Source organism: Lactuca saligna, chromosome 1, assembly GCF_052625555.1.
Source record: "Lactuca saligna cultivar CGN05327 chromosome 1, ASM5262555v1, whole genome shotgun sequence".
Classification (NCBI taxonomy): domain Eukaryota; kingdom Viridiplantae; phylum Streptophyta; class Magnoliopsida; order Asterales; family Asteraceae; genus Lactuca; species Lactuca saligna.
In genome coordinates, this window is record NC_136417.1 from 31,984,915 (window position 1) to 32,047,309 (window position 62,395).

At 35.8% G+C, this 62,395-nt stretch overlaps 6 protein-coding genes across 7 annotated transcripts; 3 read left to right on the forward strand and 3 right to left on the reverse strand.

Moving 5' to 3' along the window:
* Positions 1–13,220: 13,220 nt before the first annotated feature.
* On the forward strand, positions 13,221–15,118 carry LOC145031501 (AAA-type ATPase family protein). The gene has a single exon (XM_078980071.1). The coding sequence runs from the start codon at positions 13,322–13,324 to the stop codon at positions 14,942–14,944; it is 1,623 nt and encodes a 540-aa protein (XP_078836197.1). The 5' UTR covers positions 13,221–13,321; the 3' UTR covers positions 14,945–15,118.
* A 2,028-nt stretch (positions 15,119–17,146) lies between these two features.
* PDE320 (pigment defective 320) lies at positions 17,147–19,214 on the forward strand. Its single transcript, XM_078980081.1, has 5 exons — positions 17,147–17,619; positions 17,715–17,970; positions 18,051–18,408; positions 18,475–18,794; positions 18,884–19,214. The coding sequence occupies exons 1-5, from the start codon at positions 17,333–17,335 to the stop codon at positions 19,079–19,081; spliced, it is 1,419 nt and encodes a 472-aa protein (XP_078836207.1). The 5' UTR covers positions 17,147–17,332; the 3' UTR covers positions 19,082–19,214.
* LOC145031515 (Pseudouridine synthase family protein) lies at positions 19,203–20,796 on the reverse strand. Its single transcript, XM_078980087.1, has 5 exons — positions 20,571–20,796; positions 20,204–20,343; positions 19,769–20,131; positions 19,639–19,701; positions 19,203–19,546 (listed from the first exon to the last, which is right to left on the reverse strand). Exons 1-5 carry the CDS (start codon positions 20,704–20,706, stop codon positions 19,310–19,312), a joined length of 939 nt encoding a protein of 312 aa, XP_078836213.1. The 5' UTR covers positions 20,707–20,796; the 3' UTR covers positions 19,203–19,309.
* A 14,696-nt stretch (positions 20,797–35,492) lies between these two features.
* On the forward strand, positions 35,493–38,873 carry LOC145031525 (CBL-interacting serine/threonine-protein kinase 1-like). The gene is made up of 12 exons (XM_078980100.1): positions 35,493–35,794; positions 36,119–36,181; positions 36,887–36,958; positions 37,037–37,144; positions 37,224–37,304; positions 37,392–37,571; positions 37,639–37,827; positions 37,911–38,006; positions 38,107–38,223; positions 38,308–38,370; positions 38,451–38,525; positions 38,603–38,873. Exons 1-12 carry the CDS (start codon positions 35,579–35,581, stop codon positions 38,681–38,683), a joined length of 1,341 nt encoding a protein of 446 aa, XP_078836226.1. The 5' UTR covers positions 35,493–35,578; the 3' UTR covers positions 38,684–38,873.
* Positions 38,874–39,197: 324 nt separating this feature from the next.
* Positions 39,198–40,946, reverse strand: LOC145031531 (rRNA-processing protein fcf2-like). Of its 2 annotated transcripts, none has more exons than XM_078980119.1 (6): positions 40,814–40,946; positions 40,116–40,367; positions 39,958–40,018; positions 39,793–39,870; positions 39,598–39,713; positions 39,198–39,495 (listed from the first exon to the last, which is right to left on the reverse strand). In XM_078980119.1, the coding sequence occupies exons 2-6, from the start codon at positions 40,343–40,345 to the stop codon at positions 39,387–39,389; spliced, it is 594 nt and encodes a 197-aa protein (XP_078836245.1). In that variant the 5' UTR covers positions 40,346–40,367; positions 40,814–40,946; the 3' UTR covers positions 39,198–39,386. The 2 variants fall into 2 exon arrangements, with proteins under 2 accessions (XP_078836245.1, XP_078836237.1); XM_078980111.1 differs by having other exon boundaries at positions 40,116–40,355; positions 40,814–40,944.
* Positions 40,947–42,599: 1,653 nt separating this feature from the next.
* On the reverse strand, positions 42,600–45,552 carry LOC145031548 (putative sugar phosphate/phosphate translocator At3g17430). The gene is made up of 10 exons (XM_078980130.1): positions 45,413–45,552; positions 44,644–44,910; positions 44,460–44,567; positions 44,322–44,353; positions 44,182–44,232; positions 43,972–44,033; positions 43,618–43,879; positions 43,269–43,534; positions 43,082–43,176; positions 42,600–43,013 (listed from the first exon to the last, which is right to left on the reverse strand). Exons 2-10 carry the CDS (start codon positions 44,728–44,730, stop codon positions 42,837–42,839), a joined length of 1,140 nt encoding a protein of 379 aa, XP_078836256.1. The 5' UTR covers positions 44,731–44,910; positions 45,413–45,552; the 3' UTR covers positions 42,600–42,836.
* Between the last annotated feature and the right edge of the window lie 16,843 nt (positions 45,553–62,395).

The following is a 62,395-nucleotide window of genomic DNA, read 5'->3' on the forward strand; positions in this document are numbered from 1 at the left end:
CCGGACTTCGGTCCGATGCAGGGGGCAAGGCCCCAGTTAGTCCGGACTTTGGTCCGATGCAGTGGGCAAGGCCTAAGTTAGTCCAGACTTCGGTCCGATGCAGTAGGCAAGGCTCAGTATGTGCTTTATATGTTATTGTATGGTATGTGGTAGTTTGAGGGAGATCACTAAGCTTCGTGCTTACAGTTTTCAGTTTTGGTTTTAGGTACTTCTGGTAGCGGAGGGAAGAGCTCGGGATGATCGCATGACACACACCATAGTTAGTCAGTCTGGGATGTTTTACTCTGATAATAAGAACATGTTTTGAATTAATACTCTGATTTGATGTAAGGAATTATGTTATGGATAGACAATCGTGGTTTAAGTAATGTTTTTCAAACAAAATTTTTAGTCATGATTTTTGGGTCATCACAAATGTAACTTCCAATAATAGTAATGGTGATTTTTCATTTTCTAGTTCCACTTCTTCTGATCTTAGGTCTCTCATTGGAGATCAATTTTCAAAACTTCAACCTATCAGTGACAAACAATATGTGGATGAAGTAACTGCTAATTCCAACATGGCATGTACGTCTTGTAATTTTGTGTTTAAAAATACTTTTCAAACTAATAAATGGGTTGTTGACTCTGGGTCAAACCAACATGACTTCAATTGAGTCTAATCTGAATAATGTTGTTAATGTTTCTAACCTTAATTTAAGAGTTGACCACCCAAATGGTTCAACAACTAAAGTTCATAAAATTGGAAACATGAATCTTTCAAATAAACTTACTTTACCTGAATTTAATGTCAATCTCTTGTCTGTTCACAAACTTTGCAAAGATAGTAAATGCAAAGTGATTTTTGATGAGTACAATTATATGGTGCAGGATTCACAGTCCATGGAGACTGGTAATGAGGGATGGAGACTCTACTATCTTTCATGTACTCCCCCATGCAAGCCCTCGTGCAACTCTTGTGTTATAAAATTCTTTGTTTCTAAACTAACTTGGCGTAATAGACTTGGACGTCCTACTGATTATGCCTTAAATGTCTTAAAAGATAAACTTAACTTTGATAATAAATCCCTTCCACCTTGTGAAACTTACCATAAACTTAAACAAACTAGAGAATCTTTTAATACCGGTGTTCATAATTCTAAAAACAATGGTGACTTAATTCATCTTGATGTCTGGGGACCATACAAAATAACTTCAGTTGGGGATTTTAAATTTTTTCTGACTGGTGTGGATGATTTTTCTAGGGGGACATGAGTATATCTTATTAAGTCAAAAGATGAAGTGTTTTCTTGTATTAAATCATTTTTGAATCTTGTAGAAAATCAATTTTCTGTTAAAGTTAAAATTGTAAGGTATGACAATGGAACCAAGTTTATTAATCGCAAAGTTTAAGGTCTTCTTGAAACTAAAGACATTTTTCATCAAACATCTTGTCTGTACACTCCACAACATAATGTTGTTGTGGAGAGAAAACACATACACATTTTAAATGTTTCTAGATCTCTTTTATTTGAATATGGTTTTCTTTTAATGTTTTTTTTGGGAGATGCAGTTTTAAATGCAGTTTTTTAATCAATTGTGTTCCATCTTCTGTTTTGGGTGGTATTTCACATTTTGAAAAAATATATAAGTATTATCCTAAATTTGAAAATTTAAGAGTCTTTTGATGCTAATGTTTGCTGCAAAACTAAATGTTTTAGATAAGTTTTCTTCGAGGTCTGAAAAATGTGTTTTAATCGGTTATTCTAAAGAAAAAAAGGGTTATAAGATTTTAAGTCTTAACTATGAGTTTACTTTCTTTTTCCAGGGATGCGAAATTCTATGAGAGTGTTTTTCCTTATAAAATGAAGAAACAAAGTCCTAATGAAAACAGTTTGATTTATGGTCAAATTAAGCCCATGTTCCTAGACCCTTTTTCCAATGATGAGTCTGTGCTATCTGATTCTAATGTTGATTTTTCTATCTCAGATGAATTGGGTGTAACCCATCCTTCTGATGGTTTTGACCTGGTTCATTATGATTCTGCTACAAATACTACACAAACATATATTACTCAGGATGATTCCTTGTTTGTGCCTTGGTTTGATGAAGATGACCCCAATTCATCTAATGAGACTGAGGAAAGCAGTCGGTCCTTTTTAATTCCCTCTTCTAGTTCTTCTAATCAAACTCACATACCTCATAGGACTCCTAAAATTCCTTCCATGTTTAATGATTTTATCTTTGAGGGTAAATACAAATATGAAATTGAAAAAACTGTAAATCACTTTTTTCTAAATAAATATAACAAATGTTTTATTTCTAAATTGTATTAAACTTTATAACCTCAATCTTATCTTGAAACTTGCTCTAATCCTAACTGGATTAAATCAATGAATGGTGAGATGGAGGCTCTTTACAATAATAATAGTTGTGATATAACTAATTTGCCTAAAGATAGAAAACCAATTGGATATAGGTGGATTTATAAAGATAAAGTACAAATCTAATGGAGGAATTGATAGGTATAAAGCTAAACTTGTAGCTAATGGCTATAATCAGATAAAAGGGTTGGATTATGCATAAACATTTTCTCCTATAGCTAAATTGGTTACTGTTAGGCTTGTTATTTCTATTACTATTAATAATAATTGGGGCTTGTTTTAGTTGGATATTCACAATGCGTTTTTATATGGTAGCCTTGATAAGGATGTATATATGACATTACCTCAGGGCTATCATATAAAGGGGGACAGTCGTGTGTACAAACTAAAAAAGTCTTTATATGGTGAAACAAGCACCACATAAATGGAATGAAAAGTTGTGTAATTCCTTATCTGATTTTGGATTTATACAAATTATCAATGATTTCTCCTTATTTGTTAGAGATAAAAATGGGTCTACTGTTATTTTGTTGGTTTTGTTGATGATATAATTCCCACAGGTGATAGCTTGACTGAAATTGATAGTGTCAAAAGGTTTTTGAAATCTCTTTGCTTAATCAAAGATTCAGGTAAATTGAAGTATTTTTTGGGAACAAGGACGGAGGTTGTATTGGATCAGGAGGGGTTCCCCCCCCCCCCCCTGTTTTTTTTTTCATAACTAGCCCATAACTATTAATTTTTTTTACATATTACACTTAAAACTATAAAATTAGACTTTGCCCCCCCACTGTTCTTCAATTATTATACTAGGATGTAAGCTTGTAAAGGTTCCTCTTGATCCTAGTCAAAAAATTTACAAAGAAGGTCTGGATAAAAATGATGTTTTATTGAGTAAGATTACAAAATATCAGAAATATTTGGAAAGTTAATTTACCTCATTGTTACGAGACCTGATATCTCTTATACCGTCCATACTTCGAGTCAATTCATGAACAACCCTAGAAAGTCTCATATGGATATTGCTTTAAGGTTTTTGATGTATTTTAAATTTAGTCCTGGTAAAGGTGTTTTAATTCTTAAAATTAGTTTTGTTGATGTTTATGGGTTTGTTGATGCTGACTGGGCTAAATGCCTGTCAACCAGAAGATCTGTTACTGGTTATGTGACGTCCCCAATTTCACAGTCCGAAAAGACTGATTTGTTTATGCTTGATTATAAAAATCAGAGTATCTTTTAAAGAAATACGTTGCGGAATTTTTTCCCAAAAACATAATAATATATTATCAAATCATTTCCGAGGAAATGTATTTTATTCATTTTAAAACTTTGGGATGTCATCGTCAATACAAAAACATAAGCATAAACAGAACATACATTCATTTACACTAGTGATTTTACATCTCCTTTAATCTCTCAGTGTAACGTAGCTTCGTATCGACACCTGTGATAAAAATAACTTGAGTGAGTCGGGTTGGGAAACCTGGTGAGCATATAGGGTTTTCAACACACAATAAATAAATTTATTATGTTTAAACATCAATAATCAACCTAATTTTTCCATCCTTATTATTCTCTTTATTACCCCACTCTATCGATCCTCACAACGACACAATCTATACTCTCAGATCTAAAATCAATCTCTTTACCTAATCCATACTCCCGGATCTAAAATTTACCTCTTTACCTAATCCATACTCCCGGATCGGGTATGTCTAATCCATACTCACAGATCAATAACTGTACACATTCCATACTCTCGGACTAGGGACAATTTAATTATGTCTTAATCCATACTCTCGTATTAATAACAAATAACAATGTCTTAATCCCATACTCCGGGATTAATAACAAATAACCATGTCTTAATTATTTATTAAGGATTTACCCTAAGAATCATCTATCACTCATTCCTAAGGATTTATCCTAAGGAATAGGCATTAAGTATATCATCACTAGGGTTTATACAACATGCACTAAATCCATAGCTGCAAGAGTTTATACAACGGGCACTAAGTCCATAGTTGCCAGGGTTTATACAACATGTGCTAAGTCCATAGCTCTCATTTATTGATAGTATTATTCACAGGAATCCACCTGCAATACATGGCAATGGGTTTCTAGAGTACATCTGATAAACATATAGTTCACAACACCTAAAGTTTGCGAGTCTGCTAGTGTTCCACGAGCCGTCTAGAATAGTCCATGGTTGTCATCCATACTCTGTTGAATAACGCAGGCCAAAGTTTGGGTAAGTGCTTCTCTCATATTTTACCCCTCACCCTCATCTCATGATCTATATCACCGATCATCTCATTTATCTAGCTCATCTTTCATCACATACGAACTATTTCATCTACCCATGTTTTACCCAGCATATTTGTAGATTAAAATACATATACAATTTAAAACTTGTATAAAACATCTAATCAACACCCATATAAACTAAACACAAAATATAATTACACATAGCACGTATTTTATAGAAAATACTTCATATCTATGTGTAAGATGAAGGTAACTATATACTCACCTGATAAGATGATAATTTGGCAGCACCTCGTCTCTTAAAATAATCTTTTTCGATGAAATTGAGATGTTTTCTAAAAAAACGGGCTTCACATGGGAAGAGTTTCGGCTCGAAAACTCTTTTCCTGGGGACTTCAGAACTTGCTTCGGGTGTCAGGAATGTTTCCTAGGCTTCGGGGGGTGTTAGGGAAATTTTAGAGAGAATAGGAGGTGAAAAAGAGTAGATTTTCAAAACAAAATCTGTAAGCCCTCGGTTTCTATTTATAGTGGCTGGAAACTGTCCGTACGCTGGGCGTATTGCTCAGCGGTTCTCTACGCGGGGCGTAAGCCGTTGTACGCTGGGCGTACAGCTTAGTACGTTGGGTGTAGAAGCTTAGTGGCTTCGTACGTGTTGTGGTACAAGATATGTGTTGCATAAGAGAAATTAGGAAACGTGGCCAACTCCGGATCACACACACGAGTACGTTGGGCGTACTCCCTCGGACCAACCTCGAAGTTTGTGCCCAAAATTCAAAAATTCGTAACTTTCACATACGAACTCTGTTTTTGACGTTATTTATATCCACGCGTAGGTGAAATTAAGCTCTACAACGTTCGTTTAGACTATGTAGGCTAATTTTGACTTTATTTTTAAAATTATATTTTTAACAGTCCGGGACAGGAAAAGTCCGTTAAAAATTCATAACTTTTTCATTCGATGTCCGTTTTCATCTATCTTTTTACCGTTAAACTAATATCAACAAGAACTTCGGTTATCGTTTAGGTTATTTCGGATAAAAATCACTCGATCTAAAATTCGAGTTTCGGACTGCATACTGCTATGTCAAATCTTAGAAAATTCATAACTTCCTCATACGAAGTCAGATTTGGATATTCTTTTTATGCACGCTCTCGGTTTAACAAATACAACAATTTTAGTTTAGATCATTAAGGCTAAAAATCACTTTAACGAAAAACTTTTTACGTCATACAACGTCGTGTCGGTTTTGTCGCGAAACTTCGACAGGTCATAACTTCTTCGTTATAACTCGGATTTCGGCGTTCTTTATATATCCAGAATCCTTGTCACGACGACTACAAATTGGTTAAGATTATGCATTCTAAATAATCTTCTATCAAAAAGTCATTTTCGATGCTTATCATTTCTAAATTGACTAGCCCAAATCTACGAGCGTTATAGGTTATTGTGTATTATTTGGAAAGTCACTTTTTCTTGGAGAAGCAAAAAACAGAATACTATTTCGAGGAGTTCAACCAAATTTAAGTATAGGGCCTTAGGTTTTGTCACATGTGAAATAATTTGGATAATAAAAGTGTTGTTGGATCTTGGTATTGATGTCTCAAAGTCTTGTAAGTATAATGTGATAATGATTTTGCCATTAAATTGGCTCTTAATCTGGTCTTCCATGATAGGACTAAACACTTTGAGATAGATGTACATTTTTTAAGAGAAAAGATTTCAAAAAATACAGTTAACTTGGTTAAGAACATTGTTGATGTTTTAACTAAGGGGTTAAGTTTAAGTCAACATGCGTTTCTGATTAATTTACTTGGTCTTTTTGATCCTTTCAAAGTTAATTAGCTTTGTCAACTATTAGTTTAAGGGGGAATGTTGAAGTATTCTCATTTATTTGGTTAAACTAATTGTTAGACTTGTTTTGTTATTATTTGTTTGTTTAGGGTAGATAGTGTTCTTGTTGGTTTCTTTTATTTACAGGGTTTTACGCGCAAATCTATTCCGGGTTTGGAGCTCCAGTTGGGTTGAGTATATATTCTCTGTATGTGAAGGAACCTCATTAGAGTGTGTGAAAATATCCATGTTTCTCTCTCGTTGTGCATTCTTCTCAGTTCATATTAGGGTTTGATATTTTTTTTACTGATTTATATTCCTTTTGTTCTTGTTCAAGTTCTATATGAGTGTTAATGTAACATCCCAATTCAGAATCAAGAGTTCAGGGGGTAAAGTGTAAGTTTGGAAAAGAGAAACTCGGCGAGTAGGAGCTGGAACTCATCGAGTTTAAGCGTGTGTCGGGCACATGTTAAGTGATCGGACTCGCCAAGTCGGAGGCTGGACTCGAGGAGTCCGTGCTGGAATGTGAAACCCTAATCCGGGGTTGTGCCCTATATATAAAGCACATTATAACCCACCTTCAGCCTCTTTGCTACCCATTTGAGATCCAGAAACCCTAAATCGTGAGAGACTCCATTGTTGAGAAGATTGAAGCTTGGAAGAAGAAATTGGTGAAGAGAAGTTGGAGGAATTTGAGGATAGCATCAAGAGAGCTTGTGGATCTGAAGTCTACATCAGTTTAGACTCATCTATAAGGTAAAAGAACCTTACCTTAAGCTATTTCCTTGTTATTTCATCCATGGTGTGTGATTTGGGGTTATTTAGCATGGTTGGGATCTATTTCGGGTATAGAGACTAGATCTGAGGTTGCAACTTCAGATTTAGGTTGGTTTGGAGCCATGTAATCAGAAAGTGATAGCTTTGGGGCTTGATTGAGAGTGTCCTTTCCTTAAACCTTCATTTTAGCTTGATTAGAGCTTGTTGATCCTTGCATGCACGTAAAGTTGGAAACTTTACGTGTGAATCTGGCCCTAGGAGCCCAAATCTTTGTATTGGAAGCAATGGAATGGCCTGTGATCGTTTGAATGAAGATATTACGTATAGAATCGATGAGTCTGGGAGATGACTCAGCGAGTCGGGCTTGATATCAGTCTTGAGTCGCATAGTAACTCGGCGAGTCACATGGGTAGACTCGGCGAGTTGTATGAAGATGGGCAGGAACTTGACAAGTTGGGAGAACAACTCGACGAGTCTGTTGAAGATTGCCTTGGACTCAGTGAGTCTGTTCTTGGACTCGGCATGTCTGGTCGAGAAGTCCTAACCTTTTTGGTTGAGCTGTGAATCGGTGAGTCGAGGGACGACTCAGTGAGTTGAGCAGGAAGGGACTCAGAGCTTGTTGGACTCGACAAGTCTTGGGGCGACTCGGCGAGTTGAGTCGTGGCATGGGAGTTTCTGAGCATAGGAACTCGACGAGTCAACGGGTTGACTCGGTGAGTAGGGTCAACTAGGAAGGTTGAATTTGACTGAGGACTTTGACTTGGACTAAGGGATTGACCAGTTTGACTTCCAAGGGTATTTTGGTAATTATTGGTGTTTATTGGTTTTGGTTATTTGGTAATGATCAGTGGTGGAGTTCGTGCTGGTGGTCAGAGCAACGTGGTCTTATTTCTTCAAGTCGGCAGTTGCAGGTGAGTTATTCTCACTATATCGACAGGGTCTAAGGCACCAAGGTCGGCCGTTTATCGGATGGGAATCCGGGTAGTTGTTTGTTATGTTATTGCCGTGCTATGTCTGCATCATGGTATTTAGGGTGGTATATGTTAGAGACCTGGTTAAGGTCGGTATCCTTGTATATAGGATAATGCTATGTTAGTGACCGGTTAGGTCGGTATCCTGGTTAGGATGTTTCTATGTTATGTGATCTGCTAGATCGGTTGATTAGTTGTAAACTGCTATATGATTATATGTTTATGTGCACATGGTTGTTGGACTAGGGTTGGTTTGAATCGGGTCCTGATTTGTGCCGTAGGCCAACATACCCAGGGCGGACCGGTTAGATTGAAGGCCCTGCGAGCGGTCCGGATAGGTTGACGGCCCCAAGAGGGCGGACCAAACATGCCGAGGCTCGGGGAGTGGACCAGACAGACCGAAGGCCCGGTGCGGCGGACCTGTCATACTGTAGACTCAGAGAGTGGACCAGGTGGACTGAAGGCCTGGTGCAGGCGGACCAGTCATACTGTAGGCTCGGAGAGAGAGTGGACCGGGTGGATTGAAGGCCTGGTGCAGGCAGACCAGTCACACTGTAGACTCGATATGCATGGATGTTCTGTTTATGATATGATATGATATGTGTATGGTTTTGTGGTTGGTATTTTGGGGGTAACTCACTAAGCTTTCGGGCTTACAGTTTCAGTGTATTGTTTCAGGTACTTCAGGAGATCGTGGCAAGGCGAAGGCGTGATCGTACCGCTCCTCAGTTTTATGTTGATGTTTCTGGGATACTCTGATAATAAATGAACTGAAAACTTTTTTGTAGTAACTTAATGAATATGAGTTGTTTTTGAAAAGTTTAAATTGGTTGTAAATTTTCATGGTATCACAGTTAATCTTTGAGAGTAGTATAGGAACTTGTAGAGAGGTTTTCCTTTGTAAGTAAATGTCAAGCGATCTGGTTTGTTAATGAAATAGACTGATCATGTTGGGAAATATTTAGATTGTTATTTTGTATATAAAATTAGATTATCAATCATGCTACACATAGCCACACACCACACATCAACACACATGGTGTGTGTAGTTGTGTGTGTGAGTGGATGGAACATTTTTAACATGATAGCCATTATTGTTGCCCGATATGGACAACTTGGTGGATGTTTATGGATTGATAGATGATTCTCAGGCTTCAAAAAACACTTTTGGAGATGATTTTGTACGTGGGCTATGGGTTTTATGATATTTTTGAAATGAAGTAATTTTTTTGTGATAAACCTCCTTTACGTTGAAGTTTTGTTTGATAAGATTGTAGATTGTTCCTTCTTGTGGTTTGTCAATATGAGCAATAACGTTGGAGTTTTTTTGGAGTAATTGGCTCCAAAATCCCCCGTTCGTTATTTCTATGTAATCGTGTTTTACTAGCTTGCTAATAAATTTAAGTCGTTAAAAAATGGAAAGATATGAAAAATTCTGAAAGTTATAGAGCACAAAGTGGTGCAGAAGGTAGAGCATGGTGGTTGTTATGAGAGGTGGTGGCGACAATGGAGATGAAAGACTAGGGGTTTGTGCATGTATACGAGAGAGATAAAGATAGATAGATAGATAGATAGATAGAGATAGAGAGAGAGAGAGAGAGAGAGATTTGGGGTTTCCAAGACGACCATAACAAGAAAACGACTGAAAGCATGCATTTTTAATCCCACGGTTATCTGTATTATTTAATGATCTGACCTTAGTAACAATGAAACAACATTTGATAAATGTTAATGTACAAAATAATTAAGCTATATGTATGGTAACATTTATGGATCCTGAACCCTTTCAGAGTTTCGTCACTCAACCACCCACATGATGGTAAAATGTTGGATTTATATTGTAAGTTTGTTTGTTTCAAATTTTTGATTCACAAAACTCAAAAGATGATAAAAAGTAGGATTTTATGCTAGAAGATTGTTTGTTTCCAATTTACTATTCGCAAATACCCTTTTATGATACATGTAAGTCATGTTCAAAACACTATGTTTTGAACAAAAAACATCGTATGTCACTTCAAGCTTTTAACGTTTAATTTAAACAAAATGTTCTAAATCTAAATACCATATCATACGACGTTTAACAAAACGCTACCAATAAACATGACCGTAGTAATTATAAGATAAATACTAAAAAAATGAGTTATTGTGTTATAAGAAATTTAAAAACTCCACAGAAATTTTAAGATAAATATAATTTTTTGGTTATTTTGTTAGGGAAATATGTGGAAAAGTCCCAAAATTTTGCCTCAGTTTATGATTTTGTCCAAAATTAATTTTCATTTATGAAAAATGATAGTTACCAGCTATTACACTCAGTTTAGACCTTCGAACCGATAACCCTTCTATTAGCCGGTGACCCCAACTGACTCGTCCGTATCACCCTTCATTAACCTCCCCGTCATCCACTCCTTTGTAAAAACCCTTTCTTACCCTCCATCGAAGCAAAACCCTACCCCAGAAGAATCAAAGGTAACAAAACCCACGTGGTCCTCCAGTATCTTGTTTCCCTTATAATATTCTGATTACTTTGTGTTTTTTAGTGATAACGGTGACAATAGATGACTTGGATACCATTGACATGGAATTGGATGAGTTTTTCAAATAGAAACAAAGAAGTAGATGCAAAGATGAGTTCCTAAACACTCTCACAGACGAAGCACTTGAAAAATGTACCAAACATGAGATAAACCAAAATGGTTTTGAAGGAATCTCAGAAGATGAAGCACCACAGGAGAAGATGAATGATAGTGAGGATGACGATGAAGACAAATTGCAGTTTCAGTGCTCAATCCATGATTCGAAGGTGAAATGGAACAATATGAAGCCAATTCGTAAGGAGAGGTATGAATCACCACACCAACTAAAGCTTTGTTTGAAAAATTACTCTATAAGTAGGGGTTATCCAATTAGGTTCAAGAAATATGATAGTGTAAGGCTTATGGATGTATGTGCAAGTGACCCTAAGAAATTTCAATGTCCCTTTGTTGTAAGGGCCTCATGGATGAGCACCGAAAGATCATTACAAATCAAAAAAATTGTTGAGCAACATACCTGTGTTAGGAATGTTCGTAGTGCTAATCTGAAGGAGATGGTTAGGAAACAAAATATGAAATGTAAGGAAATGCAAGCTATTATTCAAGGCAAGTTCCATTTCAAGGTTTCATAGTCAAAATGTTATAGAGCAAAGTGTAAGGCAATTTCTTTAATAGATGGAAAGTTGAGTGATCATTATGCAAAAGTATGGGGTTATGGACATGAATTGATGAGGTCCAATCCGGGGAGTACAATTCAAATATCTGTCACTGTAAACCCTGATAACACTACTATATTCAATAGAATGTATACATGTTTTAAGGCTATCAAAGAAGGATGGAAAGTTGGTTATCAAAGAGTTATTGGGCTTGATGGGAGTTTTTTGAAGGGACGATGTAAAGGTGAGCTGCTAACTGCCATAGGGAGGGATGCAAATAACCATGTGTATTCCATTGCTTGGGTAGTAGTTGAAATTGAGAACAAGCCCATCTGGAAGTGGTTTTTGGAACTATTACATGATGACCTAGAATTACAAGGAGGCTTGGATTTATGTGTTATTTCTGATCGACACAAGGTAATGTTTTTGATTATCTTTATTTTTCATTTCATTTATACATGTATCAAGTAATTACTAATGATGAAGATGGAGTGAATATGAAGATGGAGTTGAAGAAACGCAAGAGGACAATGATGGAGATGGAGATGAGGATGACAAAAAAGGACTTGATGATACTCATGTTAGGGTTAAAACGAGAAAACTTTCTGAAAGGATAAATTGTGGTGGACAATAAAGGAATATGAATGGATCCAGAAAAACCTCTTACTTTGGATTAGATTGGTTTGGATTTAAGCAGTTATATGAGCTATTTGGGTAAATTTGTTAGGAATCCATTTTTGGTAAATTTGTTAATATGCCATTTCTTTTGTAAACAATATACAAAATGGTTGCATTGTTAACACTTTGGCTAATTTTGGTATGTTTTGTTGATGTATAAGTTACATCCATTTTTGTCATTATGTTATGTTGAAAAACATCCTTAACTTGTTCACGTCATACACTTACAGTTATACATTGCTCAAACAGTAGGTATCCATAAAGTCATTCTTCATTCTACAACCTACAACTTACATCCAACTGTCATTTAAGTAATCAAGATTACATACATTGCCAAAAGTTTTACAACAATTTAAAACTACTTCAACATAATCCACACAATTACCAACAAACACAAAAAAAACCTAATCTTCAATTTTTCACCTTCACCTTGTACAAGAACCTATTGAATGCCATTGTTGTGAAAATCCAAAACTTATTCGACAAATTCTTCCACGAAATCATTGTGTACTTGAATGTCATTGTTGTGAAAATCCATCAACATGTTTCTGTACCAGTTGTTTGGTAATGGGGGATCGACCCAAGCAAAGTACTTGTGATCTTTTTTCTCATCTTGTTATATAGGAAATAAAACCTAATCGGAAGAGATTTGAGATGTAATTAAAGAGGGTTAAGGGATACTTACCCGAAAATTAAGGCAGCTGATGAACCTCCTGCCAGGGTTTGTTGGCCTCCATGATGTCCACTTACCAACGGGGTCTTCACAAAACCATGTTGCCCTTAATGTTTGCCTTTGTGATAAGATATTGCTCTTGCTTCCCACTGAGCTTGAAGATGCCATTTTTGGTAGAGTTTTGCTTTGATGGAGGGTAAGAAAGACGGGGATGTTAATGGAGGGTAATAAAGACGAATCAGTTGAGGTAACCAACTGATAGAAGGGTTACCGATTCGAATATCTAAACTGAGTGTAATAGACGGTAACCTGTTATTTTTTATAAATAAAAATTAATTTAGGACTAAATAAAAAAACTGAGACAAAAATTTGGAACTTTTCCGCGTATTTTCCATTTTTTTAATATTACTTTTTGAAAATTAAAATTAATATTACACATGATTAATTTCAATTTTCAAATCGCACAACCTTTCGCTACCATCTTTTGCACAAAGAAAAAAACCTAGTAAACAAAAACCGGGAGATTGAGAGATAGAGTTGGCAGAAGGAGCGAAATCAGGTAGAAGCGGGAAAATGGAAAAGCAGCAGCTTCTAGAAATGGGTTTCTCCGACGAGTTAGTTTCTCAAGCTCTCTCCGCCACCGTCGGCAAACCCCTTTCTAGTGCCACCGAATGGATTCTCAGCCAAGAATCGAGAACCGACAGCAAAAGATCCCCAGTCCTTACCCCATCTCCTTCTCAGCCCAAAATCAATCCCTTCTTTCGTTTAAATTCCGCAAAGAAACCACGACACTCACCCGACAATCACCAGCAACCACCGGCGGTGGAGCCGGAATCATCACCACAACCAGAACCCAAAAAAAGGAAGCAGCCTCCGCCTCGCAACGAACAACCGTTGGCTGAGCGTATGCGGCCTCACACCATCTCCCAAATCGTAGGACAAGACCACCTCCTCGCCGATAAATCCTCTATTCTTCGGTCCGCCATCGACCGTGATCGCTTGCCCTCGTTGATCCTCTGGGGCCCGCCTGGTACCGGTAAGACCTCCATTGGTCGAGCCATTGTTAATTCCTGTTCATCATCTTCGTCTTATCGATTTGTTACTTTATCTGCTGTAACTGCTGGCGTAAAAGATGTTAGGGATGTAGTAGACGAAGCTAGAAAACGCAAAAAGAATACCATCAATGGCACCATTACGAGAACAGTATTATTCGTAGATGAAGTTCATAGGTTCAACAAGTCACAATTGGACTCTTTCTTACCTGTAATCGAGGACGGTAGTATCATCTTCATCGGCGCTACCACCGAAAATCCTTCCTTTCATCTGATAACACCATTGTTATCTCGTTGTAGAGTCCTCACCCTTAATCCCCTTCAACCCCACCATGTTTCCACCATCCTTAAGCGAGCTACAGAGGATTCCGACACCGGTTTAGCCCAGAGTGTAGGGAGAGCAATCAATGTGAATGATGAAGTCATTGAGTTTTTATCACAGCACTGCGATGGAGATGCAAGGGTCGCATTGAATGCCCTTGAAATTTCCGCCATTACTGCTTCTTCCCGCTTAGGTAGTGCTACATCAGACAATTCTGATTCTGCAGCGCTTTTGGGTGTCACCATTGAAGATGCAAAAGAGGCGTTACAAAGCAAGCATCTTTCATATGACAAAAATGGTGAACAACACTACAATTTAATCAGTGCACTTCATAAATCCATGAGAGGAAGTGATGCAAATGCATCAATATATTGGTTGGCTAGAATGTTGGAAAGTGGTGAACAGCCTCTTTACATTGCACGTAGACTCATACAGTTTGCCAGCGAGGATGTTGGGTTGGCAGACACGTCAGCTCTCACTCAGGCTGTTTCTTGCTATCAGGCTTGTCATTTTATTGGTATGCCAGAGTGTCGCGTCAACCTGGCGCAGTGTGTTGCTTACCTGGCACTTGCTCCTAAATCCATAGCTGTATATAGAGCACTAGAGGCTGCCACGAAGGCTGTTAAAGATTCAATTGGGCAAAATGAAGGAGTGCCTTTGCATCTGAGAAATGCTCCTACTAAGTTGATGAAAGAACTTGGATATGGTAAAGATTACATTTATACCCCTGATAATCCTTCATTGCCTCAGTCCTTTCTTCCGGTTTCCCTTCAAGGTTCTAAGTTTCTTGATTGGCCAGGCAGTTTTGGTGCTGATAAATAATATGAATCAAGCATCAAAAGGTTAGATTTTTGTGTTTTTGGAAGCTCTTAGATGACCTTTTCCTTATTATATGCTTTTGTTTCATCTTTTATGCATGATGTTTTGTCCCCAAATTTTGAAACTTGCATGTAAAGGAGCAGTTGATGAAAGTTAAAGTAATCTGTTTTATTGTGAGCTTTGACTATTCTTGATTCTTTCTTTTGGTTAAAGATATTGAGATGTTTAAATTTGTTCTCAACTTTGTGGATTCTTTGTATTTTTAAATTGGCTAAGGATGTGAATTGTGAAATCAAATTAATGAATGTGTCTGTAAATATTAAGTTCCAGATTCTGGGTGCTCTGTTGTCATTGATGCATAAGACATTATCTTGGTATTTTGGGCATAAATCTTCGTCTCAAAGTGATATTTATTTTGCTGTGAAACAAGGATTGTAATTGTGGTCAAATGCGTTTGAATTTTAATCAACATTTAAAATTAAGATCATTTTTTTTTATGCTCTATTCTTGTAAAAGAATAACCATGTATGGAGGCCTTGAATGCAATCATGACATGTGAAACAAATCCCATGTGAATCAAGTCACAAGGCAAATCTTTTTTTTTTTTTTTTTTTTTTTTTTTTGTAATTGTACCTTTTTTGGTGAATAAATCACATTAATTAAAATTTAGAGTTGATGAGTTTGATTCGTTTTTGAAGAGTAGTTATCTTTTTGTGAAGAATATGATATTGAAATGTTGAACATGGTGGAAGATTATGTTGATCTTAATAAATTGAAGGCAAAAACACTAATATAACCAATTGACATTATTATAAGTTCAATTGTTTGAACACAGTAGTGAATATGCAAATTCAATAGTGTTTGGTGATCGTTTTTGAGAGGTAATTTTTTTTGTGATTTTCATTTCTATCCAAATGATTTTAATTGAATGGATAGGATGACTCTGCAACATTGACTTCAGCTCCACATCTCTCATATGGAGCAAGATAGTAGTTAAATTGAATGGTATACCCGACATGGTTCAGCAATTATATGTTACTTTTGAATCCTTAATTTTGAAATATGATTTTCAATGTCCCATAAATTACCATCCCCTTAATGAAATTTGCAAACATAATTTTGGTCATTTCAAGTTTCAACATAGATCAACTAAGTTGCAAAATAAGAAAAAGTGAATGTCAAAAATGGTGATGAATTATTTTTGTTTTCATAAAATATAATTGTTTTAAAAGAGCATTGTCAAAATGTAAACAACTAATTTTTTTTTTTTTTTTTTTTTTTCAAATTAATCGTGTTCTGCAATATACCAGCTCCAATAATATTTTTTTTGAACAATTTTGTTATGTAACAAAACAAAGAGAATTTTTCATAAAAGTCTCCATATTTTTAGGTTTATTAATGATCAAATATTGCATTATTATTTTATGTTTTTAAAAGGATAGGCCAAAAAACAATACATATTTACATATTAGGACAAGAAACCAACAACCGTTTACATATTTGAGATTTTAGCCGGTAATTTTCAAAAAAATCTTATATCATTAATGATAAATTTTTTTATTAACAAATAATAATAGAGTATTGATATACTATAATCTTATTGTATTTTTTCTAAGAGAATATTTTTTGATTGAAATGTTATATTATCTTTGTCAAACACAGTATTTTTTTGTTATTGTAATCTTACAATATTCTTTCTTTTCCTAGCATGTCTTACTGTACTCTCAAATTTTCTTTTTTTCTTGAAAAAACTTCATTTTTTTTTCCAATGTATTTTTTTTTCTTTTGAAAATAAAATATTTGTAACTTTCTGATCTAGGTTTTAATTTTACAGTAAGATAAGACCGTATGTAAGACAAAATGATTCAAAAGATAATATACTCTATTAGAATGACAAAATACATAAAATGGTAGTAAAATAAAATTATATGTTCTATTAAAATACATGATGATTTTATCAATAAGGAGTCTAAAATATAAAGTTTTCTAAAATTTACCAACTAAGATCTAAGATTACTATAAATTTTTAAAAGTGTAAACAATTACAGATTTCTTGTTCGATTAATCGCTATTTTCTGTAAACAATTTTCAAATTTTTGTAAAATTCTTTTCAAAAATAAAAATAAATAAACGAGTCATTTCCCAAAAACAAAAAGTTAGTTGCCTAAAATGCTATGTTTTGAGGGGGAAGGGGGTAACGTGGAAAAAGAGCAATAGTAGGACTGTAAAAGGATTTTAGTTTCAGCAGTAGTTCCGGCGGAGTATCCATTCATTCATACCTGCATACTGGAAACAAGGATTAAGAAAAAAGGGTTAGGGAAAAGGAAGAGCAGAGCGTCTTACAAAATTGATTCCGATTAGGCGAAATTGGGAAAAAGTTGAAGAGTTGTAATGAGGAAGTTGAGATGGGTGAAGGACGACGATGGATTCTGGGACTTAGACGTCTCCACTCCGGCCACCCTCAACGGCATAGCCCGACCCGCACCCGGTGACCCCATCCCATCCGTCCTCGGATTGTCCAGAGGAATCCGTCTTTCAAGACCCAAACAGGTCGACTTCTTCCAGCGATTCATGTTCATGCCCTTTATCCCTTCCTACTCCAATGCTAGTCCTCATGCTCATGGAAAAGGCTTCTCGCTTCAACGCGTTCTCTCCTTACCTTTCGCCCTTGATCGCTGGTACTGGTTTCTCTCCTTTTCCTAATCTTCTCCTAAATTTACTCAAATTGTTTCCTAATTCATATTCATGAATCACAATTGGCATCTTTGTTTAGGTGTGGAACTGTGCTTGGTCAGTTGAATGTACAAAAATTGGCATCAAGTATCAAGAGAAATGGGTTCAGGCAACCTAATGATGAATCTCCATGGTTTAAAAACATTGCGAGACACCTCAGCGATAAGTCGTTGTACGCGATTGATTTCTGCTCAGAATTCTTCCTTACACCTGATGGTTCTCTTCAATTCAGCTTAGAATCTTATGGCGATGATGACTACAAGACCCCTCGAAAGAAAGCAGTTTTTAATCACAAGGCAAACATATAATAATCCAAACTTTGTTCCCGATTAGGTCTTTAACATAATCATCACCTATCATTGTATGCTTCTTGCAGTTCCCACATCATAATCTAACTCTAGAAGCAGCTTCTCCTGGACTTTTCGTCGACAAAAATGGTGGTTTATGGGATATTCCTTTGAACATGGCAATCGATCTTGCATCTGTAGCTTCTGACATTGGCCCAAGTTACCATATATGTGTCAACCATAATGCTGGTTCACCGAAAAGCTTTGGAACCCATAAAAATGATGCAATTCCTCCTGCCTCTATACAGCCAGGTTTATCTGCCACAGCTGCTTTTTCTTTGAAAAACAGTATCGACATATGGAGAAGTGAAGCACCAAAGCTGAAAAAAGTTCAACCACATGATGCATTCCTCTCAAACCCTCATATCTCAGCTTCAGGAATCATTGGTAAGAATTTTTCATTCTACCATATCTTGTTTTCAATCTTGTTTCTGATAATAAACAAACGTATAGGAGGTGTGATGAGTGCATGTTTTGGAGATAACTCAGTAAGAGCAACAACAGGAGATGGTTTTGGTATTGGTGTGAGGAGGGGCAATTGTGCCATTTTAGCTGATTCATTTGCAACAGTCTCAGTCTCTGCACAGCTTGGAACTTTCCAGAAGATGTTCTTTGATCTAACTCGTTTTCAGGCCCTTCTTGATTTCCCATCTGGTTCAACTTTTCTTACAGGCGCCACTCATTTGGCAAAAGATTTATACAATTCCCAAACACCAAATCTTCAAACACTTAAAAAAATTTCTCCAATTACCACCCTTTCATTCCAGCAGCAGGTAATCAATCTTTCTCACATTTCTTGTTATGTTTATGATTCTAGAATGGTAGTAATCGAATGATGATGATGATTTTGAACTTGGTGTAGCTTGTAGGCCCTTTTAGCTTCAGGTTGGATTCAGGGGTAAAATGGGGAATGGAAAATGGTGAGAGGTTTGTGGAAGTGAAGGATCCTGTATTTGCAGTTGAATATGCATTACAAGTTCTTGCTTCTGCAAAAGCTGTAGCATGGTATTCACCAAGGCAGCAAGAGTTCATGATTGAGCTTCGTTTTTTTGAGTCATGAATATTATATTCATTAATTCATATATATGTTAATTATTGTCCTCAATTGAGTTCTTTAACTTAAAGGCTGTATGGGTATTGTTAAGAAATATTTATGAGCTGTCATTATGGAAAGTATCATATTTCTACTAGAATCTAGATGTTACTTCAAAATGCACAATTAAGCCTCAAACAAACATATACATAAGCTGCAAAATCCTAAATATCCTCTAAAAAGTTGAAACCTTGTTCAATAATATTGAAGTTTACATTTGCTAATACTATGATGCCTACCAAAACTAGTTGAAGGCCCATCTTCAGGAAGCCCGAGGTGTTCTTCATTATACTTAACTTCCACTAGGAACAGACCATGAGGTGGAGCCACAAGTGCCACCTTTGCAAGTTCCTTCCGATCACATGTTTCCAAGATCTTTGGAACAATGTCTGGCGGCAGTGCTTCCCTCCCAATTTGTATCAACAAAGCAACCTATCAAAATAAAATTCGAATCAACAACAATGTGCTTAAACATAAAACTTAAAACCCAAAATCATTTTAAGGTTATTGTATGTACTATGTACCATGTTTCTGACTTGCCTATACAGAAACCCAGACCCTTCAACTTCAACCTGCAAAATGGGTCCCTGAAAACAAGAAAAAAATTGTATAGTCAACATGACACCCGATCAAAAAAGTCAAAACAATTTATACCTTTTCGATTATATCCACTCGAGAGATATTCTTGACTGGGTTGACTACGCGATCATTGCGTTGTTTATTGGCGAAAGAAGAAAAATCATGTTGCCCTACAAAATACTTGGCAGCTTCTTTCATGACAGATACATTGAGTTTGGAAAGATTATGATAAGCATAGAGACGATGGAATGGGTCCAAGACAGTGTCGTTATAAATCTTGTAATGGTAGATCTTTCCGGTGACTGAAAAACGAGCATGGAAGTCGGGGAGTGCAGGGCTGATTTCTCTAACTCGAACATCAGGAGGAAGAAGACCATTCAGTGCTGCGTGCATGTCCTGCAGATCCTTGTAATTGAATGGTGTAACAAACTGTGCCACCTGAAAAAAACTAAAATCACGTTTCAAGCTTTTAATCTAACGTCATCAACGAACGTATGATGGAAGGCAGACCTGGCCGAGGGCATGAACTCCGGCGTCGGTTCTACTTGCACCGACTACACACAGATCCTTACGTTCTAGCTTTGTAACTCGAGTTAGGGCTTGTTCCAAGAGGCACTGAAGGGTTGGCGTTGATGGTTGATACTGCCAACCTGAACAAAGCAATTACAACCATAATCAACAATCAAAATTGACAAAGGAAAAAGATATCGAAGATTGACAGAAAGTGATGCAGAAGATAATAGATATATAGAGTAACTGGGAAATTCAATCAGTTTGGGGCAGAAATTAGGTATTAAGAAACGAAGAATGAAATTGGTTTGGTGAGATATCATAACAGAGAAAGTAATCGGGGAATTCAAGAAAGGCGGATGGAAACCGGAGAATCGTGTGCCGTCGTAAGATAAAACCAAACGCCATTTGTAAGTGTTGGCCGGATGAGTTTGTTGATTATACAGGTCGTCGAGATGAGCGGCGGCCAACGGCAGTCCAACTCCAAGTGCGGCGTAACCCATTATTCTTCCACAGTCCACACCATTCGTATACCAGTCCAACGATGGTTTCCAGTCCACTGACCACCACTTTGAATTTTATCCAACCCATTATTGTTTTATTTTATTTGGCCTTGGGGCTTGGCGGTACTTTTGCAGATTTTTTTTTAATTTTAGCGTAAATTCATATAAGTGTCCATTTCAGTTCAAAGATAAGCAAATAAGATCGGTGATTGTGGGAAGAAAGAATGGCTCGGCAAGAGTGAGGTGGAGGGTGACCTGGAGCGTGGTAACTTGGAGAACACCGCCCCTCATCTCGGGCTCGGTATGCCGAGATCATGGGTGTTTAGAGGGGGGGCAAAGTGTGCACAGGGCCTAATTTTTTTCATTATATATTTTTATTTAGAAATACAAAATTATAATAAAGATAAGGATCCTTTTTTCTTGTTCGTCCTGGGCCTTTAAAAATATTTCATTTTTCAGAACCGGATCCGAAATTTTCGGTGGAACTCGATGACTCTTCACCGAGTCACTCTCTTTCACAACCAAAGAAGATGACATGGAAGGGGGTGGTGACCACAAGCCTAAGAAAATATCCATAAGAATGAGAATACCTTAAAAAAGTATGCAATCAAATCTAACGTCAAGATGTCTCGAGATGACAAGGCTCTCAAACTCAACATAGGAAACAATCCTCATATGTGCTAGAATTTATTACTGTTTATTTCTGAAATATTTAATCATTTTAGAAAAGGGATAATTACTTAAAAGGGTAATGTATTTTATGATTTGTATATATTTGGTTACTAAGATTTTTTTTTCGTCCATATTTACTCCTTCAACTTGTTAAATTGTACACATTCAATCCTTATGACCGGTTACTTCTAGTTAGCCAAGAAAAATGACTTAATAGGGTAATATATTTTTCATTTTGTACACATTTAATCATTAATATTTTTGTACATATTTAGTCCTAAACATTTTTTGTTTCAAAATAAATCTTTTTTTGGTATTATCCAGTACTTATGAATGATTTATTTAGGTTTTTCTCACGATATCTTACGTGAGACAATCATTTATGAGGTGTTTGGGGATGTTGATGCATATGTTCTTTATATAGTGCTTAGCCCCAAAATTAGGGTTTATCCCACACTCGCGTCCACTTACTTCTCTATGTTGGGCGTACCCCCAGCTTACGATGGGCGTGCTTCTATGCTCACTACCTTGCATGCATGGTACCTTCTAATTGCCAATAACTTCAAAGTGCTATAACTCCTTCATTCTAAGTCTGTTTCCGACGAACTTTATATCCACGCAAAGGTGGTGGGAAACCCTACGCTCCTAGCCACAACCCAAGCCTAAAACCTTATGAATAAGACCCGAGACCTATAAAAGACCGAATCGCCGATATCCTTGGCCTTCGAGACCATGGCCGAGTACTTTCAGAACCGGGTGTTACAACTCTCCCCCAATTAAATTGGATTTCGTCCTCGAAATCGCTCCTTACTCACACCCGAATCCAACAAATGATTTGTGGAATGCAATTGATGGTTCTACGCGTAACCTATTCTTCTCAAGACAATCGAGAGCCAACCAAACTTCCTTACTGAAGGAAAACAAACTTTAAGCTTCAACAACTCACTTCTACCTTTACAGAGATCGAATCCATGCTGGTCTGTCTCCCTACATAACCATCTGTAGGACAATTATACTTTACAGAAGGCTCAGATAATCTTTCAATTAGAAGATTCATCTCTGGAACGGTTAGACTCAAACGAGAGCTGCATAACAGGGTCAAATCAATTACTTTGAGATTATCCTATCCAACTATAAGCGTCTTCTCTCTTCTGATTCGTAAGCTACCCCCTCACAAGAATCCTCGCATCACTACTTCTACCTGAAAATCATGTTGTCTCTATCTACCCTCCAAAGGAAACGAGACCTCCCAGGTCTGAACTTATCTATCAACTATCTGGAACACCGGATTCCACCCAGTTACTGAACCAATGATCACCCTCCCATTTGCTCCCAACGACTTCTGTAGAAAACTTTGGGTATCAAAATTGCGTTATCCATCTTGCCACTCATGGCTCTATAAATCCTGGGATCCCTGATCCTATATCTCGACCCCACGGTCTCTGCCAGGTCCCATCTTCCTTGCCACGAACACACGGGTCTCGCCTACGGGTCTCACCCAAACCACACTACTGAGTGGCCTTGCCTCCAGGTCTTACCTGTCTAGGGATATGTAGGTACCACTTCACATCGATTCCTATCTACCTATCTTTTCATGATTTTAATCATGCTAACTATGAGATACGGCCCCATGCCTACACTAACTAGGAGATACGGACCCCCACCCACACTTTGATATATGAATGCTAATGAATGTTGTGGCTAACCCACAGTCTTACAACATTTTCCACCCTATCTGGCTGCTAGTGGATGCTACGGCTATCTCACAGTTTTACAACACTTTCCACGTTGATCATGGAAACGGCCTGTCCTAGCTAAACTCAAGTCATGATGAGAATTTCCTCCACCTGGTCCCCAAAGCCAACTATCAAACACCAAAAGGACACGAACCATACGTTGGGAAGTTTCCAACACCCCTAGCTCATATACCCCTCGATCCAATCAGCCACTTAGGTTGCCTTCCTTCCTGACGAGAATACGAACTCATCCTAAATCCACACTTTCTTCTATTCCTGAACCCTTGGAGAAATCTCCCCTACTTTGTTTCAACTAACATATTACAACACATCTGACTGGAAAGATCCTCAATCCTTCGTACCATCTAGTGATCAATCTTGATGGTAACCAATGCTTACTACTGTTAGTGTTCCCAAAACCAATCGACACTAAAGCAGTAAGACCATTGAAGATTTTCGGAATACTTCCCATGTTCTAATCACATTTGCTACAGCTACTGCATCCCAAAAATTCACTTTATATAGAGACGTCCCCTCACTACTACCCTAAGACCCATGATATGCAGATGACATATAATCCGAACATAAGCAGGAGGTATAATCCGAAGATACAACTACTCACGTGGATGCGAGAAAATAATAATAAAATCACATATAAAAATTGATAGGAAAGAAAAAATATGCACTTGCAACATCAGAAGTCGCTCGTGTCTCCTCTGTAACCAACTGGAATGCCCTACTCCTCGCCACACGCGCCTCTGGCCAGCTCTGACGGCCGTCGGTGATCCTCAATGTCGCAGGGGCAGGTTCTATCACTTGACCTATTGCTGCCAAACTCGGACATTGGGCCTTCTTTTGGCCCCTCTGACTGCAATGGAAGCAGATCAGGTCTGATCCGTGGCTGGTGATAGCAGTACAATACCTACTATAATTACCAATCCGTCCGCACTTGAAGCAACCAGAAACATCACCACTATCGCTCCTACACACACCCTCGTGTGTCCTGCCGCACTTACCATAGAGTCTACGGTCCTGGTGACTTCTCGATCTAGAATATGATGCCTTAGGCCTCTTGCTCGATCCTGCAGATGTCTGCACCTCGTCTGGTTTTCTCTTCTTATCTGCCTCTCAGTCAATCTCCCTTTCCCTGGCTTGAGCGATCATATCCTCCAGCGTCTTGCAGCTGGACCAGCTCACGAACTGTCTAATTTCGCTCCTCGACATCTCATGGTACCGAGCTTTCTTCATCTCATCGTCTGCTACGTACTGCGGAACAAGAAAGGCTCTCTCTCTGAACTTGACAGTGATCTCTTCCACTGTCTCTGTAGTTTGATGGAGGTCTTGGAACTCCCGTGCTAACTACTGTACCTCAATAATTGGTGCAAAATTATCCTTGAACCTATCCGAGAATTCACCCCATGTCATTGTTGGATTAATGTCTAAGTCCATAACTTTAATTGGTAAGACTTGACCCAACACGGCATGGTCCATTTGGGTTGCATGGCATCGGGACACTTGGATAGACCTTTTATGAGAAGAAGATATTTGTGACATATTAATATATTATAAGTTCAAATATATTAATATGAAATCATGTTATTTAAATTAGTATTGATCAAGAATTAATTTGGACTTAATTTAGTGATCAAAAGAGACGAATTAAATATATGGGGATTGATTGTGTAAATCATTCATTCTTATATATGTGGGATTATGATCCATGATTCCTTATGTTGGGTTTAACCCATGTGGTGACCCATGGATACTCCATGGAGATTAAAACCCATGGAGCATAAGGAATGGGTAAAGTCATGGATTACATGGTGTAACCCTAATATGCACACTACATAAGGACCCCTTTAGCTCAAGAAATTGGCACTAGTGACACATATATGAGGGCTAGCCGATTTGAGCATCAAGTGTCTTCTTCTCATGGTTATTCCAAGTGTTGATGATGTTGTGTGAACCATTTGAGGTTTCACACTTGGGGCACTAGGTTCTCAAGCTTCATGGAGTCAAGCTACATCAACAATGTATGTATATCTATCTAGTTTATTATTCAAGTATCTAAGGAATTGTATGCTAGTTAGGGTAATACCTTAGAATATTCATATTTTCATATATAATAGAGAAAACATAGATCCAAGGTATTTAGGGTTGGATGTACACTTAGGAGTGTTAGAATGCTCAAGACCCAACAGCCATCGCGTCCAACGCGACATCATCTCCAATAGTATGTCCAACCTCCTCCCACCAATCAACGCTCTGTCCTTCAGAAGACAGGAGGCGATTCGGACCTTGTCCCCCTCAGGACACCGGCTAGAACGGAAGGCGTTGGCGACATCTGCCAACCACCGGCTGCTATCAATGGGTTCCTTGGCCCCATGATAGTCTGGAGCTCCATAGGCTCTGAACTCCCTGAACGTCAACGAGCGTGCCCCCACTATGGCTGCCATCTCGGTGCGGAACGCACCCAACCTTTCATCCAAAATATCCATAATGCATTCCTTGACCTTGCCAAAGATCACAGGGGTCTGGTCCAAAATACTGCACGTAATCTCGGCTGAAATAAACTCTCCCATCTGTTCATCCGGCTGCCCGACTCCAAAGCCCGAGCCTGATCCCTCACCGACGCCTGAACCGCCCACTAGTCTACCACGTAGCGTCACCATACTGCAACATAACATAACCATTAGAATACTCATCACCATCGAGGGATCACACACACACACACTACAAGTTCCCCAGTCTTATCTCAACCCTCCTTGACTCGAGTACGAATCCTCTACTTTCAGTAGTACGGGCCCATACTACCTTCCACATCTATCTATACTTTCCTCAAGGATTGCCTCGACTCTACCAAGTCCCTTACTACTACTACTACTGCTCCCAGCATACTCTCATCCTAGGCTTGCGCTAGGGTAATCACCGTCCCACTCTCCGCCATATGTTGCATAAGAAGTCCCTACTGTCTCCCCCTAACTAGCTCGCAAATACCATTACATATCACTAAGACTAGATAATTCTTCGAATTAGAGGTTCTACTCTACAACGGTTAGACTCAAACGAGAGCTACAAAATAAGGCTAAACATAACCTTCTGAAATTATTTAGTCCTCGCAATGTGTAACTTAACATATTCGTTTACTAGTTAGTAAAAGACAACTAGAACTCCTAAAAGCACAAAGCAAGCAACATTCGAGCATTAAGTACACGTAATCAAGCATATACTAATCAGGCCATCATATAGACTAATAAGTACTAGCATGCAGTTCATAAAGTTGATACACATATAACAGGCACATAAGGCATCCTTCCTAGATCCTTATCCCTAATCTAGCATGCAGTTCTCATAAACATATAATAACATAAACTTGTATGGGTAACGAGAATCCCTACACTTCTATTAACTCATATCTTCCTTAAGACCTTCTGAACAAAAGTCCATTTTCCACAAAAGCCCAAACTAACATTTTACCGAAATACCCCTAGGCTCCAAAACACAAACCGAACATCCGGAACACTTCTAATGCATCACTCACACCCAAAATGGCCTAGATCTTACCCTTTTAAAAGCCATAATCCTTATGACGACCGACCTTCGGGCCACAGCCTCAGACTAGGAGTCAATTTAGAACAGGGCGTTACATGTGAATATCTAAATAAGGCCAATTTTTATGAAAATTGACCATTTAGCCCATTAAAACCGTGAAGGCCCAAATAGAAGCCCATTTTGTGAAAATTAACACTTTTGACCCCTTTAAAACCATGAATATCATAAAGATCCATTTTTATTTAAAAATGACTATTTTGGTCCTCTCAAAACCGTGAGTTAACATAAAGACCTCACTTTTTGTTTATTTGTCAAATATGGCCCCTTATATAGTTTTATTTAGTTTTCAAACATCCTTAGCATGTTTAATCCTTTCAACTTCATAGTAAGTCACATAAGGTGGTTTCGTTCACAAACATCACCAAGTTTAGTAGATATTTCGAGTTTGGTGAAGGTTTAACATGTTTTCATAACATAATCACAACATATAATATGAAAACACACATATGCATGCATAAATACATAGATCTGACATAAAAGCAACTTGTATCGTCCCCCAAAACATAGTAAAAACTGAAAACAAGGGGGTATGAACTCACATTGGGAGATGGATTCGGTTTTGTTGAGAAGTTTGAAGGAGTTTTTGGCCTAACAAGCTCCCTTGAGAAGAACTTCTAAAATAAGATGATTTTAGAAGCATATACACGAGAATGATGTTATTTTGAGGAAGAATCTTAACATAAGATGGATTTAATCAACTCAAGTGTGAAGTAACTTACCTAAAGGGATGAACTATTGTGAGAACTTGTTGAAAATCTACACCACCTCACGATTTTCTTGAAAAAGGAATGGAGGAATTCTTGAAGAGTCTAGGGAGGAAGTTTTAGAAATTAGATGAAGTTTAAATTTGGAGAGTGGAGAGTGGATAGGGCCGAGAATAAGAAAAGAAAGATAAAGTGAGAGAAATAGTTGGTTATTACATGAGGGGTTAGGAGTTTTGCTTAGAAGTATGTGAGATCAATAACATGGATAACCACCATACAATAATGTGGTGTTAAGAGTAGTATGATCAACATTTTTTAACCAATAATGGAGAGAGGATGAAAGAAGAGAGTGTATTGGGCTTGAGTTTAAAATTCAACCTAAAACACATTAGCCCAATAGAGGTTTTTCGGCCCATGAAGGCCCATTAGGGACTATTGGCCCAAAAGAGGTAAAAACAATGGGTTTTCGGCCCATTGAAAACAAATGGGTGGTTTTCGGCCCAATAAGGTCCATGATGAGTCTTATGGCTCAAAATCAGTTACTTAGTGAATGTGGGTACAATTAGGGCCCAAATAAGGATTCGTAGCCCAAAAGAATCAAGTTGTGAGTTTATTGGCCCATTAGGCCTAATAAATGGTTCCTCTCCCAATAATATGTTCGAACCGGGAAGCTAGGGTTACAACCCAAAGTTGGGTGAATATAGTGTATTGAATTTGGTTTAGCGCTTCACGAGTGAGTTTTGATTCGAATAATTGTTTTTGAATGAGTACATGTATAACATCAAACTTGGAATTACAAGATACATCAAAAGTTGATTACACATAGACATAATTTCCTGGCCTACAAATGCTAGTTGTGACAGCCCTCGAATCAAATAATACCAGAGCGGATATATTTTTCACAAGGAATGATCCTATAATGAAACACATAAACATAAGCAATAATCAATATAAATAAAAAGATAAGGAGAAGATACATACTCTTCACCACATTGGGAGTTGCACATGCCTCCTCTGCTATCAACTGGACGGCTCTGCTCTTGGACACAAACACTTCTGACCATCCCTGGTGGCCATCGATAATCCTCAACGTAGTAGGAGCGGGTGCCGCCACCTGTCCTGCTGCTTCTAAACTCGGGCACTAAGACCGCTTTTGTCCCCTCTGATTGCACTGGAAGCAAATCAGATCTGATACTGTCGTGGTAGGGGTGGTGGTAGCAGTATAATCCCTACTAACATTACCAGTTCGGCTACACTTAAAGCAACTCGAACTACCTTCCATGCACGTCCCCTCGTGTAACTTGCCGCACTTGCCACAGTGGCTGCGACACTGTTGGCTCCTCGATCGGTGATCCAATACCTTGGGCTTCTTTCCCGCACTCCTTGACAGAACCCCCTCTAGTTTCCTCTTCTTATCCATCTCCAAATCCAACTCTCTATCTTTGTTGAGCCCTCACAATCATCTTCTAGCGTCTTGCAGCTGGATCGGCTCACAAATGAGCGAATATCACTCCACAACATCTCATGGTATCGGGCCTTTTTCATCTCCTCGTCCGCCATATACTACGGAATAAGAAGGGACCTCTCCCTAAACATGGCGGTGATCTCAGTCAGTGTCTCAGTATTCTGCTGGAGATCCTGGAACTCCATAGCAAGCTGTTGTACCTCAATCACTGGTGCAAACTCGACCCTAGACCTGTCCGAGAAGTCACTCCAGGTCATCACATCTAGAGCTACATCATCTCCAATGGCATGTTCGACCTCATCCCACGACTCATGTGCTCTGTCCTTCAGAAGACAGGAAGCAAGTCAGACCTTGTACCCCTCGGGACATTGGATCGTACGGAAGGCGTTGGTGACATCAGCCAACCACCTGCTACTAGCAATGGGGTCCCGAGCCCTATGATAGTCTGGATCTCCATAAGCTCGGAACTCCTTGAATGTCATCATGCGTTCCCGTAGCATGGCCTCCATCTCGGTGCAGAGTGCACCCAACCTCTCATCAAGTATCTCCAAGATGCCCTTCTTGACCGTACCGAAGATCACATGAATCTGGTCTAAAATTTTATGTGTGACCTCAGATGAAATGAACTCTCTCATCTGCTCATCGAGTTGCCCAGCTCCAGAGCCCGAGCCTGATCCCTTACCGGAACCTGAACTGCCAACTAGTCTAGTGTGTAGCGTCAACATACTGAAAATACACCATAACAAACATCAGTATACTTGTCATAAATCGAGGGATCACACATACTACAAGTTCCCTAAGGTCATCTCATCCTTCCTTGATTCGAGTACAGATCCTTTGCTTTCAATAGTATGGGCCCATACTACGTTGCACATCTATCCGTACTTTCCTTAAGAACTATCTTGACTCCACCAAGTCCCTTTTACTACTACTTCTTGCGCTAATCTTATCCTAGGCTTTCCCTAGGGTAATCTCCGACCTACTCTCTGCCATCAGTTGCATAAGAAGTCTCTGGTATCTCCCCATAACTAGCTCACGAATACCATTACATATTACTAAGACCAGATAATTCTTCGAATAAGAGGTCCTACCCTACAATGGTTAGACTCAAACGACAGCTGCAAAATAGAGCTAAACTTAACCTTATGAAAGTATTTAGTCCTCATAATATGTAACTTAACATATTCATTTACTAGTTAGTTAAAGATAACTAGGACCCCTAAAAGCACAAAGCGAGCAGCATTCGAGCATTGAGTAAACAAAACCAAGCATATCCTAATCATGCTATCATATTACTAACTAATCAGTACTAGCATACAATTCAATAAGCTCATACAGCAGGCATATACGACATCCTTCCTAGATCCTTAGCTCTAAACTAGCATGCAATTCTCATAGTTATATCATAACATAAACTTGTATGGGTAATTTGGGAGAACTTACTTGAGCTCGGCTGATTGCATGCACCATACCCTTTTCTATTTTCGAAATCATTTTTGTAAAATGGTTTGTCTTTAAAAAAATTTATACCCAGTCCTCAGTTTGAGTTCATACACACCCGTGAGTGTGCTCGAATCCCTCAAACCAAGGCTCTGATACCAGCATGGGCCATTTTACTAGTTTATTATTAATCTCATTCGAAGAAATTGTTAATAAAACATGTGGTCTCATCACTCCACACCATTCATTATCACCGCCATCAACCATCACAACCACCAACATTGTCATTGACCACCTCCATCATCAATTCCACTGATCACCACCATCGCCATCGGCCCGTCACGACTACCATCGAACAAAACCTAAAACTAAAATCAAAACATGAAATTGAAATTAAATCCCAACCTCAAATTGTCTTTAGGCTAATAATAGATTTTCTGATAGATAACTTTTTCGATCGCCAATGCTCTAATAAGATGTCACTTTCCCAAGGTTTCTCCACTAACAACCAATCCAACAACCTAATCGGCAACCAATTTATATATATATATATATATATATATATATATATATATATATATATATATATATATATATATATATATATATATATATATATATAAACTATAGGTGCTCAAACCAAATCCAAAAATCAAAACCTTAAACTGACCGAAAACTAAAATATGAAACCTAAAATTCAAATCATATCCTAACGTCAAATTAAAATCAAATCATAAAGGTGAAAACCTAACTTGATATCAAACATGATGACGACATCTATTGTCATTCTCTTTCACCAGACAAAAATCGTTCCCTTTGTTAGAGGCCAGGAAAGCCAAAGAAATCAAACACAAAGATTTGTTTCTCTTTCCTCTTTTCGAGATGCACAAGCGAGGTCACCGATGAGGTACATGTCGCCGAGGTCGCCGACTCTGGCTGGAGCTCCAACGAAGGAGAGGAAGAGGAATGAAAAATGTTTGAGGGAGTGACCAAATTTGTAAATACAAAAAATGTGGTGGCTAAATTTTGAAATCTAAAAATTTTAGGGACCAAAACTGCAAATAAAAATAAAAACTATTAGGCCCAAAATTTAAAACTCACACATTATATTGTCCATTTGTTATTTGAAATTAAATATATATAATAATGATTTTTTTTAAATATTCATTATTTGAAATTAAATATACATAGCAATGATACTTTTTAAAATGTTTTCATATGATTTTTCTGGAAACTTTTTGATATGACTTTTCTCAAAAAAGAAAAAAAAGCACCTTTTCAGATAAGATGGTTGATATGTAGTTGCTTTTTTCACATTTTTTGTATGATAAACGAAACTTTCTGAGATGAAGTCCAAACTTTTATATTTTTACCTTCATTGATAATTTGCTTCTATTTCAATAGTTTGTCTGTCATGTTTTCAATTACCTTTTAACATCATTTATCTCTATAATCTTTTATGAAAACACTTTATTCAAAACCTTAATTTACTTGTTAAAATCAATTGAATGCAACTTGCTTTATGTTATACAAATGACGCATCATATGATTTGTCAACGAAATACTAAACGTTACTCCAACCCCTTTGGGCTTTGGGTAAAGACACGCTACATAATTGGACTAAGTAAGAGCTAAGGAATAAATAATTACAAATATCATTAATTTTAATTCTCACGACAAAAAAGCCACAAAAAGATGAGTAATGAGTTACACGCTTGAGTAAGAAGTACATATACTCAATGTTTTAAAACCGGTTTTTTGGTTGAACGAATATGGTTACTGGTTTTCGGTTCAACCGATTTAACCGGTTTGACTGTCGGTACAACCTTTTTTATTTTATAATTTTCATCTTTTTTTTTCCCTACATACATAGACATCTATAAGTTTAAATATTAAAAATACATATAAATAAAAGTTGTAGATTAATCCAAATAAATTTAAAAATACATAACTATAAATTTTACAATTTTCGTATATTAAAATGAAAATAAAGTATAATACGAAAATAAATATAGTTTTAAATGAATACAAACACATTAAAAAACTTCATAATATTTACCATATATTTTTATTCAAAGAAATATAAATAGATGTGGAAAAAAATCAAAGTTTGTTATGCAAAATGATTCATTTCTATGTGTTTTTATTTAATTTAACCGGTTTAATTAATCGGTTCAAACGAGTTTTTATAAAAACCGACCGGTTCATCCCGGTTAAGAAATTGACATAAAATCGTTTCTAGTTGAACTGCTATGTTCTCTGGTTCCTGGTCTAATCAGTTCGGTCAGTCGATTCAAACCGGTTTTTAAAAACAATATTTATTTATTAGTATTTTAAACGAATAATTATATTTTAACAGGTAGAAAGATGTCATGTAATAACTTTAACTATGTGACCCATAACTTTGAGGTTATATTTTGACTGGTTTTGGTATGTATGGTTTTCAGAATCATTTTATTTCAAAAAGTAGATAGATTATTATTTCTATAACAAAGTGTGATTAACTATAATTTTCATACTAATTAAAAATTAAAAAAAAATCAAATGTAGATGTTAAGAAAACATGATTCAACTTTTTTTTATCTAACTCCCTCATTTTGTTACCTTAATCCTATCAATGTTCCCTTCCATCGCCTATTTCGATGATCGTTGCCATATTTGCCAAATCTCAATTTCCACATATGTGCAAATAAAAGTCTCCTATCCTTGGAAAAATGTCACGGACAATCAACTATTGTAATGTACCTAATTTTGTCACTAATTTTTTTTGTACAATAGATCATTAAACTTAGAAGTTACCTATAAATTAAATCACTTTCGTTAAATTTTAACGGATACCCAATTACTGAGCCTACGTGGAAGTGTGACGTGTCGAGGAAATTTAATGATCTATTGCGTAAAATAATAGTTTTGTGACCAAATTAGATCAATAACAATAATTGATTGTGCTATAGTGATATTTCCTATCCCCCCCCCCCCCCCTCCTTTTTTTTTCTTTTTCTTTATGTTTTTTTAATAATATTGATTAGACCAAACCCCACCCACATAATCCTAACATTCTTCTCTTTCTCATGAACGAAACCTTCAACAGGATTCGGGTCAACAACACTTCCCTAGTTCATTTTGTCTATTATTCCCTTCTAAGTGGTGGTACAAAAATGGAGACATCTTTCTCGTCACTGATAGGAAAAAAAAGTACGTTGCCGCCTTTACCAACATGACCGAAGACGTCTTTCTCTCTTCTTCCTTCTCAAAAAATACATTGTTGCCCTTTATAGAAACCCTTATACGTGTCAATTTTAGCTTTGATTTAATAGTCATATGGATGATTCAGCTCTGACATTGTCTACTTCAAAGGTGTAAACCAAAACCCGATTCCACTCAACATTGATATTATTGTTGTGACCTGATTGTCAGACTTAGGTTCCGGTTTGCAGAACTTGTTTTTCCAAATATTGATTCTGAATATTTCTGGAATATTGTAACGTATAGAGTGATGGGTTGAATATGTGACATATTTTTGTTTAATGATATAAATTAAATAGAAAAAAATATAAAAAAGGGTGGATGACTAATGGTGTGGTCCACTGCCACATATACTCCATTAGCACGTCACATTTCCATGCATGTTCGGTAACCGGTGATCCATTAAAAATTAACAAAAGTGAGTTAACTGATAAGTAACTAGTAAGTTTAATGACCAATTGTGCAAAAAAATAAAAATAGTAACCAAATCGGGTAAATGACAATAATTGATTGTGCTACAGTGATATTTTTCCAAAAAAAAATGATATGGCCATAGTGGTACAAGTCAACCATCCATATACGCTCGATAACCGGAATCTGTTAAAAATTAATAAAAGCGACTTAATTAATATGTAATTTGTAGGTATAATGACAGGGTAAAAGAAAATAGTTTAGTAACTAAATCGGGTAAATAACAATAATTGATTGTGATATAGCGACATTTTTCCTAGGTCCTTACTCCTGATTTTCCAATTAAAGCACCTATGTTTACTGATTCGCTGTACTGGTCCTCTATTTTGTCTCTAATCCCTCTTATAGGTTCTTGATTCACCAGATTTTGAACTCTTAAAGTATACATCAGTTTTTTGTTTGGATTTATTTTGGATTATATGTTGCATATGTGTGTGCTTGTGTTTATGATAATATTTTAATAATTTTGGCTCAAAGATATTTCAAATAAATGGAAGATTGGAGTTTAAATAATCATACATTATTGTAAATTATTGGAGAAAATTGAGTTATTATTATTATTAATAAATGATATATTTGAGGGAATTAAAAAAAACATAATAATCTTGTTTACATGTAGTTTAAATAGTTTTAAAAAAAAATAATTTATAAGCTATTTTTTTAATGACAAATCTATTATACTCTCATAAACTATTTATAAATCCACTTACGTTCCTGACGGGACTTTAACCCTTGATATTAATGAGGAATGACAACATTTGATACCACTGAGCTAGAAGCTTTTTGGTTTAGTTTTTTAAATATAACAAACTAAAATAATTGAAAAAATAAGTTAGTGTAAAATGCAAACAAAATGAAGGATTCACAACTACTAATGCAAGTATTGATGTTGGTCCATTAGTTTTTTTTTCTTTTTCTTTTATAATGCTTTTTTTATTTAAAATGTTATGTGACTTGATCTCTTTGTTTGTTTAGTTGCCAAATTGATAAATATTAAAAAAAAAATTATTAACCATAAGGTAAAATAACAATTTAGTTTTATTTATGATAGTTTATTCTATCTACAAAGAAAAAAACTTTGTGTATATGACATTGTACATACATTCTCACAATTTAATTATTTTGTACATACAAAACTTATAAAAAAGAGAAACAAATCCTCAGTTAATGTCAAACAGATCGAAAATATTATTGCCTTTTTTTAAAATTATTTTATACATAGTTAGTACGAAAAACTCGAATAAAATATATTATAACAATGGTAATGTCTTATTTATTAAATAAAATTATTTTGTAAAGATTATATTTACTAAAAAGGATCAAAGTATAATCATGTTACAAATCTTTAAAAAAAAAAAAAAAAAGAGTCAAAGGTATTCATCTTTTTAAAAAAGAAAAGAAAAAAGAAGGATATATTTAAGAAAGGGGAAGGGAAGGCTGAAGGGGTGGTTCTCTTCCGTGTTTCACTATAACTATATAAGTAAACATATCCCAACCCTCTTCTTCATACTTCATATTGGAGAAGAATGGTATTTGCTGTGAATCAGAAGAGGAAGAAGAAGAATACAGGAGAAGAAGAAGATGGAATGCAATTGAGATTGGGGAAATACGAGATTGGAGCAACTCTTGGTGAAGGGAATTTCGGCAAGGTTAAATATGCTAAAGACATTCAAACCCAACACTCTTTTGCTATCAAGATCATTGATAAAACCCGCATAATAGACCTCAAAATATCCGATCAGGTCATCATTCTTTTCCTTCCTATTTCTTCACATTCACAGATACCACCGAATTCATCAAGGTTTTCACACTCTTCAATCGGTTCTACCGGAACGATCTTCATATGGGTTTCAATCAATTAACTTATCCTTGTTGATTGCGGGTTTGAACTTTACACAACATAATGCTACTTTTTGTTTTGTGGAAAATAAACTCTCTCATTCTCATTCTCTCTGAAGATCAAAAGCTCTGCAACAGTCGATATCAACAATCTATGTTTTGATTCTATTAAAATTTTAAAATAGTCAAACGATACTTTCGATGCTCATTGATTTGTCGTAATGCAGATAAAGAGGGAGATCGCTGCATTGAAGCTTCTTAAACATCCTAACGTGGTTCGATTACACGAGGTTTTCTTTTCCTGGACTCTAATCTTTCAAACTCAGCAATACATTAAAATAATGCTACAACATTCTGTTTCTTTTTATAATTAATCAAGTCGTAAAACTTCATGTAGCTGGGGTCAAGTGGGCCACATATTTAGAGCAATTACGCAACCCAAAAAAGATTAGGTCTTTTGATAGCTCTAAATGATTACATATGTCAATTATTATGAATTATGAATATGAATTACAAATAAAGTCGTAGTACTATAGGATCCCAACATGTTTTTCAGGTAAGTTATCACATTGTCAATATAAAGTTCATTTTTTAGTTTAAAATTACAAATCCAAGTACTTACCATTGATTTATTCTACTTCAGTTTTAGGAATGTTTATGTCTTAACACATTATGTATAATTAAATGTCAACTTTAAGGTTATCCAAAATTTTCTTTACGTATAGTTAATTTTCAAGTTCAAAGTAAAAGTATACAAAGTGATAAGAGGGTCCAAGTGCATCTATGAGGAGACATCTTTTATAATTCAAGAAAAAGTAGGGCCTCACATATACAATTATAATGCAAACAAGTTGTCATATTGTGAAGAATCATTTTGCAAAATTGTTTGGTGTGTTGTTATTACACATGGAAATAAAAATTTATGTTTTTTTTTTTTGAGAAAATCTTGACCTCCATTAATTACAATTTTTTTTTTTTTACTTTTTCACATGCAGGTTTTAGCCAGTAAAACCAAGATTTATATGGTCTTGGAATATGTCAATGGAGGCGAATTATTTGACACAATTGTAAGTTGTAATCATTAATCACCATTCTTTTCTTTTATCAGTTTCTGTCACAATTTCAATCTTTTTTTTTTTTGATAGGTATCAATTGGAAAGTTACCCGAGTCAACTGCCAGAAAGTTATTCCAACAGCTTATTGATGGTGTTAGTTACTGTCATGACAAAGGTGTTTTCCACCGTGACCTCAAGGTCAAACTCCAATCCACATTGGTCAAACCCTAAAAACATTGCATTAGTCAAACCCTTGAATATGTTTTGAAAACTGCAGCTTGAAAATGTGCTTGTGGAAGCTAAAGAAAACATCAAGATAACTGACTTTGGCCTTAGTGCATTGCCCCAACATTTTAGGGTATGTTTCTTTATGACTTCAACATTGAAACAAATATAAAAAACATACGATAATTATGTTTTTTTTATGGTTTTTATATATGATTAGGAGGATGGGTTATTGCATACAACATGTGGAAGTCCTAATTATGTTGCTCCTGAGGTGTTATCTAACAGAGGGTATGATGGAAGTGCATCTGATACTTGGTCTTGTGGTGTCATTTTGTATGCAATGCTTACAGGGTATCTACCTTTTGATGATAGAAATCTAGCTGTGATTTATCAGAAGGTAAAAATGGATAAAGTTGTAAGCTTTATTGATTCTTTAATGTTGTAATGATTTGGGGTTTTTATAGATTTCCAAAGGGGATGTGCGAATGCCTAAATGGATGAGTCCAGGAGCAAAGAGTCTTATAAAGAGAATTCTTGATCCAAACCCTAAAACAAGGATAACAATGGCAGATATTAAAGTAGATGAATGGTTTAAACAAGATTATACTCCTGCTAAACCTAATGAAGATGAAGTTTTGTCGATACAAGAGACTGTAAGAAATGAAATGCTACTTTTAATGAAAAAAGTTAATACTTTTTAATTGTTTTATCAAGTTCTTGAATTTTCTTGCTTCAGGCTGTAGAAAATCAAGAATCACCTACCCATATTAATGCTTTTGAACTCATTGGAATGTCTTGGAGCCTTGATCTCTCGGGTTTCTTTGAGAAAGAAGTAAAGATTTTGATTGGATTTTTCATTATTCCTAAGTTTAAATAAATATTATACTTGACACAGAGTTTAAAAGTTACAAACACCGTTTGGTTTGTTACAGGATGTATCAGAGAGGAAGGTTAGATTTACATCCACACTTTTACCAAAGGAATTGTTAGAGAGAATTGAGCACACAGTAACTCATATGGGATTTAAAGTTGAAAAACGGAATGGAAAGGTTAGTATGAATTCAGTTATGTGCATTCACTGCTTACAATTAGAAGAAATTAAGAAGTTGTCTTTGTGAATTAAATTTGTTCAGTTGAAAGTAACAGAAGAACATAAAGGCTATAGAGAGTCAGATCGTTTATCAGTTACAGCAGAAGTAAGCCCTCTTCAAGTCCTTATGATTGTTTTCTTGATCTTGTTACAATCTAAGCTCTTGTGTATATGTGATTGCAACAGGTGTTTGAAATAAGTCCATGTTTGTATGTGGTTGAACTAAGAAAAAGTTGTGGTGAGGCGAGTGTATATAAAGAGGTAAACTCTTTGTTTCTTATAAGACTACACTTACACAATCTCTTTGTTAAATACTTAATTGAAGCGTATGTGTGCAGTTATGCAACAAGTTGCTAAAGGAATTTGCGGTTTCATCAAGTCAGGAGCATTTGGCGACAAAATTGTTGGAAGCTTCTTAGGTTGGACATAACAAGTGTATGAATAGTTAAGTATTTGCAATAAATAGGTTTGTTAGTTTGGAACTGTAAATATCTTGTTCATAATTTATGGGTGAAGTGTTTATATATTTAGAGGGATTTGAATATGTTGGTTATATTTATTTATGGGTTTGACCATAAAAGCCTTTCAATTTGATTAGTGTGGTGAATATTTGAGCCAGGAGTTCGATGACCATCTTAAAGATTGGGGAATTTTTCGCAATTGACTCTCCTAAAATGATTCAATAAAATAACTTGTCAATGAAATGGAATTGAACTTTGTTGAACATGATAAGGTCAGACAAGTCACATCAATATTCGATGATATGCACTTGAAACAATTGTCTATAGTCCCAAAATAATGTTGTTAAGGATGTTTGTCAATGGAAATTTTTATCTACGTCACAGAAATATCAATTTTTGACTAGGCAGATGTTTCTTAAATGAAAGATTTAGGGGAAGCTTCATATATTATAGCAATTAAGATACAAAGATATAGGTCAAAATGATTAATTGGATTTGATCAAAACTACATACTCTTGATAAAGTTTTTAACTGTTGAAATGGAGAACTACAAAAATGGAATGATCGCTATGGCACATGGCATACCACAGAGTACAAAACATCTAATAATTCTTACCCCACAATACTCTTCTCACTCACTACATAATTGATAATTCCCAATTCAATGTCTCCTTTGCTTTGCACGTTTCCATGAACTTTTACCTTTAATCTTCCATTTATCAACCCCACCAGGTTGGTTTTTCTCTTCAATCTCTCGAACCTTCCTTTTCCTGTAATTAATAAAAATGCAATGCACAACAACTTTTAACAAAACCCCTTCTAAAACTCATCATAATTAAATATTATATAATCATCAAACAAATTAATCTCACCTGTAAACCTTGAGTGATTGATCAGAAAGTAACTCATCAGCCAAAGTTGCCTTCCTTTCTCTCTTTGTAAGTCTAGAAGTGAAATATTCTGATACTGGCTCCACCACTGTCCCAACCTAACCACCATTTTAAATATTAAACTTATTATTATGTCACTAAAGACTAATCTACCCCCGCCTGCCTCAGAAACATTACCTGGAAATACTTTGGGAATGTGCTTAATTTGGAGTCACCCTTCTTGTAATGCCTCTTGGGATCAATCACATTTCTCAACTATAAATATAAACAGAATTGTTACAAAGTCGAATCATTTATGTCTTTTTTGCAATTTAATCTATTTATTAAGAGATGTCATGGCACCTTTAGGAGCTGAAGATCTTTTTTCAACTCGGGTGTGAGAGTAGGGGCAGGCATGTCAAACCTACATTACATACATTTCAAACATGTTTTAAATCAATGGCTGAATCTTAAAAAACTTGGGTATATGATTTGACATAGAAAGTGAAAATACTACATACCAACTCTTTCCTGTTGTGTCTTTTACTTGCTTCTTTAGTAACTTGTTGACTTTTTTTGGGTCATTAGGTGGAACAAACAGCCCATCAATGAGCTCTGAGTTGGGTCTATATACCAGATTAGTTTCTGATATCTTTTCAGATTTGTTATTGGATCCATTTTTTGTACCAAATGAAAGAGAAGGTAGCTTTGGTTCCCATGAAAGGCCTATCATTTTCTTATCTTCAGGCATTCTATTTTTCCTATGAGAAAAACTTAAAACACAACTGTTAATGTTATGCAATTAGTGTCTGGAATCCAAGTGATAAAAACATAACAGCAGTGTCATAGTTTCAGTCTTGCAGAGTAACGGATATAAAGGGTAGAAAAAAATTTGAACAAAATAAATACGTTACGCGAAAGGTATCTGATTCTGCAGGATGTGTTAAAAGAAATTAAATAACAAAAACAAAATCAGTTATGAATGGATATCCAAGACTGGCACGCTGGTAGCATTCAAAAGATCACGCCAAATCTAGGATGAAACTAGGGTTACAAAGTGGCAAAAGAATCATAAATTCGTCTAAATCAGAAAACCATAGATGAAACTAGGGTTTAAGCGTCGAGATGTGTAGATTAGATTGTCAACATTGAAATAGGCTCGCAAATCGTGGGGAATTGAAGGTGAGAAAAAAAAGTCCCAGAGAAACGGGGATGTTACCTGAATCAAGGGAGAAAGAAGAATAGAGGCAAGCAGCAGTGCAATATCCGATGATAGAGGCGGCGGCGAGCAGCGAGTGACGATACACAGCCAGAGAATGTGAATATGCGACGACAGAGGCGACTACCTAGCGAACTATGAAAAATAAAAGATGTGTTTGTGTTTTAAGTTTGGATTATTGACAAATTTTGCCATCAAAATTTTGGATTTGTCATATTTAGTCCATTAAATTTAAATTATGTTAAACTGTACCCTAAAATTTTGTAAATGTATCAATTTAGTTATTGGGACATGTTATCTCATCACATGAGCCGATGGAAACACTAGAGTCAAATAAAGGATAACTCAATGTCCCAAGGTCAAGTAAAATCTCATGAAAGTTTCTTAGGGTTTCACACGTTGTATTAGAAATAACAAAGGATTTATACGACTTGTATGTTTCATATCATGTCATTATGTCTAAAAGTTCCGAAGTTGCTTCTAAAACTTAATCAAAACGATAACACCTCTAATTCTAATTCTAATTTTTGGGGGACTTAAGCCAAATGACATGGTCAAGCGGTATAGAAGTTGATGGATATGTATCTTTCAACTAAATATTAAGTTCAAATCCCGTTGTTGATGAAAAATGCAAATTTATGAAGAGAATGGTTGTTGAGTGTATAAGTCATTTAAAAAAATCACAAATTGACACTCAACTAACATTTCTAATTTAATAATTCTCGTATTAACCATGAAAAGTTAGTATTATAACAATATTTGTCCAAAATATAGTTAATTAGGTTAATTCAAAGTCACTTTAATTTGTATAACCGACAAAATTGACCCCTTGACATTCTAATTTTCCACTCTACCTAAGATGACATTTTATTAAACATTTCAAGTCCTTCGATGTCTATTTACCTTAGATGTTAAACTTTTTACAATTTAAATCCAAATTCTATTTGAATAAATTTACGCCAATTTCGTTCCTAAACTTCTAATCTTAAAGTTTTAAACTTCAACTTTCACATCTCAAGTAGTTAAATCTTAATTAAATTATTTTATTTAACTAAATTTGAAAATTTTAATTCAACTATTTTTATTTAATTTAAATAAACATTAATTTATTTTACGTGGAAATTCACTTACAAATATAAACTTCTATCCCGTTACATAAACATAAAAATAAGACTCGACTAAATTTGTTAATCATATAACAATACATAAATGCAAGCTAGGTTTTCGATCAACTCAAAAAATATAATTTACAAATTATGATAAGATTATAATAATCATCACACTCCACAACTCAACAATCTCTCATTTGAAAATATAATTTACAAATTATGATAAGATTATAATAATCATCACACTCCACAACTCAACAATCTCTCATTTGGATGCCGATCAACAAACCAACTGTCTTCCAATGTGTGTAACCTCCTCTCTCTAGTATGATGTCTTCTCATCAATCATCTTAAAAATTGGTTGAAACTATGCAAAACTTCAACTTCTCTATTGTCTAATGCCTCTAAACATTCTCGTTAGATTATTCGTACCAAGGATTTTTTTTTTTTTTTCTTTCTCAAGGACAACATACCAATTCTGATTATAGAAGTTCTATGATGAAGTAATATATTGTCCTGATGTTTATCGTCTTACTATGAAACACTGAATTTTAGATGAGAACTACACTCTAGTTGTCACAATAAATACCATCCCAGAAGACTAGTCTTTTCTGTTCGCATGTGTACAATAGGCCAGAAGATTTGAAACCATAAAGAATAGCTGAATACAAATGAAATTTGTCTACAACATCATTCACTGATTCACTTCCAAAATTCAAAACTTCTTTGTTAAAAATACAATACAATACAATAACCGATTGTTCTGTCCTGAAACCATGTAAAAACTAGAAAAATAACACCTCAAAAGAGGGAGCTACCAACCACAACTACTTTCCAAAAGGAAAAGAACCACATACATGTATGTCCCTATGAATTCACCAGATTAGCTTTATACATTAAATGCATCATCATCATCATGTATCTCGGCTATTAAGCTGTGAACGTGCAATATAAGAAAGCCTTGAAGATGCCATTAAAGGTGCCTCTTCATCTACAGCACTATCTGACATTGAACTAAATCTGCTGCTACTCCTTGTATTATCTTCATCACTAATGTTGTTGTCAGATGACTTCTTTTCCAGCTTCCATTCCTGATTAAAGAAACATAGTAAATATAGATTGAAGGGCATTTTAGACATCTGACAAAAAAATGACTGACCTTAGTCAATCGTTCTGGGATACTTTCAGGAGGAAGTTGAGATGCTTTCACATCTCTAACCTTTATGTAGTTGTACATCACCACACCACAAAGCGCTACAAACAAATTTTAATCAATCTTTTTAGTTGCTATTTTAATGATGATATCAAAGATTTAAACCCAAGGGTAATAATGACATCTTGCATACCAATGGCATAACCGATAATATTGAGCCCGGTGATGGCAGATTCTGGAAATATTACAGTTGAAAGAGCGATCAATATCCAATCTTTAAGGACACCTGCTACACGAATTGTAACTGCTCCTGTTCTTCCAATTACTAAGAAAATGGAGAGGTTTAATGCTAAAGCACATAAAGCATTCGAGAAGAAAATCCAGAAGTTGAATTGAATTTGTGAAACTTCCATGTTACTCTTCTCCAACAAATACCATGGTACAAACAAGAAAGCAAAACTGCAAAGGCAAAAAGGGAAACATGATCTTTTAGGACATGAACAAGGGTATCCTATGTGGTAATGAAGAAAAGTGAATAATACCTGCATGGAGCTATGTAATACAAGCTTGTAATAGGGTTTAGAGATAAACCCTTTTTTTGTAGAAGGACTTGAGTTAAAACTAGTCTCAAAGCTTCTGCAAAGATGCCTGTTACTTGATAAAGTGTCCCTATAACATTAAAATGGATTTCCCCATATGAAGAAATCACAACTCCAACACTGACCAGCAACATGTTCAGCAACACATCCCACCTCAGCTTGTCAGTGCCACATAGGACTGCCATGATAAGTGTTGCTACTGGCACTGTGTGTGTCCATTCCAAAATACATTCACTCAGTTATATTATTTATAAACAAAGTTTATTGAAAAGATATATAGATAACAGTTTTGCATACTTAATGCTTTCAGCATTTGAATGAAGGCCACTGATATATGCAAGTATGCAGTGTTGCCAAACCTGCAATGTAAATATATAGTAACTTCACACATATGCAACAGGATGCAGGAAAATGAATATATATATATATATATATATATATATATATATATATATATATATATATATATATATATATATATATATATGTTATAATCATCATTCTTACCAGAGACTTGATGCGAAGAAAGCGCTAATGGGAACTACACATGTCGCATATCTATCAATGCCCATGAAAAGAGAATTCTTAATGGAAGCTTAAAATTTGTTAGAAACTAAAATAGTTAAATTATGAAGTAGATATCTTACATTTCAAATGTCATTTTAACTGGAGCAACAACCTGCACAGTACGATTGAAAAAATATAAGTGAGGAAGCAAAATTAAGCCTGTGATTTTGAGGCATGACCTAAATGGGGATTCTTTAAGATTTCATAAAGAACAATACCTTAAAAACACGAACAAGAAAGAATGCTACGGCACCAGAAAAGCCCATATGGATCATGGTAAGAGTGATAGGAAAGGGAAAATTGAAGTATTTTGGAGAGAGAACCCACTGCAAATAGATATATAGATGATAAGCAAGGGAAAGTTTGATGGTGAGACGTCAATTTGAAACAATGTTAAGTTACCTTGTTGTACAGAATAACTCCAGATGACAGCAAAATGTAGATTAAGAGATAAAGGTAAGTCAAGAAAAGTGACTTGTTGATCATCATTGTAATTTGTAGCAGCTTACTTCACAAGATTACACCTTGTATGTATTAGTTCCCAGATTCAAAACATACAATAGGATTCTCTTCCACACGGATAACCGGATTTCAGACTTCTTCCAACCAGAAAGCTGATGGACTCATCAAAAGCAAGGCGAAAACCTCACCTGCTGCACCATAAGCACCCTACAAAGCGATAAGATCTAAATGGTTTACTATTACTTCTATATGTGAAATCATTCCACATTTTGGTAAAATTACAGCTACATAACTTTCTTATAGTTGGATTTGAACAGTAAAGTAGTTTCACGGTTTATATCCAGACACGACTTTTTATCAAAAAGTTGTTAAATCTGTCAATGCCAGATTGCCAGAACAACCTACTCTAGTAGAATAGTGATGCGATTCCTAGGAAGTAGGAACTACGCTGTCGATCTCTGGGGTTATTAGTAGGAGGCAGTAATAGTAATACCATATCGGAATCCTCACACCTTAGGATATTAGTACATCTAGCATAAGCAGATGATGAAGTTCATAGATACACATGGAGTACACAGATATTTCTTACGATTCTGCACTAAAGTCAATAGGCATTCGTTTGAAGGAGATGAATTTTAGAAACTAAAAGTGCTGATCTACATCGAGAGATGGGATACATTTGTAAGATTACGATAGAACAATGATTTACCTTTGAAGATCAACTGATTCAAAGGCTTAATGTGTATAGGGTAGCCCCTAGAAGCAGCAGATCAATTTGTGTGTGTGTCGATATGTGATAATACAGAGGAGGGAGAGAGGGAGACTGGAAGAAGAAGAAGAAGAAAGGTTGTCTAAGATTTTTCCCCAAAGTAACTTGACTCCGCCCGTGTCTTATGGCAATGGCATAGGTGTAGCGACCTTTATTGCTATTCTAGTAAAATAAAGTTTTTTTGGAGTAAACTACTAAACTTTATATATTTAGGGTAATTTTATCGACATTGGATCTTAGTGTATGGTAATATATAGGCTATCTATTAAATGTAGGGTAAATTTTTATGCTTTCCAATATGATTTAATTTGGCATTTGTATTTTGTATTACAAACTTTTTTGTTCGGTTTAAAATTTTACCAGTGTTTTATTTAAAAGAATTTAAATATCATTTTATATTTTATTACTATGGGATTTTCTAATAAACATTAAATATCTTAAATATTACCATAATTAAATATGAAATTTATTTATTATGCAAAGAGAAATTAAATATCCTCCTACCATAATGTATCTCACATTTAATTATAACAATATTCCTTATAATAAATTGAATTTCACAATAATATTTGTGATATTTAATATTTATCCTTAGGATACATATTAGAAATTCTCAACTTTAAATTAGGTGACCAAATCAGCAGGTGGATATCGATTTTAAGCACCTAGAAATAAATAAATAAAGAGAAATTAAATATCTCCATATATGTAATTCTTATTTATCATTCTATCAATATCAAATAGAGATTTTCTAATATGTGCCTAAGGGTACATATAAAAAACATTAAATATCACAAATATTATCATACTTAAATGTAAAATTCATTTATTATGAGGAATGTTATTATAATTAAATGTGAAATACATTAATAGTTTACATAATAAATGAATTTCATATTTAATTATAGTAATATTTATGTTATTTAATGTTTTTATATATATCGTTAAGGCACATATTTGAAAATCCATTTAAAGTTATGGTGGTCTATGCCACATAATAAACTATTTTACTGGTGCATACAACGTAATCAAATATTATAGGCTGACAAATCCATAACTAAACTCCTCTATGAAACCCTTGATGTTGTGCGGTTAAGGCCCATTCCCTATTGCGAAAATCACGATAGTAATTTTGTGTTTAGCGATGAGGTCGACAGCTACTACAACGATAGTAATTTTGTGTTTAGCGATCAGGGTTGTACATAGCTAAGATTTTGCAGGCTTAGAGTGAGTGATTCCGCCTCATTTGTTGTTCCTTCTTTGGTTGTGGATTTAGGGTAGAGTCACTTAGTCAACCATCTTATTCATCTTAAATTATACATAACTCGTATGTTCCAAGCGATCATAGAGGTACCGAGGAGGATCATAATATAAAGTATCGACATTAGTTATCAAAACACTTTCACTATTAGTACTCGCTCATTGCGGTATGATTTGTGACAGTGGATTTATCAAGGAGAAAACTAAAAGCACTAGAAAGTCTTCACATATTATATCGTCGAGCACACTAGGGATACACCATCGTATAACAAACGTTTCTTTTCAAATCGGCCTAACTTTTGTTTCCGTAAATAGTTTGTTGTCATCATTTGTCATGGATTGGCGTGGTCCTCACCATACTAAGTTCATATGTTTCGCAATTCCATCACCTTGACCGTTAAATTCACGAAACCCTCGTCATTCGTAATGACAACCCGACCTAGACCTCGGTATTGTCTCTTGTTTTCTAAAACATCAAAGTACTCATGCGAAGAGTACCTTGCCCTCCGAAACCTTTCCGAGGTAACTCATCAAACCTTCCAGAACTACCACTCGTCCAATAGATCAAGTTCAACCACAGAGGCTAGGGATGAATACCGTCCACCTATCACTATTAAATGTATATGCGAGAGTGGTATGAAATTATGATTTTGAGGATTTAGTATGTGTGTTTCTGCGCTACCTTCTGTTCCTCGTTTGGTTGTGGGACTGGGGAAAGCCGCACATCTGACTGTCTTACTAATCTTAATTATATATGACTTGTATACATGAGGTGATGATAGATAGACCATGTATGAATCTTATCATGAGCGTCAGGGCAAAGTTGCCCAGGTCTACGAGTGGGTATTCTGCCATTCGGAGGAGCACAACCCTAGGAGTACTGCCAGGAAAGCTAATTTCGGGACGAAATTCCATCTAATAGGGGATGATGTGACAACCCGTAAATTCCTATCTGTAAAGTCAAGCCAATCAATCAAAAGTCAGACTTGTTTCTGCAATCTTTTAACATAGTTAAAGGTCTGTTTGAGTGTTCTAAGCCTAATACATTCAATTATTGTGAGTAGGGATGTGTTAGCAAAAGTTCATTGGGTTGCAAAAGAGCCAAAAACTCCATCATAAAGAGTTTACGGTCGTAAACTCTTGGCAGCCGTGAACCCATCCCCTTATGTATCAATTTCCTTCATTTCTTCATCATTCTTAACATCTTCAAGACTGAAACTCATTTCTCTCTCAAATATCGTCAAGAACACTTCCATTTATCTTCAATATTGTAAGTGATTCTTCCATTGTTTCTTGATATCTTTCTTGACCTTGTTAAACCCTTTGATTTCATCCATGAATTCAACTCTTTTGGGTTAGATCTTCAAATCATCATCCTTTTCACCAAGAACACATACTTGTTTCTTGGGCCGCAAACACCCTAAGGACCTCCAAAGTGTGAGTATCTCTTTTATCATCTAGTTATCTATAAGAAACACTTGATTCCTAGCCTTGAAACAAACAATAAGTGCATGATCTTCAAGAGTTTACGGCCGTAAACTCTTCCTTTGGCCGTAAACCCTTCATAAGATCATGATTTTGGCCATGAACCTTCTTAAGACCAAGAATAGGACCGAAACCACTTCATAGAATCAATTTTGGGTCGTAAACACATCATGTGTTCTTGCCGTAAACACACTAAGCTCTACCTTGGCCGTAAACACACTTTGTATGGCCATGAACTCCCTTTAATCAATCACATGTGATTGTAACACTTCATTTCAAGTGTTTCCTAGTCCCTAAGGTTGTTCCCCTTCATGTCAGTGGTGTTAAAACCCTAACTATATACATATATGTATTAATATATGTCATTTAGGACTCGTTTGTGCCTCGGGACTTCATTCGTGGAACTTCTCATCCTTACTCGAATCTTCAATTGAATCACCCACATAAGGTGAGTTCATACCCCTATAATCAATCTTTTAAATGTTTTAAAATGTTTTTAAGGTGGGGGGGATACATGTTGAACACAATGATATTGTGTAAATGTTTATATGTGATAATCATCACATTAAAGGATTTCTTATGCTTTTATAAGTGATCAAATCAATTCAAAAACTCTTTTAAGTTATGTTACATAGTTGTTTATAAAGCTTTGTTTTAAAGTACAATCATAACTCAGTACATAATCGAGTCTTTTCTACAAATCAGGGACAATACAAAACAAACATACTAGTAAACTATAATAGGTATAGTTTAGGGTTTCAGAACATACAATAACAAGAATAGAGGGAACATACGATAACAAGAACAAGATAACAATAATGTGAAACCACTACTTCACGACATAGAAATATACTTGTTATGTCGCGTTTTGTAACCAGAGTCTCCTGGAGGGAGAGCGGACATTGTGTGTATAGATCTATACGAGACTGACAATCCCGCATCCCGATTGTTCGCTACAGTTTGGCCGGCAGGCCAAGGGGTGACAAATATCACATCAATTTCGACGCCAGCCAGTCGTCATGTTAAATACTAGTCAGTCAGCATGGTTATAACCACATCACATTTTAACCTTAATTACAAATTGGTTTTATGGTAGATAGTGCTTCAATGGTTACTTTATACAACAATATTGTACACTTTCATTTTCCCATTATATTCATATAGTGATATTCTCCCATAAAAGGTAATGCAAACTATTTTCTAGTAAAGATAGTCTTAAACTTAGGAAAACATACATCATCAAAAAAGACAAACAGAACAGTCGAGTGTTAGTACATTCAGTTAGAAGGGGGCCTATAATGCTAACTTTATGATTCCTCGGTAGATACATCAGGGATATATATTAATCGGGTCCGACAGACAATAAAATGTGTGCTTTCGTTTCACTTCTTGTTCCTTGTTTGATTGTGGGCTTAGAGGCAGATTCACCCGGTCTACTATCTATTCGATCTTAATTATATATATCCTGTATACACCAAGAAATCATAAGGTGTATCAAGTATGGGTCAGGTCATAGCATACAAATTCAGTATACCGTTTTTCAGTACAAAAACATAGTTTTTAAACAGAACATTTAGTAGGCTAAACTAGAAACTTATCGATAAAATGTTTAATTAATTTTATTAAACCAATATAACTTAAAGGACACTTAGTGTTTATTTCTATAACACCTTAGTTTATACATCAGGGTTATATATAATTAATATCCGATAGCTAGTTGAATGTGTGCTTTCCGTCTTACTTCTTGTTCCTTGTTTGGTTGTGGGCTTAGGGCAGGTTCACCCATTTAACTGTTCGTTCGATATTAGATTATATATAGCTAGTATAAACTAAGTGATTATAGAAGGAACTATTGCGGTTACCATTTTTACTAAAAGAAATATATGATTTTCTTAAAGAATGTTTTCATCAAATATAAAAGAACTATTAAATTTAACTCCATAAGTACCAAATGAATACATCAAGGTAATATAAAATGAAGATCTAACAAACAATGGGATGTGTGCTCTCCGCCTTACTTCCTGTTCCTTGTTTATTTGTGAGCTTAGGGCAGATTCACACAATCGATTGTTTGTGTACTTTAGATTGTATATAAATTTTATCCATTTAGTACTCATAGAACGAATTGTAGAGTTATTTTCATTTATCATTCATCATATCAGTAAATATAGGATTTTTTGGAGGAACAGGCAAACTTTTCTAAAGAACTTACAGTTTACTTTTCATCACTTAAATACTTATGAACTCGCCAGCTTAAATGCTGATCTACTCTTTCAAAATAACTTGTATTTTCAGGAAACTAGTAGACAGGTACGCGCATTGGGATTCAGAAGATGGAGTATAGTGCTTCATGTCTTATACTGTTATTTACTTTTGGAGTTAATCTTTTGTGAATCATACTTTGTAAACACTTAATATTAATGCAATGGTTGTTTGTTACTTTGATTACTATGATGCATGTGTTGTGATACTAAACATGACGTCCTCCGTCACTGAACGTTTCCGTCGTTCCGGTTTGGGGGTGTGATAGGTATTTAAGGTCATGTAACCCTAACCCTAGAAAGGATTTACAGTCGCCACTTCTCTCATACTTATGCCCCCTCACCAGCACCACCACCACCCCATTTTTTGATCAACAAATGGCCGTCATGCGAACACCGAGTCTCTAACATTCTTCTTCTCCTCTTCAGTCACTGCCATGAGACGTTGCATCCACACCCTGCTACTTCACAAGTCGGAGTCGCCCAACTGCCAATAGAAGCCGTAACCACCGCCATGGCGTGCGCTGCTGTTGCTGCTCTTCAATGACGACAAGGCCGCCACCTGGTGCCTTAGAGGGTGTTTGTTTTTTCTCTGCAGGTCTGCGTGACCTCTTCTGTCTGCGAGGCGCAGACCACGCGCAAACATAATGGTTTGCAGTCTGTTTGTTTTTCTGAAGTGCGCAGACATAAAAACGTCTGCGCGAGGTCTTCACCACACAGATATGGGATAGCATCTTCTAAAGTCTGCAATCCCTTTAACCTAAAAAAAAAAACGCGTCTTTTTTTTTTGCTTCCGCCTCCAGTCCTCGTCCAACCCTCCCAGAAAAAACCCTCCATCGATCGATCGTGCTCCACCTTGCAGCGACCACCATCGTCGCAACCCTCCTCTCCGATCAAAGCCATCGATCGCCGCCTTCCTCTCCGATCCGGCGTCCTCCGATTTTCCGACCATCATAGTCGATTGCAGCAGCCGGCGAACAACAACCCTCGATCGATCGATCGATCGTACTCCACCCTGCTCGCCGCCGTTAACCAGCGACTCCCCTGTGAAGCCACCGGCCGGAGACCGTCGCCCCCACAGCTACACCGGAGACTTCGACCTCACAGGTTCGTTTATTTTTTTTTCCTGCTGTCAGTCTTCCTTCTTCTCCCGACTTTCTGTTATTCCCTTCTTTCTATTGCATTGAAGCTATAGTTCAGAATTTATGTTAATTGATGCATAACTCATAAAAGAGCTGTAAAATAAAAACATTTGTAATGAAAGTAATTTATCTTTGAATGTGAAATTGGATTTGATTTTGAATGAAATACCGAGATGTTAAACCTGTAACATCTCCAGCTTGGTTTGTTTGATCGAAAAAGTCCAATTGTGTATGTGTTTGTGCTTCAATTAGCAATTGAACCTAGATGTTAAACCTGTAACAGTAGCACCCAAATTTTTTGTTTAATTATGTTATTGTCAAGCCTGGGCATGCCTCCTGTTGTTTTGAATGATGTTCTTATGATGCTTATATGATACCTTGAATGTAATTTAGGTTATGTACACCAACAATGTTAAATTTCCACTCACCCATATTATCAACAATGCTTATAATTAGAATTGATTGTATTACTTAAATATGCAGTAATTCAAAGTTGTATATATATATATATATATATATATATGTATATATATATGTATATATATATATATATATATGATTATTGATTGTGTATATTTATATGATAGTGTATATGTATATGATTGTTGATTTTGTATGTATATGATAGAAAGCATCAAAAAGAGACATAAGTTTTGTTTATTTTATAGAAGTAAAGTTTTTGTCGTTAAAGTGAAGTTTATTTGATTTATAAAGTTTTTTAGAAAACTTTAAATTAAAACACTCTAATTGAGGTTATTTATAATTGAATAAAAAGTTTCACATTATTGTGATTGAAAATAAAACAAAATTACAAATTTGTCGTGAAAATAAAAACTTTTTCTTGAAATAATGATGTTTATTGTTATTTGAAATAATGATGTTACTTGTTCACTGTTTATTGTTATTTGTTTTGAATGATGTTCTTATGATGCTTATATGATACCTTGAATGTAATTTAGGTTATGTACACCAACAATGTTAAATTTCCACTCACCCATATTATCAACAATGCTTATAATTAGAATTAAAACACTCTAATTGAGGTTATTTATAATTGAATAAAAAGTTTCACATTATTGTGATTGAAAATAAAACAAAATTACAAATTTGTCGTGAAAATAAAAACTTTTTCTTGAAATAATGATGTTACTTGTTCACTGTTTATTGTTATTTGGTTATTAGAGATGGGAGAAAAACAACAATGGACCAATGAGCACTTAAAATGCTTATTGGATACTTGTATTGAAGAAGTAGAGAGTGTTGGTAGAAAAGGATTGAGTTTGCAGAAAGATTCATGGATAAGGCTTGGAAGAGTTCTTAAGGAGAAATTTGGGGTTGAGTTGACTCAAAAACAAATGAAAAACGCATATGACAATCTGAAAGCCAAATACACTGGATGGGTATATTTAAAAAACAAAACCGGTAATATATACAATTCTCAAACAAACACTTTTAATTTAACAGCCGAGGAGTGGGATGATTTTAAGAAGGTACATATACATTAATATAATATAATATATATATATATATATATATATATATATATATATATATATATATATATATATATATATATATATATATATATGTATAACATTTACGTTTGAAGTTGCCAAATATTCTTATACTATTTCTTGTTACATTTGGGTTTAGGGGCATCCGAAAGCTGCTTCTTTGAGAACAATTCCATTGCCTTTTCCAGATCTTTGTGCACGTCTTTTTGATGGAAATAGTGCTACTGGTAATTTTAGGAGTTACTCAACCCAATCATCATCAGTAGCTGGCGCATCCTCCTGTCGTGTTCCACCACTTCAGATCACCGCCACCCCTTTTGATGCAATGGATGATGATGGTGTTGACACTTCTCATCATGAGCCACCACCTTCTGCTGCTTCACCTTCTGCAGCTTCACCTTCTGCTGGTTCACCTTCTGCTGCTTCACCTTCTGCTGGTTCACCATATACTGGTTCACCATATACTACTACACCATCCGGTAACCCCAACAAAAGGGCTAAACCCTCAACTCCTGTAGCTCCTAGTGCCTCACCGTCTGCTTCTTCACCTGATGGAACTTCTGTTACTGCTAACGATTTAGCATTTGAAATGAAGAAAGCTCTACAAAGTTTGACTAAAGGGTACACAATTCCTCAGTGTTTAGAGAAGTTAGAGGTCCTTCATTTAGGCCCTACAGATCCTTTACGCTTTGTCGCATATCATATTTTTGGAGGAACCATGAACATGAGAGAGATGTGGATGCATTTGCCCGATGTTCCCGAGATATTACGAGGGTGGCTTGAGATGACGGGTACCAGTTTAGGAGTTTTGAAGGATGGGAAGATTGTTCGATGATTTTCTAGTGTTGAAAGTATTTGTTAAGTCTTTTTGCCCTTGTTGGAACTACTTTGTTAAATGTTTTTTCCTTTGTTGGAACTATTTTGTTAGGACTTTTTGCCCTTGTTGGAACTACTTTGTTAAATGTTTTTGCCTTTGTTGGAACTATTTTGTTAGGTCTTTTTGCCCTTGTTGGTACTTGAAATATGATTAATGGAATGTTTATTTGATACTTGAAATATGGTTTATGTAATGTTATTTTGGCTTGAAATATGATAAATGGAATGTTTATTTGATACTTGAAATATGGTTTATGTAATGTTTTTTAAAGTTCTACTTTGTTGATTTTAGGTTCATATGGATCACGATCAAAAGTTACTTCTCGTAATTCTAATGTACCTATACATCCGTTATTTTTGGAAGAGGGGTTTGAAACGATTGCGGGATAATGATTCGGAAATGACGGGACACGAATACACATTGGAGTTATTACACCGTAATCGTTTACAATGTGTTGAAGTATTACGCATGTCCCGTGAATCTTTTGTACGACTATGTGCTCATTTTAGAGCAAATTACTCATTAAAGGACAGCAAACATGTATCAGTTGAGGAAAATATGGCTATGTTTTTGATGATGATCGGACATAATCAACGTTACGTGATTATCAAGCGGAGATTTCAACACTCGAAGCAAACAATTCATAAATTTTTTTATGAAGTGTTGGAAAAAATGATGCTTTTCGCACAAGATGTTATAGTACCAACATCTTTTAATCCGAATCCAAACATTCCAGGACATAATAGGAGGCTACGAAGGGTTTTCAAAGGAGCAGTTGGTGCACTTGATGGCACTTTGATACATGCTGTTGTCCCTGCTAAGAAAGAAGACTTATATAGAAGTAGGGGAAAGGGAGATTGCTACCAAAACGTATTGGCAATATGTGACTTCAATATGATTTTTACATTTGTTGTGACCGGGTGGGAAGGGGTAGCGCATGACTCTAGAATATTATCAGAAGCAGTAGCCGATCCACAAGCATCATTCCCGTTTCCACCACCAGGTAATTTTTTGTTTTTTTTTTAATATTTTCATTTTAATTTGAAAATTGATTAGTGTTTTGCATTTTTTTCAGACAAATATTATCTTTGTGATGCCGCGTATGCACACACTCGAGGATTTATGGCCCCTTATCGTAATGTGAGGTATTGGCTTGGAGATTTTCATCAAAGACGTGCATTGACCAATAAAGAAAAATTTAACCATGGACATGCAAAACTTCGAAATGTCATTGAGCGTGCTTTTGGTGTTTTGAAAGCACGCTTCCCTATATTGAAGAGGATGGCACCATTCCCGTTTGTGACACAAAGAAACATTGTCATGGCATGCTTCACGCTTCATAATTATATAAGGAAAGAAGGATTGAGTGATGAGTATTTCGCACGATACGATGAACCCAATGTCCCGTTTCGAAATAACAATGTGGCCATTGATGATGATGAAGACGGGATTCCAACACATGGTACTGCAGCAGACCGTGAATATATGACTCAGTTACGTGATGAAATTGCTGATCAGTTGATGCACAATATACATTGAATTGTTTTAAATGAAATTGTTATTGTAAAACATTTTTTTTTATTGTATGACTAATTTAGTTGCATGAATTTTATTTTCAATGTTATAAGACTATTATTATTAAAATTTTGGTGTTGAAAAATCATTTTAAGTTTGTAAAATAATTTTATTTAAAATTCAGTTTATTTCAGCAGCCTGCAGACATTAAAAAACAAACAGTCTTCTTATTGCAGACTGCAGATGTTTGGTCCACCTCTTCTGCTGCAGAGGCTTGCAGATGTGGTCCGCAGACTGCAGACATTTTGGCTTCAGAAAAACAAACAACACCTTAATGATGAGCGCCTTCGCGGCGTGGTTGTCGGAGGCGTAACCGAATCGTGAAGGTGTCGCCGCCACCTCCCTCGTTCCTATTGCATCGTCATAGGTCCACTGCCACCGGTAGCCGCTTCTGTGACGCGTTCAAGCTCCATCCGTCACTATCATCGATGATTGTAGGTGCCATCGCTGCCAGGCACCATACGCCACCAAGAGGGTGGCTATGTTCTTTTTGCAACTAGAGCATGTGTATGTGGTTGTATTTTCCACTGTTGGTGTGTGATGTGTGTGCTTGGGAGGTCTGTGTCGCCGTAAAGCAAGTGTACCACCATGGCAGCCAACCATGGTGGTTGCCGCCGATTATAGCTTTTTCTGTCGCTGTGTGCCGCCACTGGCCACCACTTGGGTGGCTGTGTGCTTATGTTAGTGTGTGTATGTGTTATTGAGATTCAAGTTGTATGTATTAGCAAAAGAATAATGAAAGAAACTCAAAACCACCATCACCGTGAGTTGGTGGCTGCCGCCACCAGCCGTCGTGTCGGGTGGCGGTGTGCCTCGTTTATATTATGAATCATTTGGGATGTTTTGACTGAATGGACTCAATGGAACCCTAATGGGCCCAATAAAGCCCTAAATTACCTAAAAGCCCAAACATGTGACTAATGGGCCTAGTGAAACGCTAATAGGCCTAATGGACCTTAGTTGATCAAAAGACCTAGCTATTAGGCCTATTGTGCTAAGATGGGGTTAGAAACCCTAATTAGGGTTTAGAAAACCCTGATATTGGATTTATGGGCTTGGACTTATTGGGATCCACATTTGGGCCATTGGAATGGAATTGTGTATTAAGCCCAATCATACCATATGATTTAATTAGAAGAATGATGGACTTAATAAATTAAGTCCTTAATGGGTTAAGTGAGAAACACTTAACCCTAATCATCATTTTATGAGAAACCCTAATTTCACTTGGGTTTATTATTGGGCCTTAATGATTAGATTATTAATGGGCCATCCAAGATCAAGCAAATGAACTATAATAATTAATGGGCTTTGAGGTAAGGCCCATATGAGAACTTGTGCCCAATTTGGAAAATTAGGCCATAGATGAGCCATAGTTTGGGCCTTTATGATTGTGTGATATTGGGCCATTAGAATGTTGAATGTTCGACTGGACTAAATGGTTGGGCCTTATGGTAAGACCTTGTAAAGGTTTGGGCCCAATTTGAAATTTTTTGGCCATATGTTGGGCTTTGACTCATAGTTGACTTTTGGGCCTTTGGCTTGGACCTTGGGCTTGAATAAAGCTAAGTTAGGGGTAAAGTAGTATTTACCCCCAAGTATGTATTTATGGTTATGTGTTGGAACCCAATTATTAATTGGGTGATGTTTTGATATTGACAGTTCGGGAATCTGTCATCTAGCAGCTGGGGGTTATGTCTACGGGACTTCAGTAGTGTGAGGTGAGTTACCTTCCAGTAGAAGTGGGTTTACGACCACAATGCCAACCCATTAGTAGAAGATTGTAGTTAGATGATTGTCTGTGTGATAATTTCTGGTATGTCATCATTTGTTAGGTTTTATGTGCCGGTATGTTACGATTCTATTTAGTAGTGGTAGGGGATGAAATAGTCTCTGATATCCGGTTGAAATAGACCAAAGGGGAGGCCAGCACCCAAATATGATAGGAAGATATCCAGTTGAAATAGACCGAAGGGGAGGCCAACACCCATATATGCTAGGCATTTATATGGTTGAAATAGACCAAATGGGAGGCCAACACCCAAATATGCTAGGCATTTATCCGGTTGAAATAGACCGAAGGGGAGGCCAACACCCAGATATGCTAGGTAGATATCTGGTTGAAATAGACCGAAGGGGAGGCCGACACCCATATATGCTTGGCATATTATGTTATTGTATGATATGTGGTATGATGGGGGAACTCATTAAGCTTCATACTTACGGTTTTCAGTTTTGGTTTCAGGTACTTTGTTTTCAAAGGAAAGGATCCGTACATGAGATATTTGGGATTACACTCTGATATTGTTTATGATAACATGTTTTGATTATTTCTACTTTGGTTTTGACATGACATGATATTATGGATGTTTTCTTGTACTGTCGGTTTTATAATAACTTATTTAAAATTGAAATTTTTGGCCTTGAATTTTAGGATGTTACACAAATTGAACCCTGAGTGGTAAGGAGGAACGACCTAGATAGAGGGATTGAAAGGGATGGGCATATGTATAAGAACTTCTTGGGTTCCAAAACACAAAGTCTTTCTCGAATCTCAAAGTCATTGGAGATTATGGACTGGATCTCCGAGATGGAAATGATATTTGAAAGCTACAACTGTAGTAACAAGTAGAAAAACCGTCTTTGTAGTCAGACAACTAAAGACCGAAGTTTTAGGTTAGTGGAAGTTATTGGTAGATACAATGTCAAGGGGAGAATCCCTGAGGATGTCTTGGGAAGTATTCATGGAGCAATTGAAAATGCAGTACTGCTCGGAAGTAGATCCGATAGACCTAAACAACGAGTTTCAGAACCTGAAGAAAAGGAGGATGAGTGATGATGACTATGTCACCGCATTCACTGAGGGGATGAAGTTATTCCCCTACTTGGTGCCTACTGAACTCTCCAAGATAGAGAAGTTTTCTAATGGATTGTCATCATACTTTGTCCTAACAATCAAAATGGCAACCACTTTGAAGATAACGGTTAGAGTAGCTAAGAATGTTGAGATCCAATTAAAGGAGAAGGATCTGGAGAGAGCCGATGTAGGAGAGAAAAATAATTTGGATGGATCTTCAAGGTCCTAGAAGAAAAGCAAGTTCGAAGTCTGGTTCTAACAAGTTTGGAGGAAGAGGTGAAGTAAGATGGTGTGAGAAGTGCAAAACGAAACACTCTAGAAAATGTGGCGAGGAGATGACTTATTTCAAGTGTTGGAAGATTGGGCATTACGCCAATGAGAGCACATTCAACAAGAATGTGTGTTACGGGTGTAATGAATAAGGGCATATTTCTAGGGATTGCCCGAAGAAGAATGAGACAGTAAGATCTAATGTCCTGCCAAGGCCAAAGGCAAGAGCATTCCAAATGACCCTGGAAGCAGCAAGGGATGAATCAGATGTCGCTTCAGGTACCTTTATTGTAAATAAATTGTCTGCCAATATATTGTTTGATTCTTAAGCTAATTACTATTTTATATCCCATAAATTTGTTGGGAGACTGGCATTGCTTGTACATAAACTTGATAATGATGTAGTTGTAGAAGTTGTCAGTGGCAAATTCATACATGTTAGGGATATCATTAAAAACATCATCACCGATTTGAACAAAAATAAATTTCATGAGGGGTTGTTACCAATTGAGTTGAACAGTTTTGACATCATACTAGGAATGGATTGGCTTAGTGCGAACGATGTCGAGATACTATGCAGGAAGAAGATAAATCCACCTGGAAAAGAGCCGTTTATGGTGTACGGGGACAAACGTATAGTGAATTATGGAATCATTTCCCCAATGAAAGCTATAAAACGTTTGTCCAAAGGATGTACATCATACTTGGCATTTGTGATCGACGCAAAAAAGGAAAAAATACATGAAAAAGAATATCAGTGGTGTATGACTATCCGGAAGTCTTTCCCGAAGATCTTCCTGGATTGCCTCTGATAGACAAGTAAAGTTTCGAATATACTTGTTGTCAGGATCAACATTAATAACGAAAGCACCATACCAATTAGCACCGACAGAGATGAAGGAGCTTATGATGCAACTTCAGGAGTTGCTGGACAACAATTTCATTAGACCTAGTTTTTCACCCTAGGGAGCTCCGGTGTTATTCATGAAGAAGAAGGATGGAAGCATGAGGATGTACATAGACTATAGATGTTGAATAAGGCAACGATGAAAAACAAGTATCCATTGCCAAGGATTGATGACATGTTCAATCAGTTGCAAGGCTCAAGCTATTTCTCAAAGATCGATCTTAGGTCAGGATATCATCAGTTGAAGGTGAGAGAGCAAGATATCGAGAATACCGCATTCAGAACAAGATATGGACAATATGAGTTCTTGGTTATGTCATTTAGACTAACCAATGGTCCAATAATATTTATGGATTTGATGAACAAGATTTGTAAACCATTATTTGATAAATCTGTAATAGTGTTCATAGATGACATTTTGATTTACTCAAAGAGCCAACAGGAGCATGGCAAGCACTTGCGAGAAGTATTAGAAGTTTTGAAGAAGGAGAAGTTGTACACAAAGTTCTCCAAATGTGATTTTTAGATTTGAGAAGTCCAATTCTTGGGTCATGTGGTTAACCAAGAAAGGATAATGGTTGATCCAGCAAAGATTGAAGTCATTATGAAATGGGAACGACCAAAAAGTCCCACTGAGATTTGTAGCTATCTTGGATTAGTTGGATATTACCGAATGTTTATCCAAGGCTTTTCTTCGATAGCTGCTCAATTGACAACTTTGACCCATAAAGGAGCTACATATACATGGAACGGACAAACACGAAGAAGCATTCAAGAATTTAAAGAAGTTATGTGAAGCACCAATTCTGTCTTTGCCTAACAGAGTTGAAGACTTCGCAGTCTATAGCGATGTATCTGGAGTTAGGTTAGGTTGTGTTCAAAATGATACTCTGATTTTTAAATAAAGCATAAACAAATCGGTCTTTTCTGGCCGTAAAATTAGGGATGTCACATGCATAATTAAACATATTTTGTCATAGGCATCTTTGTCCATGGAAGTCTATAGTGATTAAGATGGTTTCCAAGGTGCTTGGTTTGCTACCATGATTTTTCTAAAACTTGTTGATACGACATAAATCATCGAGCGATGAAGATACAAAGTTTTTTACAGAAGTGGCTGATAGCGAACGCTTCATTTAGTGACTAGGTAGGGATAACAGGGTTACCCTTCACAATTGAGTCGATGGATGTTTTAAACTATAAGGCTATGAGGAGTGGTCACATTCAACCCACTCAAAAAATATTGCCAACTCAGTGTCACGTCAGATCCACTACAAGCTCACTATCAAACTACTAACATTTGGAAATGGTTACCATTCCATTTTATTTATCTTTTAATTCTTTTTATTTGAAAAAAGTAATTTTTATTTTTATTTTGTCCAAATTCAATCAAAGAAAAGGTTAAGCTTCAACCAATCATTTTGTACTTTTCATCCGTCTCCTCTACCACCCCACAAACAACCCACCAGTCTTTGAAATGGTGTTTAGTAGTGGGTTAGTGTGCCACAATGGAGGCCACTTGTGGCTTACCCCTCCATACGTCTTAGCCTTAATTAGAGTTGAAGGAAGTTTTAAACCATAACATTGGAGTTTAAGCACCTAAAAAAAATTAAGGACCTTTTAAACCGATCTAGAAATTTTTGTATGGTCTCAACGACATTAACCCGATTTTTATATTAACCTAATATGTTATCCATCTTAATAATTGAAATCATCTTATCAATCAAATCGTTATTTATTTTATTGTTATATTTTATTGTTAAGCACATTAATCGTTACTTATTTTATTGTTATATGTTGTTTGTATATTTCGTGACGACATGTGTGGACGTGTTGGCTTGTGGTTTCCTTTTAATCTTATATTAAGGGGTACTAATCTCTCAACCAACTATACTTGAACTTAAATAATTGACATTACAATATTTGATTCAATTCAAACACTCATTTATGGTTTCAATATTTTAATAAGAATACTAATTGTGATTAACAGTTACCAAATATAAAGAAGTTATTATTAGAAATAATTACATATTATTAACTTTGAGCATATCGCAGAGAAAAATATAATTATTAAGCATCTTATTCATATGATCTAAAGTTCTAAACCAATTGATATTATCTATTTTAAAAATATAGCTATAAAGTACATTTTTCTTAAATGAGGGAAAAAGTTTATGGAAGTTTGCGTGCGTGCATGAACCGTCCAATGTAAATACTTGCCTAATTTTATAATATTACTTACGTCTTTTAAGTAATACATTTAATTTTTCATTGCTATATAGATCTGGTTTAAAAAATTTAATATTTTATATGGAATTTTGGGAAAAAAATGTATTTATTACATAATAGTATATCATAAAAACAATTTGTCAATGAAAAAGTGAAGTTGTACATATATTAAAATAGTAACGAGCATTATTTAAACGGCCCACAATAAATCTTGCCTCTCTATATATATATATATATATATATATATATATATATATATATATATATATATATATATATATATATATATATATATATATATATATATATATATATATTGATGCCGCAACAACAATCAAAGTTCAATAAATAGTAACCATGAGATAAGGCAAAACACTTCACAAATGTTTTCCTCATTTAATTAAATTCATAAATCAAATATAAAAAGGGTGTCCACTGTCCACTGATGACATTGTAGATCTTTAAGATTAGGTAATGTAGTAATATTTACCTAAAAATTCTCATATTTCAAAATAATGGACAAAATACTAAAAATAGCAATTTACT

Coding starts and splice junctions, on each gene's coding strand:
- LOC145031515 (XM_078980087.1), bottom strand. CDS start 20,706: ATGGGTTACGCCGCACTTGGAGTTGGACTGCCGTTGGCCGCCGCTCAT. Junction 20,344..20,570: donor CGACGGCACACGATTCTCCG/GTTTCCATCCGC, acceptor TGCTTTGTTCAG/GTTGGCAGTATCAACCATCA. Junction 19,547..19,638: donor ATAGGCAAGTCAGAAACATG/GTACATAGTACA, acceptor TTATTTTGATAG/GTTGCTTTGTTGATACAAAT.
- LOC145031531 (XM_078980119.1), bottom strand. CDS start 40,345: ATGCCTGAAGATAAGAAAATGATAGGCCTTTCATGGGAACCAAAGCTA. Junction 39,871..39,957: donor AAGATCTTCAGCTCCTAAAG/GTGCCATGACAT, acceptor TTATATTTATAG/TTGAGAAATGTGATTGATCC. Junction 39,714..39,792: donor CATTCCCAAAGTATTTCCAG/GTAATGTTTCTG, acceptor AATGGTGGTTAG/GTTGGGACAGTGGTGGAGCC.
- LOC145031525 (XM_078980100.1), top strand. CDS start 35,579: ATGGTATTTGCTGTGAATCAGAAGAGGAAGAAGAAGAATACAGGAGAA. Junction 36,959..37,036: donor GCGAATTATTTGACACAATT/GTAAGTTGTAAT, acceptor TTTTTTTGATAG/GTATCAATTGGAAAGTTACC. Junction 37,572..37,638: donor TAGCTGTGATTTATCAGAAG/GTAAAAATGGAT, acceptor GGGTTTTTATAG/ATTTCCAAAGGGGATGTGCG.
- LOC145031501 (XM_078980071.1), top strand. CDS start 13,322: ATGGAAAAGCAGCAGCTTCTAGAAATGGGTTTCTCCGACGAGTTAGTT.
- PDE320 (XM_078980081.1), top strand. CDS start 17,333: ATGAGGAAGTTGAGATGGGTGAAGGACGACGATGGATTCTGGGACTTA. Junction 18,409..18,474: donor CTCAGCTTCAGGAATCATTG/GTAAGAATTTTT, acceptor ACAAACGTATAG/GAGGTGTGATGAGTGCATGT. Junction 18,795..18,883: donor CCCTTTCATTCCAGCAGCAG/GTAATCAATCTT, acceptor AACTTGGTGTAG/CTTGTAGGCCCTTTTAGCTT.
- LOC145031548 (XM_078980130.1), bottom strand. CDS start 44,730: ATGATGATCAACAAGTCACTTTTCTTGACTTACCTTTATCTCTTAATC. Junction 43,880..43,971: donor TCAAATGCTGAAAGCATTAA/GTATGCAAAACT, acceptor GGACACACACAG/TGCCAGTAGCAACACTTATC. Junction 43,177..43,268: donor TATTATCGGTTATGCCATTG/GTATGCAAGATG, acceptor ATTTGTTTGTAG/CGCTTTGTGGTGTGGTGATG.